Source organism: Salminus brasiliensis, chromosome 15, assembly GCF_030463535.1.
Source record: "Salminus brasiliensis chromosome 15, fSalBra1.hap2, whole genome shotgun sequence".
NCBI lineage: Eukaryota > Metazoa > Chordata > Actinopteri > Characiformes > Bryconidae > Salminus > Salminus brasiliensis.
In genome coordinates this window covers 8,019,359-8,075,375 of record NC_132892.1, presented here as the reverse complement: position 1 = coordinate 8,075,375, position 56,017 = coordinate 8,019,359, and the positions used below count along the sequence as shown (strand labels likewise).

Sequence of the window (56,017 nt, the reverse complement as noted above, 5' to 3'; positions counted from 1 at the left end):
GAGCCATTCAATGACTCCTTTCTTTCTTTTTAGCCCCTCATCCATCCACCGCTGTAGTGTCAGGCGTTTAGATTAATGGATGTGTGCTGGCTCTCGCCACAGTTAATTTCCTCCTGTTTATCATTATCGTTTGCGATTAATCACAGTCCAAAATCTGCAAGCTGAACACCACCGAAATGACAGGAGACGAGAGGTGTTAATGCAGGCGAGTCTTCAGAGGTTAGTGCCCTGCCAATCGATTCTGTAGGCTGTCAGCCATGATACTGGGATGGACCGTCCATTTGATGAACGGCCTGTAATTGCTAGGTGAGAGCCCTTGACCCTTAATCAGTCTTTGGAATGTTTAGGCTAAACTGTGTTAGAATATGAAGATGAAGCTGGGGAATCACTAAGAAATATTAATGGAAGGTCTAACACATCCATGAAATAATGCAATATGTAGCTTGAATGCTGAAGCAAAGGCCCACATATGCGTCCTTAAACAGGTCCCCTGTCTCCATCTTTTAAAACCTCATAACTCAATCGAGCATTTATTAGTTTGAAACAACAGCTGCCCTTCGTGCTGTTTGAAAGTTTCATGATGAGTGGACCATCACAAATGCTTCAATATATTTTTCAGTTCAATGTCTAGGTCTATTTTTATTTTAACATACAAAGTTACAGATCCCCTAAAGTGGCATGGTGAATGTTAGTAATAAGGTGTGGTCATAAAATAGATTAATGCCACCAATAAGTTTCTAGTGACCACAAAATAATATTCTAAATAGAATAATTAGGCTACAGCATAATCTCTTGAGGCCACATGATATTACACTGATGGCACAAAATTAATATTATTAATTCATTCTTAGTTTTGGCCTTATCGAAAACAACCACCATTTCGTAGCTCCATGCGAAGTAACTACGCTGGTTTGTTTTAAAATGTCTATTTCATTTTGATACATTCTGTTAAATCATCATTTAAAGTTTACGTTTTTTGAGCAGCCAGGCTGCTAACTTTGAGTTAAATGTCCAAATCATTTTCATAGTGTAATAAAATATATTATTTTAATACAAGTAAGCAATTTTACTGTCATTGTATTCATCAATTAACTGTAAACTCTAAGGATTTATTGAGAAAGATTAATTCCATCGTGCAGTTTCTTGTCTGTGATCCAACAGCTGGGATCTGAGCTCTGGGGTTTATTTTAAACAGTGCTCTAATTTCTGTAAATAGCTTATATTTCACTTTAGGCTACCTCAGTCTTAATGTCTCCTTGCTGTTTTTTCATGCAGTTGTTCCGCTTTCTTTCTGCCCCCTCTTACTATCTCTTTCTCTCAGTCTGCCACACACACACACACACTGTCTCTACAGGGATTTTCCACTGTGTATTATTATAGCCAAATATCGCCATGCCTGTCTGCTTCTAAATGTAACCATTGCCTGTACCTCACCAACCAAAAGGGAATATTTAGGCTTTTATTTATTCAAATAATATATGTAACACTCACACCCACTCTCTCTCGATCGCTCTTTCTTTCATCCCTAAATCTACACACATTTTACAGTTTATTTAGTGTGGGTACTAAATTGTATGTTTATCTTTATGAAGGACATGGAAAAACATGAATATTATAACAGTTCAAATACATTTTGTTACACAGGCACACACACACACACACACACACACACACACACATAAATACAGATCTTTGGTATGTGATTCTGTGTGTGGCTGCTGGTGTCATGCTGCTATGACACCCTCTAGGCTCTTTTTATAAAGACGATTTGATTTTATGGCCCTTGGCCTGAATCCTGGAGCAGGATTATGGCTAAGGCTCGGCAGTCTCTTCACACTGGCTGTGGGGACAGGTCTGCATTTATATAGCCTCTGTCGTTGCCGCTGAACTAGGGAGTGTGTGTGTCACAGAGCCAGAGAAATGAGAAAGACAGCAAAACATAAAGACAAACTAAATGTGAGGGGATTGCAGCAAAAATAACAGGCAACCCCCTTTTTAAATGCAGTATAAATTGCTGGACCCAATAAAGCAACTAGTGCCGTGCAGGACTGACAAACTTCACAATCACAACACTTTTCAAACACATTTCATGATAACAGCATCCAGCGATATTTGGCAGCGTTAGCTCCTTAAATCCACTACATAGGCCCACCATTCAGTTATTCACTCTTACTCTTACTGCGGTGCTCTCATAAGTAAGTTTAATAAAATAACTAAAACTGAAGTAGAACCTTGGGGGCTCAACAAAATATGCTAAACTTAGCAGTTATCAAATAGGTTATAGTTATTAGTGTATTATGATTAATTACAGAAACCTTCAAAAGGTTAATAAAGCTAAGGAACACATCTGCAGTGAAGGCTGCTTGTAAAAGAAGTTTTGTTATTACAAATGTTAAGCAGACATACATATTAATTAGTTTAAGTAATTTCTTATGTATTTAGCTGTTTTTTTTTTCTTATCAATCTAGCAAATCCTGCACACTGCACATTTATTTTTTCTAGGCTATAATTAAGATAAAATTAATATTATTGTGCAACATAAAACCGCTATAAGTGATAAATCACTGTGCACTTATGTTAATAAAGAAAACAAACAGGCAGTACTTGCATGGCTTCCTTTAAATGTTCATATACTTGAATTACAACCGCATGGGCACATTACTTCTCTGCTAAGGAAGACCTTTTCCAAAATGTGTTTTTGTAAGGTCATTGTATGTAAACATTGAAAGGCTAGAAAAGTTTGATTTAACTTTTAGATTTTAGATTAAGCCAGCTGTAACCATAATGAGATGTAATAAATTATTCAGTTTAGGATCGTGCTAAAAAAAGTGCTAATTGATTCAAAGGTGTAAATCACTACTAAAATATATTACATAAACACAATCTTTTAGTTGACTTACTTTTGCTGATAATTATGTTGATGCAATATCATAGAGATAGAGAAAGAGAGAGAGACTAGCAAAAAAGTATATAAAGCCAGAGCTTGTTTGTGTGTAAGATAGTGTTGATGGGGCAGGTCAGGGCCTGCCTGCTCGTCTGTATAAATTTTTCCTGGGTCAGGAATAGCACATGCAGCAGAGAGGGGGAGTTGGAAGCTGGCACCGTTACAAAACACTAGCCGTTCTTGTCCCATCAGCACAAGATGACACTGACAGAGTGGGACTGAGTGAAAGAGAGAGTTAGTGGTGTGTAGTAATACTCAATTGATGGACTTGTGCTTCTGTTTTTACTTGGAAATATGCCCCACTCATTTTTGTGTTTATTCTGTTCAAATTGTTCACAATTTTTATTCTGTTCTATTTCTTACACTTTTCTTATTTTTGTAGTTTTTCCATTATTATTTAATTAATGTAACAATATGTTTACTTCAGGATAGATTTAGGTTAACCTAACCACCTGTGTGTGAGACAGTGCGAGAGTTATGACTTATGACTGAGCTTGGAAAAAAAGGACACCACACAACATGCTCTACAAATGATTGGCTTCTTCACAAACCAAGGTTTTACATTCACAAAATAAAGCAGTGCCAAAAAGAAAGACATAGGCTGCATTTCTGCTATATTTCAGTTTGTGGATGTCAAAGACAGTGTCATGTTATCGATAGCATCATTAAATAAATATCAGCCAGTCATCTCAGGAAGTAGTTTATAGGCTATTTACACAAAAGCAGGGGGCCAGAGTCTCTTCTTTTTCATCCAAAACCGTTCATCGTATTGTTTTACTCTAGACACCAGTGGACATAAGAAATGGTCGGTTTGCGTGTAATAACTTTAGTGGCGAGAGGTAGACCTTGAAAGGCAGTGACCAGGTAGAGCCTCATAAACTGCATGTACCACAGAGCAGAATGTCTGTTTTAACTTTTAAATGGAAATTACCCACGACAAAGAGCCTGCTCTGTTGTTGGAACTGTTAGCATAGTGCTAGCCATAGAGCCCTGAAAATCAGACAGACTTTAGAGTTAAAACTAAGCAGCCATGAACTGGGCATCATGCTGGGCCTCCTCAGCCAAGAATTCTATTTTGCTCATTGTCAGTGAAAAGGCAGTACTGTGTAAAAATCACTGATATTCTTTAAATGAGTTAAGTTAAACATTCCCAGAGAACAGGCCTGAAACCAAGCTTTTATTTTGGCAGCTATACGTGTTTCACTGTTGTCTTTGGTGGCTTACATTTTAAGCATATTCCTTAGAACTGAAATATGATAGTTGTTTTTATCAAGTGTGATAAGGGTGCCATGTCAGTGTATTTGTGTAAAAATGTAAGGAGCTGGTGACAAATGGAAACAATGCAACAAAGGTAATGTTGAATTGTTGCAACAACAACAATAATAACAACAACAACAACAACAATAATAATAATAATAATAACAACAGTAACAACAACTTATTCGCACCTCTTTAGAAAAAAACAAGGAAGAGTCTCATGCTGTGAAAAACAAGTTTTATGTCCACTGCTCCAAAGAAAGCCCATCTAATTCAGCTGCCCAACGTCAACATTCCATTGGTCAACAAATCTGTGTGGTGTTCAGTATGGCCTCCACACTGCTTCGGCGGACATGTTGGTTGGAGAGCTGCTGTGGCTTCCCTCTGCCTCCACAACGACGTCACTCTGATTGGGCAGTGAGGGGTGGAGGAGGGCGGAGCCAGTTGAGGCATTGGTGCAGGGTGGAAGGATCCGTGGTGGTGAACGCTCTCCGCCGCCTCCCCCAGGCATCATAGAGAATTGATATGAACCGGCAGCAGTGCTGTAGTACAGGTGATAGGGGGAAGAGCTGGCCTGAAAGGGTCCGCCCTGGCCCTGGGAGGAGCCGGCAGGGTAGGGAGGCGGGAGGTATGTGTGGTAGCGGCCAGGGGGGGCGGTCATGGCAGACATGCCGATGCCTATGGCATTGGTAACAGGGGTGGGAGTGTAGGTAAAGGCTCCGGTGGGGTAAGGAACACGTGGGTCAGAGAAACGGCTGTCTGGGAGTGAGGGAATAGAAGAGAAGGAGCGCTCCAGACCCACACGTGGATCAGTGAATGCTGTCAGGTCAGGACCTGCAAGAGAGGAAGGTTTTAGGTCAGTCAACATACTAGAAGCATGTCAATCCAGTGATCAATCATCAAAATGCTAACAAGTCTGAGTCATTCTGGATCATTTCTATTGGTCCATTCATCATGAAATTTTGAAATTTAAGACAAATGCTAGGTTCTAATTACAGTGGCCTGAAAAATATTTGGCAGCCTTGATCAAAATGTCAGTAACAGTGAATTTTCAAGTGAGTAGATAAAGGCACAAGTTAAATAAAAAAAAAATGTTTTAAACAAGAATAGACTGTCATTTTTGTTTTGTTCAATTTCTGAGTAAAAAAAAGAGATTTGAACTCTCAGCTTGTTAGGGCTAAGGCTTGTTAATAATCAACCATAGCAGCTGCCGATGCCCAAAAAGCAAAAAAGAACACCTCTCTCACTCTTAAACACTGTTTTGGATTGACCATGCTTTGAGCTTGTGTTGTTTAAGCATGTTTAATAAATTTAATTTATATTTTCAACAAAACCTTCTTAGAATGAAATGAAAAGCTAATCCTTAGTCTTTTGCACTTTCAATTTGTGTAAGAAGATCCTGCAACATGGCACAGATTTGGAAGCTTACAGTGTATAGGATTGCGACTTGGGGAGATGGGCGTGGTAGGGTGAACCGTTGGTGCAGAGATGGGGCCTAGGTAAGGGTAGGATTGCTCATAAGACCAGGACGGAGATGTCTGCATTTGTCTTGAGTCTGAAACACAGAGAGATAAATATAACATCAGCATTATTCATTACTTTTGAAATGAGAAACAAAACCCAATCTCACTAAGAACTAATGATAAGGTTCGAGAGCAGCATCTCTGTGTTGGGTGGGGTCTTGGATTTCAAAAAATCGCTAGCATCAGTCACTCACTGCAGCCTATGTTGCTATTCAAATGACACAGTGTGTGCAAATCCTATAATAGTTGGTCACTGCTTGCAGGAAGTGTCCATATTTACGAATGAATACACAGTATGTGTATACCATATATGTATGTGCAGCAACCGCATTAGGAAACAGAAACATTTTACAATTTCTAAAAAAAAAACTGTCAAATGAATTTAGAATATGTCTGATGGTCCATTTGCTATGAAACATAGATCTAGCTAGCATGTGTAAAAATGTGTTTTTTAGGATGACAAGCAAATAAAACCTATTTTGCCAGTTTTTAAAGAACAGATCGACCCAAGGCCTATGCTCCATAAAGAACATTTTAGCTTCAGGCCACACACTGACTAGAGATGATGGAGCATAAGAGGGGGAAAGAAACCACTGTTCCAAGCTATGACATGCTCAGCTGACATGGCTTTTACCATGATCATACAAAAATATCAAGGCTAATGTTTCGAAAGCACCCCCAAAAACATTCAGGGCAAGACAAACAGTATGAGGCCAAGCGATGGCGAAAGAACAAGTAGAAGGAGACATTCTCTCAGCATGGAAGCTTGAACACTCTCTTTCTTTCCTATTCCTCCTCTCTCTTTTACCCTTTCTCTTTTCACTCTCCCCGCTTTCTTCTTTTACCATGCCTTCTTCCTCTCTTTTCTGTCTCTCTTTCTCTCCCTCTCTCTCTGGCTCCCTCACTCCCTATGGTCTAATAAACGCTCGCCGATAGCCTGCAGACTTCCAGACAGAAGGGGAGGGCAAGCCATCAGAGAGGAAGCAAATTACGCGAGGCGGCCAAAAGCCGAGGTTCGAGTCGTTTCAAGTGGAGCCAGAGTGCGGCCCATTGCCAAAGCACCCCCTCCCTCCAATACCCCACGCCCACCTTCCCCGAGGCTCCTTCCACAAGCCCCTTTCTTTCCTGACTCCTCTCCCGAGGCCCGGTGCTTCTGATCAGGGGCAGGAGTCTCACATGGCTGGGTGGGCGGCTGGAGGCAGATTCGGGCATCCGGCGTTTTTTTTTTTTTTTTTTTTTACTGGGCTCCCACACACAAACACACATATGCATTGGACTACACACACAGGGAGCAGAAAGAGAGAGGATGGAAGACAGAAAAGGGCTGGGTGAGAACATACGCACAATCTCACTCCAAGAGTGGAGAGGAAGAGAAAGACAGCAAGGAGGGAATTAGTTACTAATTAAAGTCTATTACTATTAAAGTTACTAAGTTAAATTAATAACTGGGATTTAAATGGACTTTCCTAATGAATGAGCAGTGATCAATTGGTGCTAAACTGTCTGATGGACTCTCCATTGGCAAACAATGGCACTGCCAGCGCAAAACTGCAAGTCATTTGAAAGAGGTCTTGACAGAATAGGGGCTCCTGAGTGACACAGCCCTCTAAGCATGGGCCCTTCAGTGGGGTTCCTGGTGATTCCACAGCCATCTGTGGCTGGGAGTCCCAAAAAGTGTAGTGTCTCTCTGGGTGGGTAGGATAGCTGAAGCTATAAGGACAGATTAATGAGGCTTTAATGGGGTGCAGAACAGGGCGGCCAGTCCAAACAGAGCTCATTTACATGCATCAGTCATAAAGCCACAATGTAGTATAGCCCATTCAAATGCAACTGAACAAGAGAGATGATCATATTAAAATGACTGTAAGTGCATAAACTTACAAAACAAAATAAATGGACTTCAGGGCAAAGAACCTTGGAAGCAGAACAGTTTAAAACTATTATAAGCCATTCTTACAAAACTCCCATATTTGTTGTTGCATTTGTTGTTGCATTCTGCTACAGTTAATGAAAGCTGAAAGAAATAATTTATTAGGGCCCTTTTAACTAACAGCTTCTAAACATGCAGGAGACAAATCAGGAGACGTCAAGGTTTGGCATGGTGTAAAACCTCTCATTCAAACTGTACACACACCCCTACTATCGATTCTTATCCACAACATTTTTTATGTACGCTGCCAAATCTCAGGCAGTATTTCCTAAAAAATCACTCATGCAGTTAAAAACACACACTTTCATTTCACTGCTGGTATCCTTTTAACACACATACACACACAAACAAACTATTCAAATGTAAACTTCTTAAAATACTAACTTCCTTATTTGTGCAAAAAGGGGGGGCATTAAGGCTTGCTCACAAACACCAACATACTAAAGCTTTAAACCCTATAATTCACTCACACACACGCACACACCAACTATTATATACACACAAGCCAGCCTGTGGCCCCAGCTGCTCCTGATTTTCTATAATATGAAAAGAAAAATACAGAAAGAGAGAGAGAGAGAGAAGTAGAAAGAGCGAGAGAGATGTAAGAGAGGGAGGAAAAAAGCAAGAGAGAACTCTTGAATGACTTAATAACGGTTTCCGCTGGCTCTGTTCCCACTGCTATTTCTGGCGGCAGGATCAGAGGGGAGAGAGTAGCACGCGGCAGGAAATGGACTGTTCCACTGGCCTGCACACACAGCCTGGCCCGGCACGGTGTTGCCACCAGCCTTCATCCCACCATCCCTCCAAGCCCTCTTCATCAGTCCACTTCCACTCATTCTTGATCCAGGCCTTTCTCTCACTCCATATTCGGTTCTTTGTGGTCTTCTTTTAAAGATCATGCAGTGTGGGCGTGTTTGAACTTTCTTATGCTGTCTCAATCACCCCTGGTCAAATGACACATTTTGTTCACATTTTTAAGTGTAAATAAGGGAACACATCACTTTTTTATGCAGCAAATAAAAAGTGTAGACATAATTCTAATTTACTTTCTGAATTTAACATACTGGGCAAAATAAAACAAGTTGTTTGTATATTTGCCAATATGTTTTCAGAGCCTATCACAGATATTAAGAACACTGACTAACTGCACATTTTATAACAAAGAGTATGATTAGTCCTAGTTAACTGAGTGCAGCAAATTCTGAATGTATGGGATAGTATTTAGGTAATTATTAAAAAAAAAACTGCTGCTATTGGTACAAACATATCATTATAAATATCTTATATAGTGGAAATGTCTTGAAATGTCTTGAAATATTGTGATTTAACACAACACACACCTAAGCCAGTACACAGTATTGTGCCAGTACAAGTTATTTATATAGGAGTGATATGAGGGAAATATGTTTGATTGCAGACTTCTCTGCGCAATCCAGTCAGTTTAGGATTTATTCTACCTTTTGCTTACTTGATTTGAAAGAAGGAATAATTGATAGATATGATAGGCTTTAAATGGTAGCTGTAAATGCTGAGCTTCCTCAAGTACATGTCTGGAAATGGTTAAGCGAACACACTCCTGTGCATAAAATTACAATTTAATCAGATAAGATCTTCTTATTTTTTAATGTTAAATGTCTAGATAAACACATTTACATATCATTTGCACAGATACCTTACACTGTTCAGCACTCTGCATTATTTTAAAACCCAACATTAGAAAAGCAGGTTACAACAATCGCAAGTTCTAACAATAAGTTTCTTCTGTTTTTAAAAGTGGAATGTTATTTGGTAATTTTGCTTTAAAGCTTTTTTCTCTCAGCCACTTGACAGATATTTTTTACGTGTTGAATTACTCCCACAAACAAGTTTCAAAATGTCTGATTTAGTTGTATTTTGAATTGGGGATTTTCACACATGGCTTCTTCCTGTCAGCTGACTCTCACTTCCCTCTTTTCCCAGGTCTGCTTCCTCCAAGAATACATATGAGATATCTTTCTTTCTCTTTTTCACTCTCTCTCTCTCACAACACATACGCACACACACACACACACACACACACACACACACACAAAAGTACGTCTGTACCTTGCTCCTATTTACACTCCCTCATAGAGGAACAGAAAGTAACGATCTATCTCTCTCAGAGATACTGGCAGTGCTACTAAGGGAGGCCGATTAGGAAATGCCCAAAACAATGAACAAAAAAGCAGAAGCACTGTTAGCATGCAAATATAATAACACTTCCTTTAGTGAGACAAATTTCCCAGAAGAGGGGCCCTGGTTTACATGTGACAAAGAGGATAAAAAAAACAAACATAAAAAAAACCTCACATTACTCACATTTCAGAGTCAGCAATTACACACAACTATGCACTAAACATGTTATTAGTGTGATGGTGTGGCACTCACCACAACTGTGTTATCCCTTACAGCTGCTGTGAAATCACTTATTCTATTAACTTTCACTCAAAGCAGCATGATGATGCAGTATTTTGCAACCAGCAGGACGAACTGGCACTAAAACTTTCCATTGCATATATGTGTGTGCTGCCATGCTCAGGCATGCTCATCTAAGTTGCAATCAATGGTGGCCTTGTTCTCTTTATTTGTTATGTCTGTATATCTGTATATTTGATGTTGTGTGTGAAGAGGTGTGTTTGCCCTAAATACCCTTTACAAGTCACTTGACAAGAATGAATAGAAAAAGAGAAAAGCCACCACAATGCATTGTGAGAAACCAATTTTCTCTTTCCTTTCTCAATCTTATAAGCCGATTTTTGTGGGCTTGGTGATAAGAATAAAATGTTAAATTACAATGTACATAATGTTGATTTTTTTAAGGTACATTAGGAAAGGGCACCTTGAAAAGATATTGGCACAATGAGGTGAGTGTTTGTATCTGCTACCTGTAGATATGATTAAACACTTCATTTACTACATACTTTATCCTGTGTTTAATAAGTCTTATCATATTCAGTAAATTAGTATTCCAAAAGATAGTTTCTAAAAGGCTTTGTGTGAAATAACTTATGCTGATAACAACAATATAGTTTATATATTTCCTATTCATAGAGTAACTCACCAGGTATCTGGCTGTGGGTGGGGCTGCTGAAGGGGGGTGTGTTAAGGGTGGGCCGGGGGTTGGGGGCAGCAGCCTGGTGGGGGCTGCACCTCATGGCGCTCCGTCTCAACTGCTCTGAGAAGGCCAGCGCTCCAGGCTTTACACTTTCCTCCAGCTTTTGTCTGTGGCCTGTGCACATGCACACGTGCACACACACACACACACACACACACACACACACACACATACACACACACACATACTTTAATTGCAGAACTATGCAATATGGTATGAGTACACCAACGCCATAAGTGTTAAATAATGTATTAAGTAAAATATTTTTTAAATATTTTTAGATAAAATTCATATCCTGAATTCTTTGTGTTTAAAAAGTGGTGACAAAAACTTGAGGCAGAAAACTTACTTAGATATACAAAATAAATTTTACTGTACAATATGTTAATATACTAATTTAATTTCTTTCCAGAACATCTTTATCACTACAAATGTTACAAATGACTATTTAATGAGCTATCAAGTGACCAAACTTAAAAAAATATAAAAATTATAGTGTATAGTTTACACATTAATAGAAGGAAGAGGAGGGCGATGCATGATCAAAGACATACACACACACTCACACACAAACACACACACATTAGACTACTGCATTAAGCTGACTCTTTAGCACACCCACACTATTAGCTAATCATACTTAAGATCAACACCTTATTGCCTGGTGCCATAACACACATACTCACTCACTGACTCACTCTCTCTCTCACACACACACACACACACACACACACACACACACACACACTTATTCACATTTACACACACTCTTATTTTTCCAGATCATTCTTCTATTCCCTTTCATACGTCAATAATGACTCCCAGACCCAGTCATCTGCTGTATATCTGGGTGTTGAGACCCCGCTGGTGCAGTGGCACTATAATGTCTCAGAGAACAGCATGTTTCAGTTAGATAGAGAGGAAGCCGCTTGGCAGGGCCTGTGGGCTGGATGGAGAGATGAAGAGAGGAGTGATGGAGAATTTGGGGGGAAGGGGGTTGGGAGAATGAGGTGCTGAGGGTGAAGACTTGAACCTATTGAGTATATTGAGTAGGAGATTTATAATGGAGATTGTGAATAGCCATGGCTACTGGAACATGATATCTTTAAAGAGTCATTAAACATGCACTGAAAATATTTAAATGACTGCTGTAGTCTGTATGCTTCCCTTGTCTGAATGGTCAAAAATGATCCAAAGACAACCTATGTAAAAGAACCTATGGTGGTGTACAGTTGTCATGGAAGCATGAACAAATCACTTTCTCCGATATTGGGGTTACTCTAGGAAAAGTGACTCAATTTCAAGCCGAAAGAAATAATTTTAAGGATTTGCTCTGCTGTTAAACATTGTGGAGGGTCATTTTCCCCCCTTAAGACAATACAAGTGTTAACCTAATCTCAATGTTCCCCATCTGTATCACATGGTTGAATGCTGAAACATTGTATTGTGTGCAGTAAGTGACTGTGCTATACAGATGGAACTGATAGCATGTGAGTTGATTTTATTGATTTTTATAGTTGATTTATGGTAGATGGACAGCATTAAATGTATTCCATTGGGGGGCACTGCGGGTTTTTTTTTTTTGTCAACTGAGGAAGCTGTGTGTGTCTGTCAGAATATTTACATGTGTGTAAGGGACAGGTGACATGCATTTCCGTTTGTATCTGTGCATGCACGCTAGCTTGTGTACTAATGCATGTGTGTTTATACTGCTCGCAGGCCAGATCACAACTGAATCCATCTCCTGGCGACCTCACACATAGACATGCAGGGAGCAGGAGGGATTAATGATCGCAGCCGATGAGAGGGAGAAAGGAGGGAGGGAAAAAAAGAACAAAAAAAGACAAGTCTCTCAGCTGTGCGAAACCATCAGCCACACTCGCCCCCTCACACACACACAGACACAAGGAAAGGAAGTCCTCCTGAAACCAGAGCCTGCATCTGCGGGCTTTGAAGAGAAGGCCAGCGGACAGAGCAGGCCAGACAGAGCTGGCATATGTGGTCAGGCGCCGCCCGGCAGATTCCCGACCGGAATAACGGACCAAGGGGGAATAGCCCAGCGGCTGGCGTGAGCATGAGGGCGGAGCGTGATATGCTCTCATATAAACCATGCTATAAAAACCTCAGGGCCTCTAACCCCTGAAACGCGCAAAAGTTTTATACATTGGCAGGAACTTAGGATCATCCAAATGTCCTATACCCAATATGTACATGAAATGATCTATCTGGAATATTTATGTTTTAATGTTTAACAATGTTTAATAATGTTTAGAAATGTAGCTTTAATGAAAAAAGTATATGTGTTAGTGTTTCTACAAAGGTGCCACACAAAACAGAATGTACACATAAAGACACAGACCACCTGACTCTCAATAATGTGCACTCAGTACTTCTCTTACATGCATAGACACCCTCACATCCAATACTATACAAAAGCCTAAAAGCATGAAATTACTTTAAAAGTTATTTATAATATTAAAAAAAAAACACTTCACATTACATTGTAAAGTTATCCCTTCCCAAACCTCGCTTCAAGGCAGCTCAGTATTTGTAGGTGCCATCCAACACCTGGTGCTACATAATATCTTAATGAATAGTGCTTAATGAATATTAGTTTAATTATATATACGGGTGGAGAAATTTAACAAAAACCTGCTGGTAAATCACAGACAAGAGGGACCAACCCTGTAATCTAATCATCTCACAAGACCACAATCATGTCTTTAAAGAAATAGTTAAGGAATATTAATTAATATGATTTATTAATGAGAAGCTAAGCTAATGTTCCTAACAAACACTTCTCGTTACCCAGCTAACATGCTCATGCTCACATTGGTGGAACGTGGGCTAGGTGGGTTCCAGGTGGCTATGGGCTCTCAGTGGGTTTATACATGTGTTGGGCCTAACACCCTAATCTGCAGTGTACAAATCAGATGGGGCCCATGTTTAACCCCCCAGTCCTAAAACTGACCCAGTTGGGCTAACCATACATGACCCATATGGTCATGTTATCTGGGTAAGTATACAGCAAAATCTCAAAATATAAATGCTATATAAACAAGAGTATTGGCAATATGGCATGGATAGATCTTCTTTGAACATTTAAGCAAGGCTACCAAGTTTTATAATCCTCTTGGAGTGAAAAAAGCCATGCTTGAATGTATATATGTAACCATATCTACACTACATAAATCAATTTAATATAATCACAGTAATTATAGGTAAAATATATAAACATATAAAAGCTTGTAAGCAAAACTGGTTTGGTTACTGACTGTGTTTAGTTGACTTTTTCTCTGTTCTTGTTCGTATTAAGTAAATGTTTTCAATTCTCTCTGACGCTGTGCATGCGAGTGTTCAGTTCGTGAGAGATCTTTCAGTGGTCTGTGCATCCTGATCTAACGAAGAGTTTGTTTAATCGGTGAAATCAGAATGTTGTTTTGGAGGGGAGAAATAGTAATTGTGGCGAGAGAGTGTGAGATTAGAGCCAACTGTGAGTCTCACAACCAATATGTGAGAGTTGCTGGCCCTGTGTAAGCTAAAATTGGAATGGTTACTCAAAATGGCTACCTCATCATTCAACTGTGGAGAAGTATGTTTTGTTTTTATATACTAAAGTAAGTCATTCTGTGTTCTAAACCACATTGATTAGCCTGTGTAAAAAAAAATGAAGATCTGAATGCATTTTTAAAAGATTGAGAGAGGTTTCTGGGTGGGTATATACAGAGACGATGATCTGTGGAATATCTATCTGTGCCAGGCAAGTTTGATGTATGAAATGAGAGCTGTTTTTAGACCAGTAGCTTTTTCTTAATTACATGGTGATATATATTAAGTAACGATAGTGCATGGCATGGATGGATGGCATTATATAAATATACATGCAAAAGTCTAATCCAGTTGCACAAGTAAAACACCACTGAGCTGGGTGATATATTGTCTTATATTAGCTGTAGAAGGTATTATAGATTTAAAAAACTGGCATTGTATATCACTAGCTAGTTAATACCTTGTCTCTGTGAAAGTATGGTATTTGTCTGGTTACCACTGTAAGGTGTCAGTTTAAGTAATTCAGATCCAAACATGATCAAAAACGAGCTATGTCAGGTTTGCCAGCTTTGCCTCCATTTACAGACGCGAACTCAACATACTACATTTGCACCGCTTCTCCTTGTATTCCACTCATTACTCTGCAGCTATTAGAACCACTTAAGAAGCCTTAGCGGTTAAAAAGTGACGCCACAATCATCTGTACACGTCAACACACAACTGCTATTAACATACCACCAGCCACCACATTATCATAACCAGCTGGTGTATAAACCTCAAGCACAATAAAACACTTACGCACCCACACACACATACACACAAACATGCAAGGGTGGACGTAAGGACAGCAAGATATCTGACCAATTACTTTGTGTTACTTGACTGCATTGCTGATTATTCTAGTCATGTCATTTCTAGCCCTGCTATATGTATTAAAAATATAAAAGTTGAAATTAAGAAGTTTATTAGTATAGTAGGAGCTAGTATATTTCAACATACCTATTTGTTTGTAGCGTACTCTAAACTCTAAACATGGTGCTACCAAAACGTTTCCATTGCCTTCTATCAAATATCTTTACAGTCACGTTTTTTCTGTTCCTTTCGAGGTACAGAGTAAATAAACGCTCTACAGCAGAGGCCAATAGAGATTAACTTGAAAATGCTGGTGGATTTTTTATCCCTAAAGTACTTAAGACTCAAACAATGTCAGTAAAACTCACGCCGTGGTTCTCTGGGTCCATCCACCGTTATCTTGATGGCTCTTTGATACGTGGCCACCTGAGGGGGGTTGGTGAAGACGGTAATGGTGAGGGTAAAACTCTTTCCTGAGAGAAAAATAAAGAGAGAGATGGAAGAGGGAGGAAGGGTTATTTTGCTTATCAAATGCAAATGATGGAGACTGTCACTAAAATTACCTCCCATTTTTTATTCGAAATATAATAGCTAACACATTATACAATAAAGGATGTTCAGTGTATATTTGTGTATATTTGAGCTCAATGCTCAGTGTGGTTGTATAATAAGTGATGACACAGCATAAATACACTTTTAGAAATAACTCTTAGAAGTTACAAATATTTTTGGTGATAACAGAAGCAGTTTATTTCTCACTGCTAAAAACAAGCTGACAAAATGAAATATTCTACACTCTTGATTCATACAACACTTTTGCTTGGATGATGACATTTTTATTTTATAAAAAGAAAAGTCTTCCACCACATCTTTTCAAGCTGCTAACGCAACATCATTGGGCAGCTGAACAAGCTTGGAAAAGAGCGCTAACTGCCAGTTCTGTTACGTCAGCTAACAGACGCCTATGCTGAGTGATAGAGTGAGAGAAAGGGCCATCCTACCCACCCAGAAAGAGAGTGAGGCCAATTGTATTTTCAATTGGTGTGCTAAAGGAATTGGTTAGTTAAAGGAATTGCACTACTTTGCTATTAAAGGTGCAATTACTGAATTACATTCAAATTGCAAAAAAAGAAAATAACTCCACTTCTATGACTGAAAATTGTTCAAGGGTTAAGCAAGTATAATCTGCATGGCTAACACAAGACCATTGACCTCATTCAACCTTTTTCTCAGTTAAACATGCAAATGAGACCTGATCTTCGTCTTAGATGTGACATGCACATCTTGGCAATCACTATCATATAAAAGCAAGAGAGCTTGGGTTAAGTAACTGGCTTGTGTCGAAGCAAGAGAGAAAAGCAAGAGAGAGAGACTATATCCTACATCCAGACAGACTTTACTGCTCATAAACACATGCCGAGACAGACTGAAATGCAGCACACACTCATGCTAATCCACAGACCTGTCTTTTGAACTACAACACACATAATCTGGACAGCTGTAATCTGGACATTATTACAAATATCAGTAATTTTTAGAATATTTAAATATCATTTGTTGTCAGATTGTGCTGTCCTAAGAAAGTGTATAAAGGAACTTTGAGAGATAGAGACAGAAATAGAGAGACATGGAAATAAAGAGAAAGAGAGAGAGTGAGAGACACAGAGAGAGAGAGAGAGAGAGAGAGAGAGAGAGAGAGAGAGAGAGGGGTGTTGTGACAAGTGGTCGCAGTGACCTGTCACTCATCGCTATGCCTATGTGCTGTACTCCAGGGAAGTGTGGTGGCCCTAGTGTCAATGGCAGGCTACAGTTACACAGTACTAAATGGGTCTGCCCATGCTAGCCACAGCTAGACCTTGTCTCTCTCTCACACACACATACACACACAAGGAGCAGACGTGAGCACCCATTCACACAGCTTGTTACTCAGACCAGATGACTAGATCCGGGAAGAACTCCAAGCTGTTCCCAAAAATCTGACAAACTACTAGAACAACTGCCCACTCACTCACACTCACACACAGCACAAGTCCAACCACACACACACATACACACACACACTCACACACCCTGTGCCAGGTACTATTCTCAGTCCTGTTTCTGTGACCCTGTGCTCAGAAAGAACCTCACCTCAACCCACTACACACACATCTTTATAAAATACGCATTGCAGATAGACTAAACAAGCATGGAATTGTAAAACAAAACCACCATCAGACACAACAAACCATTTGTGCAATGTAATATTAATATTAATTAGTAATATCATATATTCTGCATTACAATTAAATAAAAAGTGGCGAATGGTGAATGGACCAATAAAAATGACAAATTAATTTAATACCTAGGATTAGGCATATTACTACTGCTACTATTAATAATAATATTATTAATAATAATAAAAATAATAATAATAATAATAAATAATAATAATAGTAACAACAATATTCGTTGTTATGTTTATAATCACTGTTATTACATATAACTGTCATATAAATATTACAATTTTATATGGTTGTAAAATAGAAATACTACCTTTACACCTACTACTACTACTATTATTATTACCATTATTGTTATTATTATAATGCTGTTGCATTGTTTTATCATAACCTTAAAAATGATTGCAGCTGAGTAACGCAATGCACAACTACGCTCTTAAACTATTACACCTTAACCGACCCGAACCCTAACCTCAGTAACCAAACGGCCTTCTGGCTTTGTCAGTTTTCATTTTTTCCTCATACAAAACATGTTTTCCTCCATAATTGAAATATTGGGTCCTTACAAAGGGCTAAAAACAAATGCACACACGCATACACACGTTATGGCTGAGTAGTTTAAGTGTCTGGGAGAGAGACATTCTGTCTGGGAGGAGCACACACACACACACACACATACACACGCACTGTCCAAACTGCCAGGAAGTGCTGAGCGTTCCTCAAGGGGATGTCCCCACACACACATACATACACTCCGTCTGTGTTTGAGTGTGAGTGAGGGAGTGAGTGTGTGCTTGTGTGTGTGTGCATGTGGACCATTGCCTCAGGACTGCTTGTGACTCACCAGTCCATCCATACAGAGACTCTGAGAAAACAAGTGACAAATGAGGGGTGGGGGGGATAGAGAGATATTTAGAAAGAAAGAGACAGATGCTGTCTTTGTCTCACCTTATCAAACACCATCAGAGGTGTATCTGGGCAGTGCGTGTGTGCGCATGTTTGTGTATGTGTGTGCAGTTTACTTTTCTCTCTTACATAAAACACTCTCTTGCTTTTTTCCAACCCGCACTCTTTTCCGGCACTAACCTCTAATCACTTCCATCACTGTGGAGAGCAGCAGCTATCTGGTCTTAGATACACACACACACACACACACACACACTAGACCTCCACAACATCATATCGAGATGCACATACTTACAGGCACAGGAACTCACAAGCCCACACACACCCAAACACACACACACACACACACACACACACTAAATGACAAAAGCCTGTGTTAACATATGAGTTCATACTGGCAGGCTCTGGCATGTGCTGGTTTCAGCAGCTGCAGGTTAGTCAGGTTGGTTCTATCAGCTACATCATATCAGGCCTTTGAATAGAACCCTGTGGGACTCCCTATTTCCCAGAAGATCTCTGTGTGTGTGCGCATGTGTTAAAAGGCAGATGCTTTGTTGACTAATCTTTCTGTCACTGCAAAAGCGAAGATGTTCCCTCTACTTCTCTTTCGTGCTCTTTCTCTCCCTCTCTCTCTCACACACACGCACACATTTGTAATACCACAGAAACATTCACCCAGATACATTTCAGCTTTTTGAAAGCCATGCTAAGTAGGATAAATTGTGCCTACTTTTATCACTGTTATACTATCGCTGCTCCAAAAATAGCTATATTGATCACAGCCTCATTCGACTTGTGCACAAGATCTTTGAGATGTACATAGATGCATCTCTGAAATGACTTCTTTAATTCCTTTATCAAATTCAACCTATTTCTTGTGTTAAAATGTATCCTCACATAATAATATAGTATAATATTTTACTAATAAGCAGCACACAATTCATGTCTAAACAAGGAATGACCAAAGACATTTTAAAAAGCTTGTGCCTAACAGTCTATACATTTGGACAGACATTGCTTGGTTATGTTGCCACACGTTACAGTGCAGGCAGTTGTTTAACTAGAGGCACAATAGGCTGATTGAGGGCTGGCCGCTTGGCTAGCGTAAATAGAAGCTAGTGTTTTAAATAGATAAGAGCCTGAGCATTTGACTGCACCTGATTTTGCCTGTGTCATGTCTGGCCGTCCGTTAAGGGAAATTTTAAATGACAGGTCGCGGCTTTAGAGCAATGACACAAACAACTGTTTGAAATCAAATACAGTCACACATGTACATGCACAAGTAATTATACTTATACACAGGTTCACATGCAGGTACAAACGCACAATCCTCCACTTCTGACTGACAAAAACTGAGAAACTCTGAAACCACCTCACACAAACATGCACACTGCCACTGTTTACTCTACACCTTGGTTATGAGCTAATTCTCTTATATTCTGATTGCTTCTGTTTTGACTGTATTTCCTGCATGTGCTGTGTGTGGAAGTCAGAGAGAGAGAGAGAGAGAGAGAACTAGAAGATGTCACGGACTAAAGGAATACGTCATAATTAAAAACAGCAAAGTCATCTCTATGCCAACTCTATGATGTAGAACAGCACCAGACAATAATGGGCACAAGAGAAAGGAGAGAAACTTTAGCTGTCACGTTACTCTGTATCAGCTGCCTTCTTACACAAGTCATGGCTTACCTCTTCCGCTGCGGCCCACAAAGCGCAGGTCATTGAAGCGGGCCACCTGGTTCTTGATGGCTGCTGTAGCGTTGCGAAGTTCAGCTGAGTAATTCTCATCGTTTCCTGCCATCACTGTCACCAGTGTGCCATCGGGGATATCTCCAAGGGCAACCACCTAGCATTCAGAAACAATAACATATGTAAATGTCTGGGTACTCCTGGCCAAATTAAACATTTTGTCAAAATAAGCAAACAAATCCTCCACAAACAATAAACTTGAATATGTATTTTTCTGATCACCTTTGTCTCCCACAGTTCAAGCAAGCAAACAGAAAGAGTCCGAACCCCTCCACACACACAACCCCAACCACCCTTCTAAGCAAACAAACACTCAGACTTATTTTCATATTAACTGTAGAGTGACTGTAATATCAGGGCACATATACACATCTCCTTTGTCTGACTGGGCTTTTCATGTGCTGTTGGCGGGAACCTCATGATAGAGGTAACAATTGCAGGTCAGGTGGAGAAATAAATGTTTACACTTATTGAGGCATTTTCCTATTTCCTCAAACTTTAAACATTATTTAAGCATTATTTTATTCATTCTTTTTTCTTATTTTTTAAAATGTATTTTCTGAGAACAGTTGCAACATTTGTGCAATTTGCATCAAATCTAATTTTGGTACAAAGCTCACAGTAGAATCTTGTATTTGATTTCTTTTAAGAAAATAATAATAATAAATTCATATACTTACCCTTATGATTTTATGACGTGTGATATATATATATATATATATATATATATATATATATATATATATATATATGTGCATTTAACATATTAGAATAAAACTACATACTGTGCTATTACCTTTGCACACATTACATTAAATGTAATGTTTTGGCAATATGTGATATTAGGCTACTAATAGAAATTAAGCTTACAAATATGCAGAATGTATTATTCGTAGAAAGATGTGAGAAGCGTATCCGCACAACAGTGTGCGCAAAAGTTTAGCATGTGATTGTTACTATAAAAACACAATACACATGTCAGAGATGTTTCAGTCTTGGTTACCTTGAAGGCGATGGGCAAGGTCTTGTTGCAGCGCCAGTGAGTGGGCAGCACAGAGCACAGGAAATTGGGGCTGTCGGTACGCACAAGCTCTCCGGGGTGGTCGGACAGCACTTCCACCATGTTCCGCTCAGCCACGCGCACTTTGGCCACCAGGGCGGCGCCACTGGCCTCCTGCGCCTCAGCCAGCTTAGCCGAACCCAGGCTGGAGGACGGGGGAGTGAAGCGGCGCCCGGGGGCAGGGTCTGGGGCACACACAGAGAGACACATTAGATATGCAGGCAGAGCAAGGTGGCCAAATATGAAAAGCAGAAAGAGCTAACAATACTTAATAGGATGGTGGGGTCTATTGGAATATTGGGAAAAATACTATCTATATATATATATACAAAAAAATTGTTTCTGGCGTTAATTAAAAATAGACAACAAAAATACTACTATTAATACAATAAATAAATAATAATCACTAGCACCAGTAGTAAAAAAAAAAAAAGTAAAAAAAAAAAAAAAAAAACGGCGCCACTTGCAGAGCTCCTGTGCGGTTCACCGGAGCCAGCGGCGCTTTGGAGTAGCTTGAAAGAAGCGAGACCGCAAAGCAGAGTGTGACAGCCAGAAAAAGCCCGCTGTCACCCGGCCAAACTCACTCTCTAAACACGGCACCCAATACAAACATTTAGCTTCTTCACACCAGCGAGAGCGAGAGAGCGAGCGAGAGAGAGAGAGAGAGAGAGAGAGAGAGAGAGAGAGAGAGAGAGAGAGAGATGGCACTGTTGGAAGCGTTATTTTGGTAATTTGGCTCAAGTTAGACCACCGCAAGCACATTCGCATAAGCTAGAGAGTTGTCAAATAAAACTATTTAATGGACAAAAATACCTGCACACGACAAGGGAAACAGAGACCAACAGCCTACATCAGTCAAACGATAACTCGAGAACTGCGGTTGAACGTGTGTGGTCGCAAAACTCCATGATAAACATCGTTACCGTATTTGGCGTCCCACAGAAAAACCATTGGTATCCTTTCTGAAGGCGCTACTTTTGCAACCAAGGTTCCAGAGGCGAGTTGCGAGCGCTCTGTGCTCACAAACGGGCTCCCCACCGGCCAGAGGAGATGGTTGGTCTGCCAAGCCTGGCTCCCTGACTGCGTGCTTGTCTGCCCGTAACTGTACAGCCTCACAGCGAAGAAGAAAGTCCCACTTGCAGAAATTGTTCGTTTCAAAGCATCTGAAATGTGATCAGACTGTCCATTAAAGCTATGCAGACGGCGCCCATAATTTTTGTCCTCACGGCGTTAGAGCTGACAGCGTGGCGGCTGTTGGCACGCGCTTGTTCTTTCTAAAACTCGTCTTTTTCGCAAGCCTTCAGGTCTGAGGCGTTACTTTCAAACAACAGCGACAGTGCCTTCATTCATCTGTGCCAGCGTAAGCTGCTGAGTACAAGCACCCTTCCTAGCAGCTGGAAGTCTCGGGCGAGTGTGTGTTTGGGAGGGTGTTATACCCCTTGTAGAGGCTGCGTATGCGCGCAGTGGGACCGCTGATACATGAATGAAGGTTCTGGCAGCCCGGCCGCCTTTTACCGGCAGCGAGCAGCGCAGGAATGCAGCCCGACGGGCCTGATTTACATAAACCTCCTCCTAACCACTGCGATTGGACAGCAGCGATTGCTCTCGCCGTTCTTGACCAATAAGAAGACCGTCCGCAGCGAGCGCGAGGGATCTGCTCGCGACAGCTTGAACGGTCAATGGAATTCCTCAGCTCGGCGCGTGGCCTCGAGAAAACTGGTAGTTTGGTGTTTTGACGATGAAAGTAGACGGCTTTGTAGCATAACATATTGCCACTAATGAAAACTGTAAAGTTTGGGTCCTCGGTGGGAGGAATATACAACCCATATGGTAAACTTTAAACCGTATCTAAGACATGTTTTTTTTCCCGTCGCTTTTCGAGACAATAACGGTTGCTGGGCTAGATGTGAACAAGTAATTTTAGACTTGCCAGTAATTAAGCTATTCGTGAAGCCGAGTTAAGCCTGGTTGTACTTAGCCTGAATTACATTTAAATATAAAAATATGAAAACAAGATATGAACAAGGCATGACTATAAACCGACACAGTGTGACGAACAACGATGTTAGAAGATCAGAGACTGACTGCAGTGGGTTTTAGCGTGAGACATAGAACCAGAAGGGGGCAGCAAACGACTTGAATGGCGACTGTTTACGCGTTCTTCATCTTCACACGGTGCATTCGTAGTTTAGTGGCTGTAATCACAGGGGCCAACGTACAGAATATACATATTATCCCTTTTCTGGACTTAAAAGTCTTTGGTATGATTTGGAGATTAGTGCAAGCGAAGACAGAAATGCTGCTGTACAGCGATGGTGAGATGGTGAGAAACTCACCGTTACAGAAATGACGTACATTCCCAGACTAAACCTGTTATTTGCTTTCAGTTTCTGCTTTCAGCTGTCTCAAACCACACAGCCATAGCTTGAAATATCCTGCACGATAATTAGCAACGTATTCGGTGGAATAAATATTCCAACTTTAGCCATTTACAGTACGACGAGGGAAGGCCAGTCACTTCGAATCATGGATGTAGCAGAAAGCACGAAAGCGTTTCATTTTTCATGCATATCCCTCTGGCTAGGCTCTTAAGACAAGACTATGCTTGGACACCCAAGCAAGCGACTGGCACTTCTCTTAAAACTTCAAGACATGAGTGTCAGGGAGGCTCTTCGTCTAATTAATAACACAACGCGTTCTTCTTTAGAACACCCAAAAACTGCAATAGCAAATCAAAAAGTTAAATAATACACGCTGTAAATGCCGGTTCACCAGACGTTGCCCTTTATTATCAAATGCCCTGGTTAAAGTTTATTTAATAATTTTTCAATTTTTCCCAAATAGTTTTGAGGTTCTATAGAAATTACAAGCTCCATCCACATTCAGAACCCACAGTAGCTTTATGTTTTACTGAACTGTGTTTTTTTTTTTAGACTCAAGCAGCTCAAGTTGATTGAGAATATGATGGTAATGGTTTATTATCTAGAGTCTCTAAATAACTGCCGAACAGAAATAACATCAGAGTACAGGTACACCCAGGACTCTGCGCCCAAATGTGTATTTTAATGTAAATTTAAAAAGTGCTCCCTTAAAACATGACGTAAGGTTATATCGTCATGTCAAATACATAGTCCTGAAGCTTTATATTTTGCTAGATTTTGTTGATGTATCGTGTATGCTTAGCAGATTCAGGCTAACCAAAAAAGGCTTAGTGGCTTTTCACATTCAAAATTAGTTTTTTAAAATAAGATTCAAAAACGTACTATGCAAAGCTTTTGAGATGCTCAAAGAAAACAAATAAACCAAATATCAGGATAAATACGAGAAACGAATAAAAACGAATAAACAGCAAGTTTTTTTAAACAGATCTAATATTTCAAACATATATATTTCTTATTTTACGGAAACACGACAAGATATAAAACGCAGGAAAAAAATGTTTCCCTTCAGCCCTAAATATCTAAATGCAAAAATGACTTATCATAAAGGAATTTATTTTAATACTCCTAAATAAGGTAAATAAACGATATAAATGACACTCCCTCGCATAAGGAACAGAAAACGTATTTTTTTTATAAACAGATTCACGTACACGAATATTCTCCAGAAAAACAAATCATCATCGATTTTTTTCTGTTAAAGAGTCCCGGTTACACATGTAGCTTGATTGTTGATTAACTATAATGATGCACTTTCTTAACGACAGGCTAATTTAAAGTTGCTCAACAAATTACACGCAAGGAAGTGTGACGTGCGGAGAGATTCTGTAACCTGAAGCGGTCCATCTCTCTCCAGCCTTTCCGTTTTCCATCGTATAATTCTGAACTGGTGTAATGTGATAACTTTTGAGTATAGAGACCAATAACGCTAGAAGTCAGCAATAAAATCATTGATCAGCAAATAAATCACTGGTCATGCTAGTCCGTGTCCAGAAAGCCAGCCATAAACGTTTTACGGTGAGCTATCACACCGGGTATTTTTTGCACGCTCACACTCGCTATTGCAACGCATATACGTTATATATGGAACAGAATTAGTACAAAGAAGTACACTGGGGTATTTTCTCGTAATGCTTTATAATTGGGCTGTTACTCCCTTTAGACCATGGTGTTTAGACCAAGTCCTATAGAAGTGCATATTATCATTATTATTACTAATAAACATAATGGAATACAGCACCAAGTAACGCTTTAAGTAATCATTTACTGATTGTGGGACTTTAGCAGGCTACTAGGGTTATGACCCTATAACCAAATGCACTGTCTATACCAGTGATTTTGAGAGCTAGTGTCCTCATGCTCTAGACTCTAATACCTAACACCTGATTAGGAAACCAAAAAATGCAAGACCAGAACAGAGATCAACTGTATCATTCCCTGTTAACCTGAATATTGTTATTATTATATTGCTCAACTCTGCTTTAGACTACAAATAATTGAACTCTGCACTCAATATACACTTCCTTTTCAAGACAGAGAGAAAAACAAACATCACCTTGTAATAGAAATGTTAAGACAGGAAAGATGAGCAGAAGTTGACAATGAATGACAAAAAAGACAACACACTGGACCAGAAAAAAAGACAGAGGATAAAAAGCAGAACACTTGTGGAATTACCAAAGAGACTGTCGCCGCTTCGACCTTTCCGCACAAGGTACATGGCCCACGTTAGTGGTCCAGATGCATTGAAGTGACCAGAGTTCATATCTACTTTTGTCCAGATTAGCAGATCCAAGCAGGGAGTGTCTTTAGTTGGTCAACAAAAAAAATTAAAACGTAACTACCCTTACAGCACTCTGCCTTTATACTCTTCCTTCACCCACCACCCTCCTCTTTATTTGCAAAAACCTGTTATAAAAAAGGGAAAGACAAGAAAAGGCTAAAAGATGGTAGAGTGGTGTGCCTTCATAGCTAATAGCCCTGGCCTCAGGAGACAAGCCCAGCTCTTTGCCTCGGGGCACTTCAAACCTACCTGCTAATTTCATTTAGCGACTGAAATGATTTTCACTCTCTCTCATTGCATGTTCACTATCTCGGTTACACTCGGTGTGTGTTTTTTTGTCTTTTCATGTGACCAATGTAGGCAACTGTGAAGGGTGATGGCAACTGTGAAGTTTTTATGAGCATAAAAAAGGAGGAATATAACTGCTACTTACTGAGGAATAATAAGACTGCTGTAGGATTCATTGAGGTGTCAGTACATTTAGAAACAGGGCACATTATTGGGATTATATTGAAGAAACACACTTGATTCTCCAAAGAACCTTTCAATGTATGGAACTATATTGTAAACGAAACAGTGAAAATAATGGAGATATTTTTTCACAAACCTAAATAGAAAGTTTTATACCAAATAAACATTTTTTTCCTAGAATCAATCAACCATGCCAAGAACTACATACTACATAGAATAAGAAAGAAAGAAAAGACAAGGGACAGACGTTAACTGTTACTTTGTGTGAATTTCTAGGTACCGTCTAAAGAAAATACAAGATGCAGCTAGAAGCACAGCATATGGTCATAAAGTGACCATGGTGGTCTCTTGACAGCTAATCTATGGTCATGTGGATAACATTTCCTTTGCAGCAAGTGGCCCTTCCAAACCTCACACAGGCCACTGCAGAAACCTCAGTGGGTTGAGGGTTCTCGGGCTGCCTGAGTGAAGAGTGACAATGGTTTGGGAGAGAAGCCAGCTTCCAACGTAAGAAAAAGGAAAAATGTTGGTAAGCCACATGGTGTAATGGTGGCACTGTGGGCACAGAAAGTGCCTATATCCACTGTTACCACTATTTCTCACCTTGTCATTCAAAATAGCTTACCCAAGCACAGATTTACCCCTGCAGATAAAGACGTCCTCTTCTTTGCCGCCCAGGGGCAGTCTGTCCCTGTGGGCCCCCAGAGACACCACCCTGGGGCCAGATGTGCTGGGCACACAGGATCAATAATGCCCCCTGAGCTTCCTGGGGCTTGGGTAATCAATAGCTGCCAGAAGCAGTGGGCATGCAGATTTACTACTACAGATATTGTTAGTCAAAATAATTCAACATTCAGCAATTCTCTTTAAAGGAGGAGGTCACAATACATTTCATAATACCTTCTGAATCCATGCATTTTTGATCTTAAGACTGGACCATCTCTGTTTTTTCACTAACGACCCTTCTGCCCCCTTTCCCTCTCTATATTTAATTCTCCCTGAACCCCCACCCTCCATCCCCACTCTCTATTTTATCCTCTTTCCTCTTCTTTCTCTTATTTCCTCACACGGCTGGGGTTCGTTGGTTAAGAGAGAGAGGGAGATAAAATAACTCAGCTTTAGTTCTATTCAATAATTAACGCGGTTGTATTGTGTGGATGCTGTTAACTGCTACTTAAAAGTAATTAATTGATTTTCTGACATATCAGTTAGCAGCTCAGCGAAGTGACAGAGCAAAGCACTCTATCCTGTTCTCTCACTCTGACTAATGCTAACACACACATACATTCAGAGATACTCATGATTCATGAGACTGGGTCACTAACACCACACAGTATATTACATTCACTTGAAATTTACTGAGATATATCATACTCTTTATGTGTATGTGTGTGTGTGTGCTGTCTATATTTATTTATTTTAGAATAGACAGCCCCCCCACACACAATCTATCCAGCTGTATTAACATGACCACTGATGAAAGAGTCTCTTTAATAGCATCACAAGTTGTGACGTCAGGGTAGTCTGAGAACTTTCTTTTCCCATGGTCCATTAGACTAGCCCTCTCTCTTTTAAATGTTACTGGCATTGCCACCTGCCTGACTTTATATTCAGCAGTTATGTATCAGGCCCAATTCATTTTAGAAACATGTTCAGAAAATATGTTTAATATTATTATTATTATAATTATTATTATTATTATTATGCATCTGGCATATCCAGTCAGTAAAGAGCTTTATAGTGGACATGGAAATGGAAAAGCAAATGAATATTAATAAAAAGAGATAATTGCACATCAACAAATTAGAAATGTGACTTAGACTTTAATAATATCTTCAAGAAATGTTGCATGGTGCTGTCTGCAGCTTAGTATTAAGATAAAAGCACTATTGCAGGCCACTGAGGGACAGCCCAGAGGGCGAAAGGGATGGCAAGACTACAGCCCGCTCTTAAGAGGATAACGACACAGCAGCGTAATGGTCCCAGTGTGAATTTCAATCTGTTCCCAGAACTGCTCCCAAAGGCACAGCACATTCTAACAGCAGCTCAGCCTTCACTGAACATTTGCAAAACCAGATTTGTATAAACTTGTTGTATTAAATATTTAAAAGTAACCAAAACTATGTGTGCGTTTGTATATACATATATATATTTTAAATGACATGAGCAGCAAAAATGCCTGCTGCAAAATCTGCAGTGCCATTGATTCGAGGGGTGGCACGGCCAGGTCAGCAGCACTCATTAGAAAAGGTGCACTTCACAGACCATTATGACAGTGTCAAACCGAAAGCAAAAACTGAGAAAGTGGTTGAATTTGTTGTGCTGGATGAACAGCCATTCTTAGTTTTTGATAATGTGTTTTTTCTAATGATTAAACAAGTAGAACTAAGATGCAACAGATAAAACATATATATTATATATATTAAATATATTAAATTATCTTATTAGGGATACAAAACACTGTTTTTACCAACATAAAACCTACATAAAATGGAAAGCTATACATTTCAAGAAAAAGAAAAAAAACACAATGGTCACTGAAATAACTTGATAATAACTTAATGACGATAATAAATCAAAATTTACTAAAAACAAGAGACTGCTTTTGAAATGTGGTTCAAGACAATTGTAATAATAAAAAAACAACTAAACCAAAGAGCCAAAAACAACTTCCAAAGAGATTAGAGGTAAACTCCAAGGTCAAGGGACATCAGTGTCAGATTGCACCATCATTTGTTGGAATTGCCAAAATGCATTTTGACAAGCCACAAAGCTGCTGGGAGAACAGACAGATGAGACAAAACTGGAGCTTTTTTGGAAAAATCACATCAGCTCTATGTTTACAAATGCAAAAATAAAGCATACAAAGAAAAGAACATTGTACCTTCTGTAAAACACAGAAGAGGCTTGGTTATAGGGTTTTAGGGATGTATATTGGTTTTAGGGATGCTTTGCTGCATTACTATTTACACACAGGTATATACAAATTAAAATATCAAAGAATAGCTAATGGCTAATGCCTAAGCTATATCCAATTAAACATCTCTGGAAGGAGCTGAAATATTTTGATCACAAGGAGTGTCAAAATACCTGTGGACTGGCACAGAAATCAGAAATCGCTTGATTGCAGTTACTGCCTCAATAGGTTGTGCAACAAAATATTAAGTTAAGGGTATGATCATTTTTGTATACATACTGTATATATATGGTTTTACTGTTTCTGGCACTGCTTCTTGACTGTGTGCATGGTATTGTGAAGTCTGAGCATGATGTATGTTCCAGTGTCAGGAAACTGGGTCACCATCAGAGGTCATGGGTCTTCTAGGAGGACAATGACCCAAAACATACTTCAAAAGGCACCCAGAAATGGTTTAAGCCAAAATACTGGAGAGTTCTGAAGTGGCCAGTAATGAGGCCAAATCCAAATCCTATTGAACACCTGTGAAGAGATTTCAAAAGGAGAAGGCACCCTTCAAATCTAAGAGATATGGAACATTTGACAAAAGAAGGCTTTTCTAGTAGAGAAGTGTAAAGAACTCATTCAGGCATACAGAAAACAACTGATTTTGATATTGTTTCCCAAAGATGTTTTGCCAGTTATTCAGTTGAGGGTGGCAACAGTTTTGTCCAGTCCATTTCTGAAGACGTTTTTTCTCTGCTTTTGCAAACAAATGAAATATGTGAAACATGTAACATACCAAAAGCCTTTGTAATTGCAACAGTGTTTTGGAAGAAGTGGTGCATTTTCTGTATAGAGGCACAATCTTGGTCATGACTGTAATCTTATCATTCGGAGCTCACAATTCAGTAAGTGTGTTGGCCAGAGAGTGGGTAGAGCTCTGAGGCCTTGTTCGGCCTTCTGAGGGCCAGAGTGGTGCGTGGGAGGGAGGGGCCAGGGAGCTGCTGGAGATGTGCCTCAGGCACCATTTAGTGCAATGTTGAATTGATGAGAAGACGCACTGAGGCAGAAGCACACACACACTTGGAGACAGTACACATTTGCCAGACGGTTATAAAAAATATGTGCAGTACCTGAATGCATACACACACAGAGATATACAAAACCATGTGCATTGACTAAAATAATTTGATTTCATACTCTGAGTTTCTTCATGGTTTAATAGGTTGACTTTGATGGGTCATTAATGACTTTATCTATCAAAAAGCAATACAGACAAAACAAAGATAATTTTATTTTCCCTGGGCAATCACTATAAGTAAAGCTTCCAGTAATACAATGCAAAGATTTCCCGCAAAACAATTTTTAAATAATATGCATAGATTATGGTTTCCGTCTGGTGTGTACAATTCTCTATAATAATACTGAGACAAAATGCATTTTTACATGAGACTCATCAAAACACATTCTAACATTTAAAGAAGAAACAACGTGCATAAAGTCACAAAAATAAAACATTCCACAATTTTAATGGTTGTTTTTCTAAAACCCATCTTGAAAAGTGCCTCACTTGCCACATGTTCAATATATATATTTTAAATGTGTATGTCATTACGCAAAAACCTTATATCTTCAAAAAAGCAACTTCACAGGAGAAAAAATACCTTCCTAACTTTTAGTGTGTGTCAATAAGGTTTTTGTCTGCTATAAGTAAAAAATGGCTAAAATTTAAATACAAGGTTCCTGTACAGCGATGGCAGACCCTTGAGGGGCTATGTAACAAAAGGTTTGGCTTTGATCATTTTTACTGCCCATACTTGTCATAATGCAAACATAGGACACTGTCTTAGCAATGGAGGCTGGGGACTAAACGACTGTCTTGTGCCATAGCAACAAACCGAGTGGCTTTGTTTTTAGCTAGACACTTGGCTCTGCTGTGCTGGCGGTTGAAGATGGATCAGTTGTGGTCAGATGGGCAGATGGCCTCCACAGACACTGACTCAGAACTCAGACCTCAAATACACAACAAAACACAGACAGACTCCACACACTGCTGCCATTAAAACAGGGACATAAGGCACATAGTGAGGTAAATTAAGTTGAAATGAGGGCATCGGAATAAGCTATGCTTTTACTTTCTAAATGAAGACATGTACATGTATGGTTATCCCTAAAATGTCTATCTATTTTTGGTATCATCCATTATATATGGCTAATTCTTGTTTCAATAAGTTGTGGAAATTAAGAAATCTATGTGATGGCATTGAGTCACTGAAAAGAAATCTGAAAGCAAATTTCTGTAAATGACAGCAAAATAACTGTACTGTTTGCAGTATCAATGAAAACAGAATCAACCCAATAGGTACGGTTAATTATAACAGAGAATGAGAAGCTAGTTGTAACTGTCACTTATAATTACAATACATCACATTTCAGGGCATCTTTCAGGAATCCCAAGGTCATCTTATGAAAAAAAGACTTAAAGCCATTTCAAACATAACATAAACAAATAAAGTTATTCACAGATAAGGGCATTAAAAGATAGGTAGTCTTAAATAAAAGTGCCTTGAGGTGGAATAAAACGTTGAACAACACATTAGCCAAACTGACGATTAGATGGAAGGGAGTTCCAGAGTCTAGGTGCATTACAGCTGAAAGCCCTAGCCCAATGAGTCCTAAAATGATTAGGTGCCACTGACAGTAGGTCATTTATATAAATTTCAGTGGTTCGGAGTTCTGAATTAAATTTAATTATGATTTTCTGTCATGTCTTGGGCAGATCCATTTAAAAGAGTATGCTGCAGAAACCTTTTGTTTTGCTAAGAGCATGCACTTTCTGCATTCCTTTTCCAAGAATAATAACAACCGTCTTGAACTGTCTGCTATTTAAAATAAATAATTGTTGTTAACCTAGACTTAACTTCCAGTGAATGCAGAGAAACTTGCCTTTCATTTTACATGGTTCTGAATTTCATGCAAAAAGGTGAAGAACCATTGTAAAAACTGGTTTTCCTGCAAATCTAGGACACTGCACAATATGCGGTCAGTTTGGCCTTTACCCCTGCAGGAGCATTAAGACATTGCTCAATAAAAAAGTCATTAGTCACCCACAAAATCAATTAATGACTCAGAAGGGCCTGTGCCTGAACTTGCACGTGGCCTAACCTCTTCCTTGCAAAAGCAGGCCTATTTAGTCATTCTCACCTCTACTTAGACTGCAGTGCCGATGAGGAACCCTGCTATATAAGCCAGAAAAACATTCTGAAAAATGGGGACATTCATGCACAAACAAGTATCTTCAGATAAATAAATTAGCAGCCATTAAATAAAAGCATCCAAACGAGGTCTGCTGGAAGAGAAGGAACGATGGCCCAGACACACTTTGCATCTTGGCCTTGTTAACCACACTGACAAACTAGATAGGAGTTCCACTTGGGAACAGATCCCTTTGGGTTTTCTGGTGCCACACTTCATCCATTACCATGGTCTCGAAGAGTTTCTGTGGTCACCAAAAGTGGCACAGACCCAGCCCAGTACCTTCTCTGTATCGACCATTATATTGCTATTTCCTGTTGCGGTTTTTACAGCAAAGGAGTAGTAATGGCAACAGAGAGGAGCATGATGGGAACTTTAAGCACTCTGAACCACCACAGAGTTCTGGAATGTCCCCAATGATCACCATCAGCGCATACTTGGACTAAAAGTAACAGGATAAAGTATACAGCTGTGTGAGTCTCATTCACAAGTGCCTTTGCATTGAATATTTCTTTTTCTTCCTTCAGAAGACTTCAACCTTTAGAAGGAGATGTTTTTTTTCTGGAAATAAAATAAGATGAGCAGGTAAATATTTGTAGATCACTTTTTTACAACTACAGTTACCATTATTTGATATATCATCTCTTGGTGGTTGTGTCATTGATTTTGTCATTGGTACTGCTCTAGTACTGCTGCTCTAATCCACAATGATGCTACATTCTAGTATCCTGCTACCATGCCAACAGAATACAGTCTCAACAGGAGTGTACAGTGGCAGAAGACCGAAAATTCACAAAACCATTAAAACCATTAAAATGACAACACCTGTGCTCCATATTCATAAGATGTGATGCAAATTCAGGAAACCAATGCAACTTCAGAAGTGCTGCAACTCCAGTCACAACCTTATCCAATTTGCCATGGGTGGTCCCTGGTTGGTACTGTCCCACCCATAGGATTAGAACATTTAGCTTTGAACATGACCCAAAAAAACAGCTTGAATTCCACTGGTTATTCTAACCAGATCTAGCACACAGTGCGTCCTTAACACTGCCTAAACACAGCAACACCTGCGTCATCTGTATGGATCAACATAAATTAGTGGATCATACCAGCCTCACACATGTGCTTATTTATGCTCAAACTGTACTCCAGCGATGCGTTTCTCTTGTTAGTAGCATGTCAAAATGTGTTAAAACAGCCTGGAAATGTTCCCATTTGTTGACCATGCTATTAACCATCTTGTCACATGACCTAAGTATAACACTTTTATCTTCAAATTCAGAACATGATGATGAAACACAGATGCACTAAGGAGGCTGAAGATAATCAGCAAATTAAGTTCGTTCCACCTTGGAACATTTTAAGGTGGAATTTCAGCTTAATGCATATGCGCATGGCATAACATTTCGTGTTTTTTATATGTCAGAACGAGTGACTAAGTCATGAAGTGTCACTACTTTACTAAAACATAAAAAACACCTATAATAATAAAATACCACAGGATACCTAATCTGATCTTGTCTGTACAGTTAGAGCCTGTTGATTCCCCACACCGTTCTTGCAGAGTTGCACAGAGTTGCAGAGTAATGGTCAAATTCTAGAACTCCCAACTGCTTGTGCTTCTAAACGCACTTAGTGCAGAGCAGTACAGACAGAATTAACTTTTAAAAGGCTTAAATGTGGATGCATGTATATTTGTGATATTACAGTAAATGAACGAGCAAATTGAATAATGCCCCAAAAGTAGAGAGACTGGGAGACATACATAATATACAGTGGATGAAATAAGTACTGAACATGCCACCAATTTTTTAAGTAAATATATTTATAATAATGGATGGGCCAAAATCACACCTGAGCAATGCATGTGGATAGTGTCTCCATACATGAAGTGTCTTAAAGCTGTCATTACCAACAAAGGCTTTTATACAAATTATTAAAGATATTAGTTAGCATGTTCAATGGTCAAGTCAAGTCAAATTTATTTGTATAGCGCTTTTTACAACTGTTGCTGGTCGGACTGGTTGGTGGCAGCTTGTGTGACACAAGTAGTAGGTCCAGCAGGTCGGGCTGGGTGACCATTTACTTTTGTGTCATTTCTCATTATTACACATAGCTTCATTTATGGACACTTTGCATGTGTGGATTGGATGGGTTGTTGCCGACATCTGGTGAGAATTTCATGTCAATAGCACCTTTAGAAAATTGGTGAGGTGTTCAATACTTATTTCACCCACTGTATATCTAATAGCAAAAATAATTTAATTTTCATTTGTTCGATTGCTGCTGCTTGATGCCAGTTCTGGGTACATATAGAAAAGGATTAGAGTTTCAGCACCTTTTTAATGAAATTTTCTGTTGGGTTGCTACTGGGTTTGCAGTGTTTCTGAAGTTGTACTCCTTTTCTGAACTTGCATTGCACCTATGAATTTGCTGTTGTTTGTTATATAGAGAGCATGTGTTGTTTTTCAATAATAATCAGTGTTCTCAATTTAGTTTAGTGTATTGTAATTTTGATTTATTTGTTTTGTGATTTGAAACTTAATTTTTGTAATGTGCAGTGTGTTGTACTTCTTCGGAGTGCATGAGTACATAAGTCTCTGTTGGCACACAAGAAATATGCAAATACATATTATGCCAACTTTGTCAATTTTACTATGGTAATTGCACATCAGGAGAAAACCTCTGTTGGCACAGCACAAGACGTCCTTGTCCTTTATACTACCAACAACTATTCTGCAGAGCATTTATGTAACTTGTAACCATAGACACTGCCAGTCATCTATAAGGCAGCAGACAAACCTTGCAGAGCGATTAGCGCATTCGGTTACAATCTGAGGGAGGAACAAAGACTCTGATCAAGAGACACTGTGCAATCAATGGTAACACCCGCCTTCCATGTCTTTCTCTCTGTCTAACCCAGTCTATTCATGCTTTATAAAACACAAATCAATATCTCCAGTCTGCCACTGGCAGGTCTATGCTCACTCTCCCAATGTTGGATCTATGCTAGGCAGCCAAGGCCTAAGTGAGGAGGATTACAGTATATCAATGTACCCACAACAAGAACCAAGTACGCCTAATCATGCTTGCTATTGACCTGTTCAAGATGAGGCCTCACAGATGCACATCTGAGCTACTGCTAAAGCTAGGAGAGACATGCAGAGAAAGTAGAAGACATGGAGAACAAAGAAGATGGAGAAGCCATAGGAGGAAATGCAAAAGCGATTAAACAGGCCAAGGGAAAAAAGGGAAAGAGAAGAAGAGATGAAAAATAAAAGGAAATGAAGGAGCTTTATTAGAGATCCTCTTCCTGCGCAGCGGATGTCGCGTGTAGCAGTGGAGCGTGTGGATCAAACATCCTCTGCTCTGATCATAGTCCAGTCCACCACATGGTTCAGGCTTCCCTGGGGTGTAGGCGGTGTGAGGGGGATGGGGGTTTAGGAGAGGGCAAGAACCAAAGAAAGAGCCAGGCAGAGCTAAGTGACCTGGCAGTTAGTTTGAAATTTGCTCCCAGGTTTTTCCAGCATGGTCCACACATCACAAAGTGAAGAAGAATGACCTACAGTGAATGGCACCGAAAATATTTGAGCTTATACATTCATAAAAATAAAACTACTGGCAGATGTTCTGTGGTGTGATGTGACAAAATAACCATGTTTGGCCCACTCACAAATGTTTCAGCGGTTGCTTCTTTTTTTCAATATGTTTGTTAGTTTTTCCATCACATTACATCACAATTTCTTACAAAATAGAGGCATCTTCACAAATCTACTCCCCACAACCCCCCCCCCCCCTTATCACTCCATCAAATACATAAAATGTTCATTTCTAATACTTCTAATACTAAATCCTTTGTTGGCAATGACTGCCTGAAGTCTTGAACTCATGGACATCACCAGACACTGTGTTTCCTCTGCTCTGCCAGGCCTTTACTGCAGCGGTTTGCAGTTGCTGTTTGTTTGTGGGCCTTTTTGTCTGAAGTTTAGTGTTTAACAAGTGAAATGCATGCTCAATTGCCTTAAGATCAGGTGACTGACTTAGCCATTCAAGACTATTCCACTCCTGGGTTGCGTTGGCTGTATGTTTTGGGTCATTGTCCATCTGTATTATGAAACGCTGACCAATCAGTTTGACTGCATCTACATCTACATCTGTAGCATTTAGCTGACACTCTTATCCAGCTTAACAACTTACAAGGTTACTCGTATTACAAAGGTGGATCAATGTAGTGTTAGGAGTCTTGCCCAAGAGTTCTTATTGGTGTAGCACTTCATAGTTACCTAGACTGGGAATCGAACTCCAGTCTCCCACATGGTGTGGTAGTTCACTGGCAGGTAGTAGTGTTATCTGTTGCTCCACACCAACCAACATTTTAACTGCATTTGAGCACACAGTATATCTCTGAATACCTCAGAATTCATCCGGCTCCTGTCTTGTCATGTCATTGTCGTGTCATTATTCCATTATGCTGGTAGATGTTGAGCTTGGTTTTATTTGTCCAAAGAATGTTCTTCCAGAACTATGCTGGCTTTTTTAGATGTTTTTTAAGCGAAGTCAAACCTAGCCTTTTTATTCTTGAGGCTTATGAGTGTAAATATATATAGATGAAACTGTAAATTAAATTCAGGTCTGAGCTTAAGAAGTGCATTTTTTATTGCATGAGTGACAATTTAAATTGTGCACCACACCCAAGCACAATTTTGCATGACCACCTCTTTATAACATATCAAATATTCTACAGTGTTTCACTTCAGAAAATGTAATTCATAATATATGTGTAATTCTTCTAGCTGGCCTTTGTAATAGCATACAGTCCTATGTAAAACACTCTTTGTCCACCCTCTTTGAATGATATGCTTGTGTGTATCAGGACATTTAAAAACATTTGGTCCTTAGAATATTCTAAAATAGACACCAATTTGGGGAATTAAGAGGGTAAGTAGCAGCCAGATGTTGTTAAACAAATGCACTGAAGGTTTTGGCAGTTTGCTACATTTAAGACAACTGCCAGTCTTTCCAGGAGTTTCCATGCCTCAGCAAATTCACACCAAGGCCAGACTGAGAAACTGCAAAAAAAAAACAAAAAAAACAAACAAACAAACAAAAAAAAAAAAGACAAACCTCAAAGAACTCCAACTCTACAGGCCTCAGTTAGCATGTTAAATGTTCAGGTTCATTACAGTTAGAAAAAAAACCCAGAACAATTATGGCTTGCATGGGAGTTGCCATGAGAAAGCCTCTTCTTTCTAAAAAGAACATGGCAGCATGGCTTACGTTTACATCTGAACAAACCACAATACTTCTGAAACAATGTCCTTTTGATAGATTAGACCAAAATGGAGATGTCTGCCTATACTGCACTGCATCACCTTTGTTGAAAACTAAACACAGCATATTAGCACTTTATACTAACTGTCAAGCAAGGTGGTGGATGAGATGATGATTTTGGCTTGTTTTGCAGCCACAGGACCTGGGCACCTTGCAGTCATCGAGTCGAAAATGAACTCACATGTATACCAAAGTGTTCTAGTCAAATGTGAGGCCATCTATCACACAGAAAAAGCTTGGTCGAAATTGGAGCATGCAACAAAACAATGATCCCAAGAACACCAGTAAATCTACAACAGAATGTCTGAAAAAGAAAATAATCAAGGTGTTGAAATGACCCAGTCAAAGACCAGAACTTAACTCAATTAAAATGCTGTGGCGGGCCTTTAAGAGAGTTGTGCATAAACAAATGCCTGAAGAAACATTGTAAAGAAGAGTGGGCTAAATACCTCCAGAATGATGTGAGAGACTGATAGTTATACAGAAAAGATTGCTTCAACTTATTGCTGCTAAAGGTGGTTCTATAAATATAGATTGCCTTTTTGCCTTAATTTTTGTTAAATAAATAACAGCATTGTTGAATCATAAACCACAAGATGATGTGATCTGAGGTTGTATATCTAATTGTAAGACCTGCTAAGGACCAGATGCTTTTTTATTATGTCCTGATACATAAAACCATTGGATTCGAAAAGAGTGTTCTTTGTTTTTCACATAACTGTATAGTGATCTTAGACTTTTGGGCAAGAGCTCCACAGTGTCAAATTCTACCGCAATCCTATTGAAATGAAATGGTTGTGAATAGGCATATGTGTGTGTGATTAGGCATATAATAGGCATTTTCAATTGATGCCCCACTAGGTAGGAATACATTTTTTTATTACAATCTGAATTTTTATTAAGTTATTATTATGTGTATGTTTTTTTCTGTGGGAAAAATATGATTCTAGAAGTGTTTGTTCAAAATGGAAATGGAAAAAAAATACTGACTCAAAACTACACATACAGAGTGTGGATGTGATGTCATCATAAATGCCCACATTTATGGTAATGCAATTGCGCAACTGCATTTTAATAGCATGATGATACTCTAAACTTAAGTTGAAGTATCTGAATCCGCTATCCATGCATGCAGGACTCCACTTCCACCCTGCTGGGCTGAGCAAGACAGGGTGGCGAGGCATGAGTCCAGACTTTTTTGGCCCCATCCAGACGGCAGACGAGCAAGACTTTCTCTGGCGTATCAGTGAGGCGCTATGACTAAACATAGCCTGCTGCGCTGCCACGTCCGCGCTGCATCTCTGACTAAGCATAGCTCAACCATCTCCCCCTTCTCTTCATGCACACGAGCGCACACTCATGCCAGGCGCCCAGCCGACTGCACTGGAAACAGGTGGCACTAACTGCACCCAGGAGGCGGGCCAAGAGGAGCTGAATCATACTGACATAATTACTCGAGCAGACGCAGGGGCATTCTCACAGCTATGAGCTGCACGTCTGCTATAAATGGAGATGTGATAAACGAGAGGGGAAGCATGGGGGTATGCGCATGGGCAGCAGCAAGAAGGGTGAGAGATGGCAAAGATAGGGAGAGGAAGGGAGGCAAACAGAGGGGGAGAGGGAGAAAGAGAGAGGGAGAGGGGAAGCGAAAGATAGAGAGAGAGGTGAAAGTAGAAGAGAGTGCTTATTAGATTGAATCACTTGTCTAACAAATGGATTAGTATATACCAAAACACAAGCACAAAAGAAGGTGAATTAACCTGGGATGTAAAATTCTAGAAATATTATTTCCATTTGCTCCTACAATACTTAACCTCATAAACCTGCATTGAGCTGAGGAGAAGTAATACTATGTTCTCTGGAATGATGGTGCTCCAGCCAATACTTTAAGGATGAGTTGGGGAGGTGATCATCCAACATCCTGACATCATCAACTCTTGCAGCTGAACGTGATTAAATTCTCACAGCAATGCTTCAAAATCAAGTAGACAGCCTTCTCTGGACAGCAGTTATCTGACAGTTACTTCAACAAAAGCAGAAGAATATCCTTGATTTTGGACGAAAAAATAAATCAGTAGTTTTGTCCTTATAGTGTAGAGAACCCTGTCGCACTTTCTAAAATCTGGTAAACTAAAAAGCTTTACAATAGGTTTCACTTCAGGATTAACAACTGAATCATTAACTAAGGATTTAAGGGGTTACACAAAATTATGTGTAATTAGTATCAACATAGTTTGTCAAACAATGCATTACATTTATATGCCATTTACATTCTGTATCAACAGGTTGTGTTCTTCACTTTCAACATTTAACATTTAGTTCAATGTCAAATGAATGAAAATATTGAAAATACACTGCTCAAAAAAATAAAGGGAACATTCAAATAACACATCCTAGATCTGAATGAATGAAATATTCTCATTGAATACTTTGTTCTGTAAAAAGTTGAATGGGCTGACAACAAAATCACACAAAAAATCATCAATGTAAATTAAATTTATTAACCAATGGAGGCCTGGATTTGAAATCACATGGTCACGCCCGCGCCACCGTGCCCGCCCCAGGGGCGGTCTCGGGCCGTGGCTCACAGGCAATCTAGAACTCCCCCTTCAAAGTCTTGTCATGTTCATGTCATGTTTAGTTATGTTCTGGACTTTTATGTTGAAAAGGACTCTTGTGTTGACACCCATCGTCGCCACCTTGGTTTTAGGTTGTGTTTGTCATGTGACTGTTCATTGTTTGGTTTATGTGTCACACCTGTGGGCTGGTGTATTTAAGGAGGGCTAGCGTCAGCTGCTGGTTGCTGAGAATTACCCTTAGTGCACCACATGCACCCAGGTTATTCAGTTAACAGTATAGACTCAGTATTCACTGGTCTGTAGAGTGCATTCTTGTGCAAGAGGACTCTCTCTCTCTACCTAGCTAGCTTAGCAGGGGAAGCTAACTAGCTAGGCAGCTCTCATCTCCGGGTCCATTAGGGAGCTACTGCAGGTCTGCGGCGATCTCTTGCCAGGCTTCTTCGGTTCAGCAAGCTGGGGTCCTGGAGCTCCAGGAGTGAGCGGCTCTCCAGCTTGCTTCAGCAGTTAGCTCTCCTCACCGTCGGACCGGAACAGTTGTCTAGGTTTGACTCCTCACGCTCTCAAGTCTAGTAAGTTCAATGCGCCTGACTAGCGCTACTCTATATGTCCTAGTTCATAGCTTTCCCAGGCTCGGCTTGGAGGTTTATGTTTCTGAGTAATGGTATTGCTCACCCCCGGCAGCTAGCACTGCCCTAGTACCTCACCAGCCCCAGGTGTGTTCCTTTTGTTTGCCCAGTATTGTTTGTCACTGTTTTGTTTAGTTCTTCCTTATTCCTTGTAATTGGTGCTGCATTTCTGTTTTGTTTATGGTTTATTATTATCAATAAACCCCTTGCTTCGCTCCATCCCCTGCGAGTGTTCTCCTGTCATTGTCAGACCGAGTGGATCATGACACACAAAATTAAAGTGGAAAAACACACTACAGGCTGATCCAACTTTGTAATGTCCTTAAAACAAGTCAAAATGAGTCTCAGTATTGTGTGTGTGTGTGGCCTCCATGTGCCTGTATGACCTCCCTACAATGCCTGGGAATGCTCCTGATGAGGATCTGGACAGTCTGTGGTGCAACGTGACGTTGGTGGATGGAGCGAGACATGATGTCCCAGATGTGCTCAATCGGATTCAGGTCTGGGGAACGGGCGGGCCAGTCCATAGCTTCAATGCCTTCATCTTGCAGGAACTGCTGACACACTCCAGCCACATGAGGTCTAGCATTGTCCTGCATTAGGAGAAACCCTGGGCCAACCGCACCAGCATATGGTCTCACAAGGGGTCTGAAGATCTCATCACGGTACCTAATGGCAGTCAGGCTATCTCTGGTGAGCACATGGAAATGGAAATGCCCTCCAAAGAAATGCCACCCCACACCATTACTGACCCACTGCCAAACCAGTAATGCTGAAGGATGTTGCAGGCAGCAGATCGCTCTCTGCGGCATCTCCAGACTCTGTCACGTCTGTCTCATGTGCTCAGCGTGAACCTGCTTTCATCTGTGAAGAGCACAGAGCGCCAGTGGCAAATTTGCCAATCCTGGTGTTCTCTGGTAAATGCAAAGCGTCCTACACGGTGCTGGCCTATGAACACAACCCCCATCTGTGGACGTCGGGACCTCATACTATCCTCATGGAGTCGGTTTCTAACCATTTGTGCAGACACATGCACATTTGTGGCCTGCTGGAGGTCATTTTGCAGGGCTCTGGCAGTGCTCCTCCTGTTCCTTCTTGCACAAATGCGGAGGTAGCGGTCCTGCTGCTGGGTTGTTGCCCTCCTACGGTCTCCTCCACGTCTCCTAGTGTACTGACAGACACAGCAAACCTTCTTGCCCCGGCTCGCATTGATGTGCCATCCTGGATGAGCTGCACTATGTGACTTCACTTGTATGGGTGGATGCTACCATGAGTGTGAAATCACCACCAACATTCAAAAGTAACCAAAACATCAGCCAGAAAACATGGGTACTGAGAAGTGGTCTGTGGTCCCCACCTGCAGAACCACTCCTTTATTGAGTGGGTCTTGCTAATTGCCAATAATTTCCACCTGTCTATTTCATTTGCACAACAGCTTGTGAAATTGATTGTCAATCAGTGTTGCTTCCTAAGTGGACAGTTTGATTTACTTGGAGTTATATTGTGTTGTTTAAGTGTTCCCTTTATTTTTTTGAGCAGTGTATCTTTCTGGCCCTGGGTTTTGTGACCATTGGCTAACAGATCTGTTGATTGATTGACTATCTAGTGTACTGCTCAACATTCCCTGCTCTCCATTCAGAACTAACTCTAACCTGGCCTGTTAGACTACTAGGGTCCCCTTTACCTCCGTCAGACCAGCTGCCACCCACCACCACCAGTTCGACCACCAGGCACCCCCACCACCTGTGCCAGACTAGATGCACACCCTCCTGCCACTGCTACCTGTCTAATGACCATGTTAAAATCAAAATAGACTCTTAACTATCTGCCATTACAAATAATACCACAGTAACTATTATTACTCCCATTACTTTTACTATCACTGCTATAACTATATTAAGTTATAGAATATCATTATTATTATTATTATTATCATATTATAATAAGATTATGTTGCACACCTGAGCAGTAGAATAGTCTCAGTGGTTGGGTGACTTTTAATAATTTATAAATAGTTATGACCAGATGAAGTAGGGCCCCCTTGTGAGTCTTGGTTCCTCCCAAGGTTTCTTCCTTCAGCTCTGAGGGAGTTTTTTTTGCCACTGTCGCCGTTGGCTTGCTCACAGGGGGTCTTAGGTTTTCATGTCTTTGGTTTTCATGGCTTTGTGAAAACACCAGTTAAAAAAGTGCTATACAAATAAATTTGATTTGATTAGTGTAAAACCCACTAGTAAGTGCAAATCTAATGACTGAATTATAAAATGCAGGCCAGCTCTAGATATTCACCATCCACTTTACTGCACCTTTATAACACCTACACCCACCCACAATTTGTGTCCTTTACACCATTCCTCATCAGTTAGTTTATTACCACAAGACCATGGTTGGCCAGATATTATCTGAATGGTGGATAATCAGTACAGCAACGATACACAGCTATATGGTAATATTTGGCAGGGCAAATGTCTAGGGCACCGCTACGAGTTTATCAGGCAAAGTAATGATGTTGAGTTTTTAATTTTACAGGTCAGTGAAAAACTATATATGAAGGAACAGAAGATGAACAGCACACAAATATGGTAATAGGTATAGTCTCTATTCTACTACTACTCTGGTAATCCTTAAGGTAGGTTTTTGCGATAAACTGACCATTAAGTGTACAGGTAGAAAAGAAAAAAATGTGGAACACTTTGGAATAATCTAGACTGCTGCATTAATTGCTAATAAAATGTGGTCTGTTACTCAAGTCACAAACTGCACTGTTCATGTATTTTATTGTACACATTGAGAACTAACAGAACTAGAACCAGAACTAACTCTCTCTTTTTACCTTCTCCGAGTAAATGGTCACCCAGCCCGACCTGCTGGAAGACTGCCCGCTGATGTCCCCTCTACCTGCGTCAGATCAGCTGCCACCTACCGGTCCAACCAGCAGGCCCCCCACCCGCCACCACCCATACCAGACCAGCAGCACAGCCTCCTACCTCTGCTACCTGTTTAATGACCATGTTAAAACCTAAATGGACTCGTAACGATCTGCCACTATTAATATCACCATTATTAACTATCTGTTGTATCTGGTTTGGTAATTTTTATCAACAATGTTCAAATAGCTCTGACCAGAGGAGGATGGGTCCCTCTTGTGAGTCTTGGTTCCTCCCAAGGTTTCTTCCTCCAGCTCTGAGGGAATGTTTCCTTGCCACTGTCGCCATTGGCTTGCTCACTGGGGGTCTTTGATCCTTCATGTCTTACGTCACTTCTTTTTTGTCTCTGTCTTTTACTAATTACTAATTATGTAAAGCTGCTTTGTGACAACAACAGTTGTAAAAAGCGCTATACAAATAAATTTGACTTGACTTGACATAGAGTAAACATCTACAGAGCAAGCCAGAAAAAAGTAAGTGAACTAGCTAATTGTCAAATAGTGTTTTAATTAAGGAGGAAGTATGGGTTTCACAAGTGCTTTAACCACTAAATAAAGGCAAACAAAGCCTGGTAACTGACAAATCATTTGTTCTTCACAAAAAGGTTAGTTTGGACCATGCCTAGGTGCAAACAACTTTCAAAAGACCTCAGACTTGTTATGAAGAGACATAAAGCTGGAAAAGGCTGAAAAACACGGACCTGGGTGTACATTAATCCACAGTTAGACAAAATGTCTACCAATGAAGAAAATGCAGGACTGTTGCTACTCTTTCTAGAAGTAAAGATGTTCTGTTAAATCACAAGAGCACAAAAGGCATTCCTAAAGAGGTAAAGAAGAACCCATATATAAAAGATCTACAAAAAATTCATGTGTACACTATTAGAAAAACACTTTTAACACTTATAATATTCATGGAAGGACGCCACAGAGGTTGCTGCTGTCCAAAAAAAACAAATATTTGCGGCCCGGTGCATTAAACATTTTACAGGAGAATCCAAGGGCAGCAGGACCTCAAGATTAATAGATACTGGTTAATGCAACAAGACAAGCACACAAGTCAATTAACTGAATGGCTGAGTCTTGAACTTTTGCAATGTTTTGGCATGACCTTCAGTGTGCAATACCAGGTGTTTCACATCCTAAGGCTTATTATTTAGTAATCCTGTTATGTTCTTGGTTTTTAAGCTTAAACTGTGAATGTTTTCTCAATCTGTTGTATTAGTTTAGCTAGATAGTGTATGTCTATATCTCTGTGTGACAGATGATTACCAGACAAAAGGTAATTCCAAAGGGTTCTTTGACTGTATATGTTTCTTATTTTTTACACAATGCAGTGAATGTTATGTTATATTCATGTCATGTCAATAATTTTTTTATCAAATTAATCAGTAAAAGTATGTCAAAATCTGGAACTACTGTTTTAGCAAATCATTATGTTTAGCAAATCAAAGAACTCCTGTGGGCTTGAAAGACCACAAGAGGTCTCTTTAAATTAATATCCCAGCATTCAACTGGGATCCACTGCATCTGTAGCATTAGGTAAGTTACTACAAACAAAAAATTCACATCACATTTCTATGTAGCTTGAAGATAATAAAAAAGTAAAAGCAAAACGATTTGAAATAGACTCATAATCAACGTCAAACGGCAGGTCTTGAAGCAACTGCCATATAAGATCTATATAATGATTTTAGGGGTGCTAGACTGAAAAAGATCCTACTGGAGTATTTATTTAAAATCAAAAGTTGACAGTGAACGGTTATATATTTTTTCCTTCCATTTTCTCTGTCCTCTTTGTGAGCTGATACTGAGGAGGAAGGAAGCCACAGCTGTAAGGATACCGTTAGGAACTCTCATTCTGGGCTTAACTGACAGGTTCCTTGTGACATCTCATGAAACACACACACATTTGGCTAACAACTAAAGCTGCTGAGAATGTGCCATAAGTAAGTGCTTCCCCATCCTTTAACTGATCCGTCAATCATGCAACAGTACAAGGGATGACTTATTGTGCTATTTTTCTTTTTGTATGTGTGTGTGTGTGTGTGTGTGTGTGTGAAATTGGGACACGTAGAAGATGCCTCTCAACCATGGCTGTGGCCAAAATGAAAATGTTATGGTTTAAAGCATATTTCATTAAGTAAGATTAGTTTTTTCCATGTATGTTTATACTAGTGTGCAAAGAAATAAATGTCCAAAAAGGCAGAAAAAGAAAATCGGACCTTGTGTGTGTGAAAGTGCAGGCATGATGTAAACATTCTCAAGAGTTTCAGTTAATCTTTTCTTATTTATAGATTTAGGTCAGTAAATGAAATTCAAATAAACTGCAAAACTTAACTTTTCCACAACCTGACAGTCTCTGCATGTGATTCGTGGCCTGCACCTGTTTCTGACTGTGTGCTCATACTCTGTTTGACTGCTTGTGGATGAACAAGCCTATGGTTACGCTGCTTTGCATGTTGGTGAGGAACTGCGGCTAGTGAGGTAGCCACAGTCACCACTCTGTTACCGCAGACCAGTCACTGCCAATGACACTGTATGAAACAGTAGACAACACTTTTAGAGTTAAGAGTATCAAACTGTTATTCCTTCCCCTTAAAACTTATCAGATTTGTTATAAATAACACTTTGGACATTAGTGCTGTGTCACACTGTCAAACTTTGAAGGACTGATTCAAATGAATTCATGTAAAGTTACTATAGCTTAATATGTTGAAAAGAAAACATTCTGTGTCAAAAATATGAATTGACCAATGCTGTTTGCATGAGTATTTAACCTCTTAGCTGTGAAAACTCCAAGTTCCAAGACAATTTTAGTCAGCAGGAACTGTGAATTAAGATACTGCAAGACAACCAGTCTAAAAAAAAAATTGATCCAACAAACAAACCCAAAGCAACAAAGGCACATTTTCTACAATGGGCAAGGTAAAGTCCAGATCTCAGTCCAGTCAGGAATCTGGTGTACTATTTTGAAATTTAGTCCAGACGTGTCCAGAAGTGGTATTCAGTCCAAAACTGTTATTACTGCAAAACGTAGTTCTACCAAGTACTAGTCTGAAGTAGCTGATTACCTATGCAAGCAGCTTTTTTATTTCCTTTTTTAAAATCAGACAAATATTGAATTTACTTAAATTGAAATAACTTAAAAAACATGGGGTATATATATATATATATATATATATATATATATATATATATATATATATATATATATATATATATTCATTTGTATTTAGTGTAATATCACACTATAGGGTTGCAATTATTCTTTTGCACATTTCCTGTGCACCTAACACAGCCAGGTGCATCAAAAGAGAGTCAGAACAGGAGGCATGCCTGCAACTTGCAACATTTTCCTGTCAGAGTATATTTGACTTTTTAAAGGAAAAAAGGCACTAAAAGGCTTCAGGTTAAAAAAGAAACTCAGAAAAGTTGTGATTGACAGCAATACGGTTACTTCGAACAGAAAACAACGTCTCCCTTTGCAACCCCGCTTTTGCCGGCTGACAGGAAGGGGGGATGGGGTGGGAGGAGATGAAGTTTGAGTTCACAACCTCTTATCTGCACCAGCAAAAGCTTCTCTGTGGTTTGTGCATTCAAGTTCGCGTTGTGGAGCCTTTCTAACCTCTCGCATTTTTATGACACTGTGAGAACATGTGCTTCACCCAGCATTTCACACATGGCTCTGAGCCCACCAGGCCTGTTCAGAATGAAGAAGAGTGTAAAATGACTGTGGCTACAAGCTACAAACAAATAAAAAGCACACTCTGGTTTGCTTTCATGCAGGAAAAGATATTTACTCTTTTGATTTGTGGAAATTCAACACATACAGTCACCACCTGTTTATGCCACATTGCATAATAACTTACTGCATAATAGCTGGAGATTATACGCTTTAGGTTCCAAGGTTAATTACAGTCAATTGCTGATCAGTGATCTGAATTGGTAAGAACATTTGGAAAAAAAATGCTGCAACTGTGCAGAACCCTAAAAGCCAACCTTTATCCTTCTGACATGCCTAAAGACAAACACTTGCCACATAGCTCAAGTTGCGTTAAGTTGCGTTAGCAGGAAGAACACCTTACATGTGGTGTAGTGGCCCTGTGAATATGTATTTCTGAAGGAGCTGATGCTACTACAATGGTTTTATATATAAATATAAAATATAAGTCAGAGGCCAAGTGGGGGTATGTTGGAGGCATGCATCCTGCTAACCATAATCATTTTCAACCATCTCTGCTTGGTGGCAAAAATTGTAATGTATTCATTATTTCACCCATTGCTGACACGGATGTGAAAAAACACAGCTTGTCTAGTCTCTGTAGAGACGTGCAGTCAATAGAATAGGAGATTAAGATTAATATGAACCTAATGGTACAATGGTGCCTAATTCCAGGCGAAGCTGTGGAGCAGTGGAACTGTGTTCTCTGGAATGATAGTGCTCTAGAGTTCACTGTGACTTTACTAACGCTCTTGGTCTGAATGCAATACAATTCGTCACAACAATGCTCCAAAATCTAGCAGAAAGCCTCCACTGGACAGTAGAGACAGTTACTCCAACAACAGCAGGATTAACTCTTTTTCATACACTTGATTTCAGAGGAAACAATATATTAGCAGGTGTCCTATTACTTTTGTCCATATAGTGTATTTCTGTCCTAGTGATGTTTTATTCTGTATTTCTGTTTAATTACATCATTTTATTTACCTTGGTCCAAACCATCAAACTGAAGATGTTAGACAATAGCTTCTTGAAGCAGTCAAATAACAATTTTGGTAGAGGCATAAAGTCCCCATGAAGCAAAAATGGGAGGGTCTAAAACATTGCACAACAAATCTGATAAAGAGATACTAATACTTAGACTCTCTCTAGGTCCCGTACATACTCAATTCAGAAATAATTGTTCTAAACCTATTTCAGTTTAATTTGAGGTTTAGCTAGATCAATAGCCACACAGACAAAGTGTTGATATAATATGATGTGGTCAGTCAATCGATACTCTGCATTTTAAATGTACCTCCTTTGGGTATTTGATTAACTTCTTAGAGTTCTTAAAATATCATTAAAAAAAAAAAAATTACCCATTTCATTGTTAAATGTTAAAGAAGTGTAATCTAAAATTTGCATAGGTGTGTACCACTGTCTTTACTTAGAATTAGTTTTTTGGGGTGTAAGAAAAGTTATAAGTTATAATAAATCGGTTATATCAATGTATTTGTGGTAAATAAGTTTCTGATTAAACAAAAGATCTCAAAAGGTTTAATTGCACTGTGCTAGACCTTTGAGTTAACGACAGGGCTTCAACAGCCATTTTTCAGCACCTTTATCTGTGCTTCTGGAGCCTTGTGTGTAACAGTGGCGCCGCCAGCTACCTCCTTGTCCCACTGCTGTCCGACTCGGACTGGGGCTCGATAGCAGCCTGCCAGCTTGTCTAGTGGACAGCAGGCTCAATATCAACAGTACCGAAGACCAGTCAGAGAGTCACTGTAAAGGAAGCAGGCCAGTGGGGACAAAAATCCATCCAGTCAGAGCAATACACAGGGCGCAATCAGGACAGGAAATTCAATAATTCCCAAGCCACTGACCAGCAGCTTGGCTCCTACTGTCACCCGAGTCTGTTATGGTGACATCAGCATTTATTGGTATTTTGCATTGAGGTAGATCAGGTATTATAGTCCCAGAGGGTCCAGAAATGCCTCTAGGCTGCTCTGAAGTTGTATACTCAGCTAAGCTTTTGGTATGTAGTAATGTACAGCAGCAAAACATAGGAGGAGGATCACCATATTAGCAGATTAGAGTATCACACAAACATGTCACAGTATGCATCAGTGAGTTGAATGAGTTAACAAGTATGGTGTTGAAATAAATTACTGCTGGTGCCACCAAGACTTCATTCCTACTGGATGAAAATGGGTATTGGTTATATCCACCAAGTGTAGGAGCAGCAACAAGTCTCCAACTGACACAAATTAAGAAATTATGGTCCTTTGTAAGTCGCTTTTTGAATTTGTGGGGACCTGACAGGGTAGACAGCTTCCTTATAGGGTGCCTGGGGATGCTGATAACCAGAATCAGCAAAGGGCAGGCGTTCGGCCACTAGGATGCAAGCCCTTCGACGCTTGTCCTCAGTGTCGGACACGAAGCCTAGGGAAGGCCGTAAATCCCTCATAAGGGAGGCTGTGGTCCACAGGGACATGAAAACAACCTTATAAAGCTATCACCTTTAGCTAAACACCCATAGATATATGGGCTGGAAACTAGGCCTTTAGGTGCCAGAAAGGATGGACGGATTTGAGGAGAAGGAAAGAGGCGAAGACGAGTTTGCTAGGAAAAAGTGGAGTGGAGAAGGAGATGGAAAAGGCAGTGAAGAGGTAATTAGTAGTGCCCTACCTGACCCAACCATACGTTCTAGCGCATAAGGCTCTAGTGAGAAAAAAAATGACATTTTGGATTTTTTTAATAGCATCACTCAAAGAATCGTTGTATCACCTTTCTTTTTTAGAGTGTATATTAACAGAATTGCAGAATACTTTTGAAAACCCTACTGCTAACCCTTGCTTTCATTCTTATTGTGTATAATGAAGGGCATAGGCCAGAAATGTGTACAATATAACATTTTATGGGATACAATAAAAAAAAAAAAAAAAAATTAATCTTACTATGTCATGTCTGTCTGAAGATGATATACAGTATATAATGCAAGCACATGCATGCACATACACAAATACAAAATGTGTAAACATATGTGCAGGGGCTTTTGGGTACACAGGCAGTTAACAAGCTAAACTTATATTCTATATTCTATCGAATTACTCTCAGAACTATTAAAAAAAAGAGTTATTCATACCGTGTTAGACTAGATGTCAAGACATTAAGTTACATTACATTATGTTACTAAGGCAAACAAGTAAAACACAACAGCCTGATAGCGCTCTTCATGTAATAATTTTGCACGGTGAGATCTTTCCCATGCTAGTTAACTGGCAACAAGCAAACACACAAAACATATCTTTAGTAAATGTGAGCCCTGCCTATTAATGTTGAGATCAGCATGAAAGATCAGAACCCAAACCGAAAGGTGGTGTGTGCTCAGCGGTTTCACCTAGTGCTCTATACATATAGATAGGGAGGGTGTGTGTATGTTGTAGATTTTAGGACAGGAACGATGCAATGAATCGAAACCACAGAAATGATAAGGAGAGAATCCTCACATGTGTGTGCAGGCTTGCATGTGTGCTGCCAGTGCAAAGGAGAAGCGTTACTGGGAGTGCAGGGAAACCACAAAGACCAAAACCCACCAACGACGTCCTCATATGCTTCCACAAAAACATGCACCCATGCAATACATATTACATTTCTGGCTAAATGTTTAGAAGCAACACTGACTTTGCGAATAAGTATTGTTTTTTTTGGTGAGAATTGAGCAATTATGTCCACTGTATATTCTGAGTTAGATGCTTCAGATGTCTTAGATGAATCAAGAGCAAAACATTATCATCAAGAGTTTGGGAATGTAAGGGACTGCTTTCATTACAGGTTTGTGATGTTTGTATAAAACCACTGAAAACCACTTGAATACATTTTAGAAAATCTTCTTAAAACTATAAATAAAAAAGAAATAGGCCTGCTACAAAAAGGTTTGAGCAAAGCCATAGAAGAACAATTCTTGGTTTCAAAGCAAGCTTAGCTTGATAACAGTTAGAGCAATTAATAAAAAATACATGTTCACAAACAAGTTATGGCAAATATATGTGCATTGTAAAACCTTATTTAGGTAGGTATTAGTGGATTCGTAGACTGTTCAGCCAATGAACAATGCATTGAAAGTCTGAAAAAAGTGGACCTCCCTTAAAAACATGAATTAGTTTAACAGTCAATAACCCATTAGATTTAGCATAAAAAACTCAGTTATCAGTAACACTATCAAATCTAATTTTAATCTCAAAATTATACATATTGCTAACTCTGACAAAATCGCATTCCTAACATTACTAAAACTCATGGTTAAATTATAACTATGACTAAGACTAATGCAATAAATAATGTTAGTTAAGGCAACGCAAAAAATGATAATGCTACACTTTCAAGTTTCTATAACCACCATCACTTTATGAAGCACAGTGGATAGAGTCAAACCTTGTCTGTGAAAAACAGAAAAGTACCTCTGAATCCGCTAGCTAGTAAGCGCATGTGAACATGCGTCAAGTGCGACTGATAAACTTCCTGTGTTAACTGACAGTGTTCGCAAGGCACACTAAATGTGCACACACCAAAGAGTCAGGAAACAGAGACAAGGCTGCAGATCTCTTTCACACAGACAAGCTGGCATCTGAAAAGAAATGGCACACTGCATAGTCAGCAAGAAGAAGTTAGAACCCAATGTCACCTAGTTGTAATTGTAATTGTAATTGTAAGTGTAAGTGTAAGTGTGATGTGCATTTTATACAGAGCCAAAAATAAGAAAGTCAGCTAAATCAGCTAAAGTTTGCTCACTCTTTTATTCCCTGACTAGAAGCTTTCTCACAGTAAAAAGTAATGCACTTATGGTAATGACATGAATTCAGAACAGTAAACAAGCCCCACTGTTAAAAATCAACTTGCCAACATGTAATATACCCGCCATCAAAAAACACCATATGAGAGTAGACTTTAACAACAGTGTTGAACTCATCATTGTGAAAATATTATGGTGCTCATTGTAGTTCTGGGTAGTTACTGGATTTTAGGTGTTACTGGACAACACTTAACATGACTTTTGACAAGCAAAAAATACATTCACAGTATCACACAGGTGTATCTTATGAGAGTATATGAGATTCCATCTCATATAATCTTGGCAACTGAGAATTTTTTTTTCTCTCTAATTATCCGGGCGTATTTGGGTAAGTCAGCTATAGCAACATTGTACAACAAGCACAAGGCAACATTGTAAACATATTGTTGCAAATCATTGCACATCATAATTGCCTAAATATGCAACAGTGCAATTTTGCTTCAGGTTCTAATGTCTGGGTGTGTTTATGAGTTCATCTGTCTCCCAACTTCTGTCTCTATTTCATAAAATCCAAACACCAGCTCCCTGTTTCTCACCCTGGGAGTGTAGAACAGAAATTGAGTCTGTTGTCCATCCCAGGCATCTGACACACTAGCAAAGAATGTTTTGCTGCAGCTTTGATCCTTAACCTCCCTCTCACACCCAGCAACTAAACTAGTCAAAACTCAACATCAACCCCTAACAAAACTATTATCAAACTGAAACCATCTGTCAGATAAAATTTGCTAACAGACATGTCACACTACAATATCTACCAGGAAGCAATGATCTAAATCCAAAATAAAGAAATATTATCACTGGCAATGAAATCATCATATATCATCATCTAAAGGAACAGAAAAAGAGTCCCTCATGCAATATTGTTATTCTTCATGTGTGAACAACTTTAATCCATGAAAGTGTTGCATGGTTCAAACGCCATTTCATTTAATTCAGTAAAGACAAGCTGTGTTATTGTTGGTGCAGTGAGGTTAACCAGTGGAACACTCAGTAACCCACAGCCCTGTGGTTTTCAGATTCAGCCACGAGATTTCAGTACACCACTGACACAGCAAACCAACAATTGTGAATTGTCATTTTGCAACACTTCTCTATCTTGCTCAGAAGTTAGAGTGCAGCTTGGGAAGATGATAGTACTTGAGCGATCAACTTCTTGTTTCATAAATGCGTGTCTCTGAAGGTCTTTTCAGTTTTAACTGACCTTCCTAACATTGAATCCCAACAAATGTCAACATATCATTGACCTAAAACTGAATGTAGCTTGACTCACCTCTGGCGAAGCAAGACTGATAGGATGAAAAGGTCTCGAAGATGCTGTTTGAGGCCATAGTGAGGGGCTGCTTCTCAAAAACGCTGTCCTCCTCTTCACTAGAGTCCAGCGCCTCCAACTTGACTTGGCTCCTAATTTTGAAAGTCTCTGTGCCTTGCCCTGCAAAGACCAATGGTAAAGGCATAGTGACTTGTCAGAAGATGTGCATGTCGAAGCAACAAAAGACTCTAGTATAGACATCCTCCTTAGTGCCCTAAATCTAAACAAAATCCCAGAGTTACACACCCACACCCTTAACCCCATGGTCATCCAGTGCTGGTCCGGTTGTGGTGTCGGGGCAGTTGTGTCCTTGCGTGTTGTGCATGGTTGAGAGACACTGCAGATAGTGATCGGCGGTCAGACTGCGGTCGACTGATGCTTACCCTTGTGCAAAAGAGAAGGAGTAGAAATGTGTCGCTGTGGTTTCTCTCTCTCTCTCTCTCTCTCTCTCTCTCTCTCTCTTTTTTTTTTTTTTTTTTTTTTTTTTTTTTTAGTAATCCGGGTGATTCACACTGACATCGACACATACACTCAGCACCCTCCTTCCCTCAGTTTCTCTCTTTTAATATTATGGTCCCCTGGTCTATCTTTATTTCACTTCTCTCCAGGGCTCAGAGAGCCGTGACTGGTCGCAGTTTTGGTTTGTGGTTGTGGTGGCCCACAGAAAAGCTTCTCTTAAGCCAAGTGACAAGTTTAACTCTTCCCTTCTATAAAAAAAGCAACGTAACCCTCACTGCTCAAGCTTCATTGGGCCACTATGGTCACATGGTTTGCTGTGGTGCAAATTTCATTATGACTTTTTTGCTAAGAGGTTTCCCTTTGTATAAATGGGCAAAGCGACATGCTCTATCAGCCCTCACTTGTCTACATTCACTTGACAAGAGGAAACTGATGTGTTGTTTTTTTGCAAGAAGCAATCGAGGGTAAAGCAGGTGCAAGTAGGGCAGAAAGCAGTAGAGTTCAGGGGTTTAAAAGAGTGCATGCGTGTGTTGAAGTAAGGGTAAGAGAGAAGTGAGTCACTGCACACAAAGTCTAACCATGCAAATCTCTCTCCAGGAGAGCACACAATTAGCCCTGTGTCTGTGGCATCGTTTGACCGCTTCAGCTTGTCAAAATTTACATGTCATCTTTTCATATCTGTTTCATCTACTTATTTTGCAAAAGAAAAGAAGAGTGTGTTTACGTACAGTAACGCTGTTAAAACCTGATCACATACTTGTGTGGGCAAAAGCTTAGCTGTCAAAATACTGTATCTTTGAAATATAAGCTTAATATAGAAAAAAAAATATGTATGTGTATATAAATGTGAAATTAAGACCATTTCTATTGGTCTGTTTCTAGAAAATAAGGTTTTGAAATGAGTCATGACAATACGCAGGCTGCACTTGCTTGCTTTGTGTATAGTACCACTGCCACTAACAGAAACTAGAAGCTGAAGTTTAGTCTTATTATTTTAGTCTCTCACGTCATTTCACAGGTGTCTAATGTATGCCCTAATATTGCCCACATAAGGGCACTGTCCATCATGTGGCAAAATGAGCTATTGTGTACGTCTAATCTTGTGCAAAGAACACCATGTTCAGAAGGGCCTCCTGCAAAAAAACCCTCAGAGCCTATTATATCACCTTCAGACACCTGCGTCCACTCCTGGCCCCTACACGCCCCTCTGTAACGTACACTCACAACACCTCCACCTGCACCACACCTCCAGCACATGCCAAACACACCCACACCTGTGCTCACTTTTCCACACAGCAATTTAGGCGTTGGGGTCAAGTATGGTGGGGCGGAGTGTGGCGGTTCGCATCAGCGTGCATGGCCAGCTGCTACCCCACCCCTGCTGGACTCAGGTTTCAAACTTAAATGCAGACACACTTCAGGGGCAAAATGCTGATATTTGTAGGTGGAAAACCCTCTGTTTTTTCACCTGTAATTGTTCATTAGATTCAAATAATAATAAAATGCTTCTTCTTTTATGGCTCAATTTTCCTCTTTTACTGCAATTGTTATGAGTCAGTGTTTAAACAGACCACAAATGGGAATACAAAAATGTACACTATACTTTTTTTTGTCATTATTGTTATAACATAATTGTCATAGCTGCTTTTTCTAAGCTGTACTTCTTGAAATGATTTCTTGTGTTATACTCCTAGCATGTGAGTTCCACTCATTTCTGTTTACTCCAACTCTATGGTGGAGTAAAAGTCAAA

At 39.7% G+C, this 56,017-nt stretch overlaps 1 protein-coding gene across 3 annotated transcripts; it reads right to left on the bottom strand.

Annotated features, from left to right (window-relative positions):
- Positions 1-3,478: 3,478 nt before the first annotated feature.
- runx1 (RUNX family transcription factor 1) lies at positions 3,479-54,167 on the bottom strand. 3 transcript variants are annotated; one of them, XM_072657349.1, is made up of 8 exons: positions 54,054-54,167; positions 53,769-53,927; positions 21,075-21,316; positions 20,012-20,168; positions 15,560-15,664; positions 10,737-10,904; positions 5,631-5,756; positions 3,479-5,035 (listed from the first exon to the last, which is right to left on the bottom strand). In XM_072657349.1, exons 1-8 carry the CDS (start codon positions 54,130-54,132, stop codon positions 4,524-4,526), a joined length of 1,548 nt encoding a protein of 515 aa, XP_072513450.1. In that variant the 5' UTR covers positions 54,133-54,167; the 3' UTR covers positions 3,479-4,523. The 3 variants fall into 3 exon arrangements, with proteins under 3 accessions (XP_072513450.1, XP_072513451.1, XP_072513452.1); XM_072657350.1 differs by lacking the exon at positions 10,737-10,904; XM_072657351.1 differs by lacking the exons at positions 53,769-53,927; positions 54,054-54,167 and adding an exon at positions 22,055-22,575.
- Positions 54,168-56,017: the final 1,850 nt, after the last annotated feature.

Excerpts from the sequence above, each read along its gene's own strand:
- runx1 (XM_072657349.1), bottom strand. The coding sequence starts at position 54,132 with ATGCACAACACGCAAGGACACAACTGCCCCGACACCACAACCGGACCA. Across the intron at positions 21,317-53,768 it reads TCAGTCTTGCTTCGCCAGAG|ACCCTGCCCCCGGGCGCCGC; the intron begins GTGAGTCAAGCT and ends TGTGTGCCCCAG. Across the intron at positions 20,169-21,074 it reads CCTTGCCCATCGCCTTCAAG|GTGGTTGCCCTTGGAGATAT; the intron begins GTAACCAAGACT and ends TCTGAATGCTAG.